This window comes from Schistocerca gregaria, unplaced genomic scaffold (assembly GCF_023897955.1).
Source record: "Schistocerca gregaria isolate iqSchGreg1 unplaced genomic scaffold, iqSchGreg1.2 ptg000178l, whole genome shotgun sequence".
Lineage (NCBI taxonomy): Eukaryota > Metazoa > Arthropoda > Insecta > Orthoptera > Acrididae > Schistocerca > Schistocerca gregaria.
Genome location: NW_026061728.1, coordinates 14,551,561 through 14,623,649, shown reverse-complemented (window position 1 = coordinate 14,623,649; position 72,089 = coordinate 14,551,561).

The window sequence follows — 72,089 nt, the reverse complement described above, 5'->3', positions numbered from 1 at the left end:
CGGCCTTCAACCGAGTTTTCAGCCAATTTAAATTAAACTTTGGAAATCTTTGTCTCGGCCTTAAGCCGCGAGACTATTCTTGATTAACGTGAGGCCTTCAGCCGCGTTATATGGGATAACATTAAAGCTAAGGCTTTCAGCCTATTTATATTGAAGATAAAAAATTCTGAAGAAGTGAAACCGCCAGAAGAACTCCTGTACCTTGCTTAGGCCTTGTGCCTTGGATTTTCGATGTGGCCTTCAGCCGATCTAAATTAAATCAAAGGAGGTCTTTCGTTAAAACCTTGAGAGTTTTGATTCTTGCTTGTCTGATTGTGTGTTTTAAGAAATAAATTTTGTATGATGGTGTGCAACTGACAGTAACATATTTTGACCTCTTTCCACAAATATAACCGCATCCGCTCCGTCCTTCTAGCCCAGGGATTTCACTGGTAGCAGAGCGTGGTTACGTTTGTGTTCTTGCCATTTCAGTTACTGTTAGTTTCAATTTTATTTCTGTTCTGTGACACCACATTGTTTTGGGTGTTGATTGTTTCAGGTGTATTGTAATGGCGGTCAGTCAGAGTCCGGGGATCGGCCTGCTCAGGAACATCTTGTTTACGAGTTGGAAATAAGGCGCCAAGCTACTGAGAGCAGTGATCCGGATTTAGTGGCCCGTTTAGGTGCTGCCGTTTTTCAGCCGGTTGACGTCACGCCGGCGGTGTTGGGTGAGACAGGAGCGGCCACTGAATTTTTGTTGAAGGCTGTTAGGGGCCTTGAGGACACTATTTGCGTTTTGGAAGGCACTCAACCTAGTGCCAGTCTATTGGATAGGGTGTAGGCCCAGTTAATGTATTTAACAAATCGGAAAGCGGATTTGGGCATGTTAGCTTTGGAAGATCACCATAAAAAATTAGCCGCCGAATTGGGCTCTTTGGTTAGGGCATTGCAGTTTAATGTTACGTGTTTAGATTTGGTGAGAAGAGGATTGAGGAGCGGAACTTGCTGTGTTCGGGAGAGGGCGAGAGCCTGCCCGGGATGGTACTGTTACGTCCTCGGTGAAGTTAGACGCAATGTTTGCCAAGTTGCCTAATCCTCTCGTGATATTACTGAATTAGTCGTGGAGTGGCTTGAACAGGTCAAAAAATTATTACGGTTGTCGGTTCGTCTTGAACTTTATGCTTCTCCCTTTCGTGGTTCCACACCAAGTAATTTTGTCACTGCCGTACCTGTTAGCTAGAAGTGAGTTGCAGAACCTCCTCTTCCGAGCCATGACTGAAGTGTTCTCCTTACAGCAATTGAGGGAGCTCGTCATTAGGCAGAGATTGACCACCGGAGTTCGAAAACAGCTTGAATGTCGTTACATTTGGGAGATGCAGCGGGATAAAGAGCAGTTACATCAGTATGTGGACAGAGTTCAGACGGCGTCCTTGGCTTTGTTAATCGATTTGCCTGAACAACAGCCGGTGTCTATTGTTCTTAGGGGAATGCGCGTTGCGGATAAGTAGCACTATGTTTTCCGTAATCAGCCTTCAGCTTGGGAAGAACTCCGTGCCGCGGTTGTAGCGATATGGGCGTTGCCGCTTGGATACGATGTATGTCACGAAGTTAAGGGGCAGGCCACCGGCGCTGGCAAGGGAAATTCCGAAGTGTCTGCATCCGCTGAAGCCGTAAAACTGGAACCCCGGGGTTGTTTCAGGTGCGGCAGCACGGCTCACTTGGAGCGCTCTTGGATTCAGCCTCGCGCTCTCAGAGCCAATAAATGACGCCGGACTGGGCAGCTATCTCGTGATCGAGCCTTTAGACGCTGGCGTACCCGTGTTGTCGCTCCCTCTTCACCGCCATCGCCTTACGTTGGTTCTCGAGTAGGTGGCGAACCGATCTGTGCTCTTTCCGATTCTGGTAGCTCATTTTCATTATTGTGCTTCGAGTGGTTTTTGGAAGTTGGTCATTTTACGAAACTTCGGTCGGTGCTTTCTCCGGTGCAGAGATGTCGGGTGGCCAATGACCAGGTGTTGCCTCTGCATGATTGGGTCCGAGGGAGTATATCGATGGGGGATTTTTCCTGGCCCTTGTCATTAGCCTCGGTCAAGGAGCTGCCGGTCGATCTAATTTTGGGATGTGATTTCAGTAAATACTGGGTTATTCTTGGATTATTCTGGGCACACCTTTTTCTTTAAGTTAGCTCCTGTGGAGAAGTTTCTACATCTACATCCATACTCCGCAAGCCACCTTATGTTTCGTTTTATAAGTGCGCTAAACGTATTGTGCATCGAAATGCAGATGCATTGGCCGTTCAGGATGTGGCTAATGAGTTTGACCTTACCCATCTCTCGCCGCATCACGCTTCTCAATTACGGGATTTGTTACAGAGTTTTCCTGAGCTTCTTAGTGATAACTTGAGTGTCACTAATGTTCTTAATTACCATATCCTTCTATCCGACGATAGTCCTGTCAGGCAGCCCCCACGTCGCCTCTCACCTCCTAAGGTGAAGATACTGAAGGCGAGAATATCACAAATGCTCCAACAAGGAGTTATTACGCCTTCTACATCTACTTATGCTTCCCCCATATGCCATGTTCCCAAGGATCAGGAGCACTATTTCAGACCTGTGGTTAACTACCGGGTGCTTGAACACTAAGGTTGTCTTCGAATGTGCCTCTGCCTCTGATCTGCATAACTTTTACCTGGTTTGCCGGTACTCATTGGTTTACTGTTCTTGGTTTGAACCAAGCCTGTTGTCAGATTCCATTAGCTGAAGAATGTAAACATGTTACCGCATTTTGTACTGATTGGAATCTGTTTGACAGAGTTCCTTTTGGTTTGGCAACTCGTTTGCTGGATAATATCCTTAGGGACTTGAAATTAGTGTTTGCCTATAATTATTTGGACGATTTAGTCATCTATAGCTGTTCGTTTCAGTCCATTTGGATCATATCCAGAAAGTTCTTTCGAGGTTTCAGGGAGACGGGCTGACTGTTAAACCCAGTAAGATGACATTAGAAAGGCAGCAGGTGTTCTTCTTAGGTCACCTAGTGTCAGGTCAGAGTATTCGCATCGAACAAGAGCGAACTAAGACCATACGGGCGTTGCCTCCGCCTACTGATAAACGCGGAATTGCTAGGTTCATAGGCATGTTGAACTATTTTAGGCGTTTTGTCCCTAATTTGGCTTAGTTGGCCGCGACCTCAAACGAACAGTGCCGGAAGAGAGTGCGTTTTGAATAAGGACCTGTCCAGGAGCCCGCGTTTGAGTATATTAAGGCAGCTGTAGCCAATCGTCCATTTCTAGGAGTACCATACTTTAATAAAAGGTTTATTGTCCAAAATGACACACCTAATGCTGGTATTTTAGCCGTAAAACTGGCCGTAGTGCCAGATGAGAGGTACGCATTTAATTTGAAGTTAAACACATGAGAGACACTGAAAATATCCTTGCGGATGTCCTCAGCCGGTAGTTCGCCGAATCTACACCTAGTGAGGGAACCCGGGAGACAGATGGAGGCAGGATTGGGAGAAATTCCTCTTTAGTTTGATGTCGCTCAGCGTCGGGATCAGGACCCTATTTGGCTGGGGAACTGTCGCATGAGTATATTATTAACAGTTGCATTCTGCGTAAAAGCGTCGGGCATGCGAAGCAGTTAAAGAAGTTTGCCAGTAGCTCTGGTGCGCCCGGTTTTTCGGTACTTTCATGATTCGTTGGTGGGTAGCCACTTATAAGTTCCTAAGACTCTGAAAAAAGTCAAGGAGCAATTGACTTGGCCCACCATGGAGCGAAATGTCAGAGAGATGGTATAGCAATATCGGCTGTATAATGTAGTCAAACCCAAGAATGCTCTTCAACAGGGTTTGCTGAGCTCTGAGCGCGAGTCCTGTCCTACGCACAAGCTCTATATCGATTATCTAGGACCCTTTCTTCGTACTAAGAAAGGTCATCGATACGTGTTAGTTACTATTGATGCGTTCTCCGGATTCACTTGGCTCCTTCCGAGCCGTAACGTCACTGCTACCACCACTATTTCTCATTTAACTAAAGTTTTCATTGTTTTTGGCCCCCCTAAGAAAATTGTTAGCGATAATGCGCCGGCCTTCCTTTCGGCTCCTTTCAAGGCGTCCTATTTTCAGAACGGTGTCAAGCATATCACGACTGCGTCGTATTATCCGCAGGCATGATTTACGGAGAGGGTTAACCGAAATCGTAAATCCGCTTTGATTTCAGAAAACGCCTAGTAAGTGGGACTCTAGTCTTCCTTGGCTTAGTTTTGCTTTTAATACCACCAATCATGAAGCCTTGGGAGCTACTCCCGCCTCTTTGATCCTTTCCTATCCTGTTAATTCCCCTTTTTAGAACTTGTGGGGAATTCAAGATCTAGTTCCTCAAGTCATCAATGAAAACTGGAACCGTGCCAGACGTAATATACTCAGGGTCCATAATAATCAAGGTGAGCGTTACAATCGTAATCGGCGAACCTTTAGAGGGAGGCTAGGAGATCAGGTCTATGTCCGTAGTTTCCCCAGTAGGCAGCTGCGTGTCGGAAATATGAGTAAATTTACTCCTCATTTTCTGGGGCCTAGCACCAATTTGTTCATTTTAGGCCCGGTGAATCTGCTGGTTAAGGATAACCATTCCGGTAACCAGTACTGGGTTCACCTTAGCCAGGTTAAATCCAGTTAGTTAGTCTGATGGTTAAGTAGCCCCCCCCCCCCCCCCCCCCTTCCAGCATCGTGTTTGTTTGAGGGCGGGAGGTTGAGCCGTGGCTGGCTCGTGTTATGCTTCCCATTAAATCTTGGTTTTGGTTGATATTCTGTGATTAGTCTCTCGCGGTTATGCTGTTATCCTCTCTCTCCGTGAGTCGCAGCAGCAGCGCGTATCGATATTAGTACCCTTGTACTATCTATGGCATCGCGCTTATAGTTTTCCGACTGCAGCGCGTGCGGGTAATGCTCCGGTCCTTTTGCCTCAGAAAGTCTACAAGGAAGAGCTATGTGGTCTACTTAGTTCTGGTGCATACCGGAAGATTAACTAAGATCCTACTATCAAGGTGACAGTATGGACTGCTGCCTTGCTGAACGCTTCATCACTACCAAAGGAAGTCAAAAGAAGTACCACCGAGATATTATGGTCTTCCTAAAGTTCACAAAATGTCTAAGTATGAGAGTGTAGAGGTCTATGAGACCTATAACGAGCGCTATTGGTTCACCGACGTATTTTTCTGCCAAACACTTGACTTCCTAATTAAAACAATTGGTAGGAAAATGGAGTCACCACATTCGTAATTCTATGGATTTTATTCAGAGACTTAACACGTCAAAACTAACTAGCACATCATTATTATTTAGCCTGACGTTGCTGTCATTATGCACCGGTACCTTTAAAGGACTCTTTCTCTTATCAGCCAACATCTTAATACGAACATTACGGCCTTATTTGAACATGTGCTTTTATCATCTTATTTCCAGTTTAATGGTGAATTTTATGAGAAGATTGATAGTTAATAAAAATTTGCGGGTTTCCAGCCGCGTCGGGTGGTTAAAATCCCACGGGCTTTCGACCGAGCTCTCCCCGGTCATTCTCAAGTGGTAAGACTGACTGCTGTGTCGTCGTGGCCGCGTCGTTATACAGCCGCACTGCTGGCTGTGACGTCACTGGTGCTCTCTTCCACGCCATATATGATCATGTTTTCATACCGCGTTCATCGCGCCCGTTTTAACATCGCGATAGCCGGGTCCCAGGCTGTGCTGAGTTGCAAACATCCGCCCTTGTTGATGGTGTTTTCAGCGGTTTTTATTTCAATAGCTTCTTTTATGACGCTATCGCAAAATCCCTCCGCTTTCATAACGACAGATGTTTCGTCGAATAGAATTCGGTGTCCATTTTCTAAGGCGTGTTCTTCCACGGCTGATTTTTCTGGATAGCGTAGGTGTAAGCACCTCTCGTGTTCCTTTCCGACGTTGCTCTACCATGCGTACTGTTTGGCCGGCGTAGTAACAGCCACACTGACATGGTATCTTGTACACTCCAGGCGTTCTTAGCCCTAGGTAGTCCTTCACAGGCCTTATGAGCTGACGAATTTTTGCTGGGGGCCTGAACACCGATGAAATGTTATATCTCTTCAGGAGTCGGCTAATCTTTCCCGACGCTGTACCACAGAAAGGCTAAAACACAAGTTTCTTGCTTTCTTCTTCGGTGGTGTTCTCTTCTCTGTTGGTGTGTTTCTTGCGTGTCACGCCAGATATAGCCTGGACACCTGTCCGTGGCTGTACCCGTTTTCCCGGAAGACGTTTCGGATGTGGCTCAGTTCTAGTGGCAGATTTGCTGCGCCTGGGACGACTTTAGCACGATGGACGAGGGTATTCAGAACGCCACGTTTTTGTGCCGGATGGTGGTGGCTGAGAGCGTGCAGATACTGATCTGTGTGTGTGTGTGTGTGTGTGTGTGTGTGTGTGTGTGTGTGTGTGTGTGTGTCAGTTTTCTGTAGACACTGTGGCTGAGGGGCCCCTTGGTTTTCCGTCGAATGAGGACGTGAAGCAAGGGCAATGTACCCTCTGTTTCGACTTCCATCTTACACTTGATGTGGCCGTGAATGCTGTTCAGGTGTTCCAAAAATTCACGACCATGGAGCTACATGATGAAAGTGTCATCGACGTAACGCTAAAAGCAACTTGGTTTAGCTGGAACCGTGTCCAAGGCGAAGTCTTCAAATTTTGCCATAAAAAGTTTGGCTATGGATGGAGCCAGAGGGCTTCCCATAGCCACGCCGTCCAACTGGTCGAAATACTGGCCGCCATGTAGGAAGTACGACTATGTCACTGTGTGCTTAAACAGTCCCACAATTGTGCTATCAGATAATTGGGAGAGGAGATCTATACAGTCTTTGACCGGAACACGTGTAAACAGGGAGACCACACCAAAACTAACCATCAAATCTCCTTGACTAAGACGGAGTTGTTTAATTCTGTTGAGAAAGTCGACGGTGTTCTTGATGTGATGCACACAACGAAACACATGCGGTGCAAGGAGGCTGGTCAGGTGTTCTGACAGTCTATAAGTGGGTGACCCAATGCTGTTCACAATGGGACGAAGAGGAGAATCCGGTTGTGGATTTCTGGTAGTCCAGAAAGCGTAGGTGGTCTCGGCGCCTGAGGGAGGAGAGTCTTAATAACGCCCTCTTCCAGCATTGACTGTTTTAGAAGCTCTGATGTCTTCCTCATTATTCTTGACGTCGGGTCCCGTGGCAGTTAACGCTATATATCCTCTTCAAGCATTAACTGAATTTTGGCATCGTAGTCAGCTTTATTTACAATGACGGATGCATTGCCCTTGTCGACTGGCAGAACCACTATGAGTGCGTCGTTGCCGAGTGCGTGAAGACCATTGCGTTTAGCCCTAGTCAAGTTAGACCTCGGTGGTTTAGATTTTGAAATGATGCGACACGTTTCGCGATGAATTTCGTCAGCATTCTCACTAGGCATCTTACGGATTGCTTGTTCAACCCCACTTATATCATCACAGACAGGGATGCTCTGAAGCGCTGGTGCGAAGTTAATACCTTTCTTAAGCGCCGAAATGGCACCCGCATCGACCTCTTTCTCCGTCATATTGATGACAGTTCCTTCTGTTGATTTCCGTTCTGCACCGTGTTGTTGTTAAGAAATCCGCGCGAACTACCCTTTCTGTTTCTCTGTGGCCTTCTTTTGCTGTAGTGGCCGCGTCGACCCACTCAAAATCTAATTGTGAGAGTACCTCTGTCAACTGCAGATGTATAGCCAGCAGTTCGCGACCTTTTAAATCCAGCTGCCGCCTGGTGAAGTGTATCGTTTCCCGCAACAGGGCAGAGCTGGCTGAACGGTAGATTCACCTGGCTGCCGAGGTAAATCGTGGAATCGCGTTCTCATCTCGACAGCGTAGCAGGAAGGCTAGAGAGCTTAACAGGTTAGCCTTCTTCCCAAGCAGGTTCCCTAGGCGCCACGTTTCCCCCCCCGTAGAGGTACGCCATGTATGAATGCGTGGTTTCGTGGCGATATGAATTAATAAGATTTTCTCGGGCTTCCAGCCGCGTCAGGTGGTTATAATCCAACGAACTTTCGACCGAGCTCTCCTCGGCCACATCAAGTTTACGATGGAAGTCGAGACAGATGATGCACTGCCCTTGCTTGACGTACTCGTTCGACGGAAAACCAACGGGCACCTCAGCCACAGTGCCCGCAGGAAACCTACACACACAGATCGGTAACTCAGCCACCACCATCCGGCACAAAAAGTGGCCTTCTGAATACCCTCGTTCATTGTGCTAAAGTCGTCCCAGACGCAGCAAGTCTGCCACTAGAACTGAGCCACCTCCGAAACGTCTTCCGGGAAAACGGTTACAGCCACGGACAGGTATCACAGGCTATATCTGGCGCGACACGCAAAAAAACAAACTAAGAGAGGTGAGAACACCACCGAAGAAGCAAACAAGAAACTTGTGTTTTAGCCTTTCTGTGGTACAGTGTCGGGAAAGATTAGCCGGCTCCTGAAGAGATATAACATTTCATCGGTGTTCAGGTCCCCAGCAAAAGTTCGTCAGCTCATGAGGCCTGTGAAGGACGATCTAGATCTTAGAACGCTTCGAGTGTACAAGATACCATGTCAGTGTGGCTGTTACTACGTCAGCCAAACAGTACGCATGGTAGAGCAACGTCGGGAAGGAACACGAGAGGTGCTTACACCTACGCTATCCAGAAAATTCAGCCGTGGAAGAACACGCCTTAGAAAGTGGACATCGAATTCTATTGGACGAAACATGTCGATATGAAGGAGGGATTTTGCGATAGCGTCATAAAAGAAGCTATTGAAATAAAAACCGCTGAAAACACCATCAACAAGGACGGAACCCGACTATCGCGATGTTAAAACGGGCGCGACGGACGCGGAATGAAAACATGACTATATACAGTGTGTTACAAAAAGGGACGGCCAAATTTCAGGAAATATTCCTCACACACAAATAAAGAAAAGATGTTATGTGGAGATGTGTCCGGAAACGCTCAATTTCCATGTTAGAGGTCATTTTAGTTACGTCAGTATGTACCCTACTTCCTCTATTCACCTCCAGTTGGCAAAATAGAAGGAAGGTAATGTTGACTTCGATGTTTGTGTTGACATGCGACTCATTGCTCTACAGTACTAGCATCAAGCACATTAGTACGTAGCATCAACAGGTTAGTGTTCATCACGAACGTGGTTTTGCAGTCAGTGCAATGTTTACAAATGCGGAGTTGGCAGATGCCCATTTGATGTATGGATTAGCACGGCGTAATAACCGTGGCGAGGTATATTTGTATCGAGACAGATTTCCAGAACGAAGGTGTCCCGACAGGATGACGTTCGAAGCAATTGATCGGCGTCTTAGGGAGCACGGAACATTCCAGCCTATGACTCGCGACTGGTGAAGACCGAGAACGACGAGGACACCTGCAATGGACGAGACAATTCTTCGTGCAGTTGACGATAACCCTAATGTCAGCGTCAGAGAAGTTGCTGCTGTACAAGGTAACGTTGACCACGTCACTGTATGGAGGGTGCTGCGGGAGAACCAGTTGATTCCGTACCATATACAGCGTGTGCAGGCACTATCAGCAGCTGATTGGCCTCTACGGGTACACTTCTGCGAATGGTTCATCCAACAATGTGTCAATCCTCATTTTAGTGCAGATGTTCTCTTTACGGATGAGGCTTCATTCCAACGTGATCAAATTGTAAATTTTCAGAATCAACATGTGTGGGCTGACGAGAATCCGCACGCATTTGTGCAATCACGTCATCAGCACAGATTTTCTGTGAACGTTTGGGCAGGCATTATTTGTCGGTGATGTCTTGATTGGACCCCATGTTCTTCCACAAACGCTCAATGGAGCACGTAAATATGATTTCATACGGGATACCCTACCTGTGCTGCTAGAACATGTGCCTTTACAAGTACGACACAACATGTGGTTCATGCACGATGTAGCTCCTATACATTTCAGTCGAAGGGTTCGTATGCTTCTCAACAACAGATTCGGTGACCGATGGACTGGTAGAGGCGGACCAATTCCATGACCTCCACTCTCTACTGACCTCAACCCTCTTGACTTTCATTTATGGGGGCATTTGGAAGCTCTTGTCTACGCAACCCCGGTACCAAACGTAGAGACTCTTCGTGCTCGTATTGTGGACGGCTGTGATACAATACACCATCCTCCAGGGCTGCATCAGCGCATCAGGGATTCCATGCGACGGAGGGTGGATGCATGTATCCTCGCTAACGGAGGACATTTTGAATATTTCCTGTAACAAAGTGTTTGAAGTCACGCTGGTACGTTCTGTTGATGTGTGTTTCCATTCCATGATTAATGTGATTTGAAGAGAAGTAATAAAATGAGCTCTAACATGGAGTTAAGCGTTTCCGGACACATGTCCACATAACATCTTTTCTTTATTTGTGTGAGGAATGTTTCCTGAAAGTTTGCCGTACCTTTCTGCAACACCCTGTTTGTCGAGGAAGAGAGCACCAGTGACGTCACAGCTAGCAGTGCGGCTGTATAACGACGCGGCCACGTCGACACAGCAGTCAGTCTTACCACTTGACAATGACCGGGGAGAGCTCGGTCGGAAGCTCGTGCGATTTTAACCGCTGGAAGCCTGAGAATATTTTATTAATTCATATCGCCGAGAAACCATGCATTCATACAAGATCGATGGTGTTGTCATGGGACGCCCCCTCTACCCTCTGGTAGCTAATTTATTCATGGAAGACTTCGAGGACAAGGCACTGCACTCAGCAAGTTTTAAACCAACGGTCTTCTGGAGGTACGTGGACGACACATTTGTGGTATGGCCGCACGGGATGAATGAATTACATCGATTTCTTGAGCATTAGAATTCCATCCATTCTAGTATCAAATTTACTATGGAAATATAAAAAAACGTCTACCTCCCATTTTTGGATGTTGTCGCTCGCCGTAAAGTTGATGGCACATTAGGACACGCCGTATACCGGAAACAAACGTATACAAATCTATATGTTCATGCCAGTAGCTGCCATCACCCTTCACAGACCGTATGTGTTCTTAAGACCTTAGCGCATAGGGCACACTGTATTTCCGATAAAGACAATTTGCAACAAGAGCTCACATACCTTAAGAGCATTTTTAAATCGAATGGATTTTCTCCGCAACAAATTTGTAGAGCATTCAATGTAAAACCTAGGAAGAAGATAGTAATTCTTTCAAATCTAGTACTTTTTTGCCGATGTGGGTGTATTCTTGAGAAATTCTGTGTTGTGGTGGTCTTTCACCCCCCCCCCCCCCCCATCCCCCCCAACGAAGACTGCTGCAGCTTTACTCTGTGAAGGACGATTTACAGCTTCGAAAAGCGGGTGTGTATCAGATTTATAGCGGAAATTGTGAGAAATCGTACAGAGATCAAACAACACGCACCGTTCATGAGAGATGTGTAGAGCATCGAAGATACAAACGCTTATTACAGCCAGACAAGTCAGCTGTGGCCGAACATTGTCTTGGTACAGGTCATTCCATGAATTACAGTGATGTGAATATTTTAACATCCACGTCTTCCTTTTGGGAATCTGCCGTCAAGGTATCGAGATGAGAGCAGCTAATAATTTAATAAACAGAGATAATTGTTTTAATTTGGACAAAGCATGGAATCCGGCTCTTGGGGTAATTGAACTGCAGAGAAGTCGTCACGGTGTCACCGCCGCCGATCATACATCGATAAGCGAATCGAATGTCTGTACGCCTTCGCCACAGGCGGTGCATGTATAAGCGTATTTCTTTGCCGCCGACCAACATCTCTCAATCGCATGCGCAGTACCGCCGCGGTGGAGCATCTAAGGCCGCGCTTGGCATCTTGTCGTCAGTCTTATGACTCACTCTGAGGATGGCCGGACGATACGCGGCCGAAATATCAGCGTAGGATATTTTATTTGCGCGGCTGCGTGCCCAAAATTTAATGGACTGTTCATTACACCGCGAGAAATTGAAAATGGACAGTGGTTATGAAGTTTTTTAAGTGAGAAACTGAGGAAAAATAGGGAGGAAACGTTTATGAAGAAGCACATCGCCGATTCAAAAATGAGCTTGTAATGTCTTCACTTACGTTGTACTATATCCCACAGTATGTCTCGTTTCACCAGCTATCGATGCCCCTTAATAATTACATTGTTTCATAGTATAATGCGGTCAATAATTAAGTTTTGCATGTTAACCATACGGCAAAGCACTCTTCTCTTTGCGTGCTGTCATTTGCGAAAATCTTGTTTCCATATCTCAAACCGTTTGAGATGTGAGGAATGTTGAGAATATCTCATTCTGGCTTTTTCGCTGGCTCGGACGGTTGCAGATGAGTGCGCTACATCAGATTAATTTTTCCGTCATTGGTGACTGAGACTTCCACCAAAGTCTAAAGAAAAATTCATTATCTCAGCTGAATTTTATACGCGGCAACATATTATGTAATGTGTACCAAACGCAAAATCTTAGCAACCCCTATTTTCTATTTTAAACTTTTTCATATTTCATGTAGTGTCTTACTTAAATGAAAGTACCATAAAAACTGTCACCATTAACGAAATGATGGGCACGTGACACGAAGCTGGCATATAAAGCTATAAGTAGGGAAAAATGATTTTTTTTTTTTTTTACGGAATAGTGTCTGTAAAATCGTTTGAGGAAGAACGCAGGGCGTGTGGCTCGCTTCTGCCATCGCAGTGTGTCGCCAGCCGGCTGGAAGTGGCCAGACAAGGCAGACAAGGTCGGCCCCGCCTAAAGAAACAAATGAAATCGCTCAGTAACTGTTCCCTGCGCATCGGCCACTGTATCCAGCACGGATTCCACCATCTGCCACAGCATATTACACGGCTTGCAAGGTATAGGGTAGATGTGGACCAGTGATTTTCCACAGCTGCCACTATGCTCTGTATGTAAGTAAAGATTTTACAGCGGGTTTGTCGTTCAGAAATCGCATTTGAGTGTTGTTTGTTTGTGGGAAGACTGTGTGACACCTTGTGTACGAAGGGGAAACGTCTACCAGCACTTACCAAAGTCCGAGGCTGCAGTTTGTCGTTACGCTGCTCGCGCTGTCACGTGAATACGGTGCCCATCGGTTCGCGAGGGTCACGTAGGCTGTTAATGGCCCTACGTGACTAGCGCCTGAGAGGCTCGACGTGCTGTTTGGTTGGCTGTGCAGGACCACACAGACACACCAGGTTCCCTGTGTCATGGAACGCAGCGAGCTCACTGGTGGCCAGAAGAGCGCCCTCACGGACAGTGCGGCGACGTCCAGCGACAACTGCTGTCGAAGCCCACATCGACGCGGCAGGAGACCGAGGCGGCCGACAGTGGAACTCCCAACAAGGAGACTGGACATACCAAAGTGGCACTATGTCGTCATTGCAGACGAGTCCCAGTCCTGTGTACAACATCACATTGGACGTATCCATGCATGCAAGCTCTGAGGAGGACGAACGTTGCCAGACTGCTTTCGTCATCTTCTCATGGGCTCATCATCTGACTTGTTGGTATGGGGTACCACTGGGTAAATAAGATGATCGCGTCTTGTCCACACAGATGGTAATTTGGACTGTACCTATCACATTTCTGGCGCCTTAAGGACGGTGGCTATGACCCTTCTCCGAGATCTTCGTGACATTATCTTTCAACACATTACACCAACATCGCATGTTTCCCATGCTGTGCTGACCTGTGCCGCACACCGGAGTATATTTACCGAAATTATGGCCAAATGGCAAAAATGGACGTTTGGTCAACTATTGTAGCAAGTACATGAAAGGTTCTCGGTTCACTTGCCTCGTCAAATTTTCAGAAAATTCCACGCTTTCGATGATACCCTCCACCATCGTCGTCAGGGACTAAAACTGACTGTCGTGAACTGGCAAGGTTCCCTCTTTCATACTCATAGGAAGGCATCTGATTTGCTGGATTACGTCACGGTGGAGCATACAGATGTGTTGCCCCCCTACGTAGATAGATTTTGCTTGCAATCTAGCGCTGCATGCAGCACCATCTATCGCATCAGGCTGTGAACTGCGAGAAGTAAGAAAATAAACCAACGTGCAATTGAAAAGAACTTTGCGAGAGGCCTGGGACAATCACCTGCTGTGATCGGTAACATTAGACAAGTGAACGTAGCAGAACCAACCTAGATTACACACACTAACATACACTTCTCAATACGCACATATATAACACAGTACATAGCTATAATTAGTTTGAAGGCGCATTTAAAAATTGCGAGAAAAGTATGGCAAACTAACTACATATGGAACAATCACACACGTGACGAGCAATTCGGTGCCCTAGTAGAAGCAGTCCTGTCATCACGTCACCAGTAAAATCGGTACAGCAAATTAAGGGTATCACACGAATCTACTTTGAAATTTTCAAGTACAAAAGGTTAAGAACTAGTGGAAAGTGGCATGGTACAAACTGAAAGACAGGCAGACAAACTAACAAATGCATGCCGAGTCATCCCAGGCCCATCTCTATGGACGGCAGTGGAGTAGTTTAGGGGTATTCACAACTACAGTTAACCTAGTAGTGAAAGGGAGTGCTTTAAAGGTTTGAAACTATCAAAAATAATTTTGGCCAGGATTTCGGTACATGTAATCCACTGTTGGTTGGTTGAATTGTTGGAGGGCACCAAACAGCAAGGCCATCGGTCCCTCACATTATGGAAGGATGGGGAAGGAAGGTGGCTATGCCCTTTCAGAGGAACCATCCCGGCATTTGCCTGAAGCGATTTGGGGAAATCACCGAAAACCTAAATCAGGATGGCGGAATGGGTTTGAACCGTCGTTCTCCCTAACTAGAGTCCAGTGTGGTAACCACTGCGCCACCATGCTCAGTATATAATCCTCTTTGCGTCGATACAGAGCGTTCCAGACTGTTGCTTTAAACAGACACCAGAAACACTGGCTACGAACTGTGCAGAGACAGCCACAACAGGGGGTGAAACCCGTGTAGGGGCTACACGTAACACGACTTCGGTTCGCTGTCAGGCCACTTGCAGTACTGCAAGTTTATTAATGCATCATGTCGCTTTCTTATTGGATGATCTTTAGGTTCTGTGTTTGTTTTCGTTCCGTAGTGAACGGAACTTAACAGAAGCTCGTTTCAAATCATTGTGCTTCTCATTCCTTATTGTGTGCTTTGCACTCTTTGAGTTACGTTGTAAGTATGTTTCTCATATTCTGATTGAGCTCTGTTGACATCAGTAATACTGGGTCGGGTAAATGAGTCCATATTTTGTTGTTCATATAAAACAGAAGTTGGTTTCTTCACATGATGTTCTGAGATTTATGATTTTTGTTACCACTTACGAATCTGTGTGTTAACTACGCGATTTAGACAATTGTTAAGAACGCCGCTTTTATTATACTTTATGTGGTGTCACCGCCAGACACCACACTTGCTAGGTGGTAGCCTTTAAATCGGCCGCGGTCCGGTAGTATACGTCGGACCCGCGTGTCGCCACTATCAGTGATTGCTTACCGAGCGCCGCCACACGGCAGGTATAGTCTAGAGACTCCCTAGCACTCGCCCCAGTTGTACAGCCGACTTTGCTAGCGATGGTTCACTGTCTACATACGCTCTCATTTGCAGAGGCGACAGTTTAGCATAGCCTTCAGCTACGTCATTTGCTACGACCTAGCAAGGCGCCATATTCAGTTAATATGAATGTATTCTGAACAGATAATATTGTGAATCATGTACCGTCAAGAGCGACGTTCATCATTAATGGATTAAAGTTAAGTATCAAAATAATTACGTCCGCTTTCTGAATTCTAATTCCTTGTCATGTTCCAGATCTGACGTCAGTATAGTTCTTTCCTCCTCACGCCAGCCTGCGTGAGCTAAAACGCGTGCATTTCGGCCTCCTCTTGTAACACGGTGTTGGCTCTTCTGCCAACACAACACTTTATATCTGTTTACATACGTGCCCTGTACTTTCACGCTTTTAATGAAGAACTCCATCTTAGCGGGTGTCGACAGTATTGCTATTCCACATTATTACATCTGTTGCGGAACTTGTATCTAATTCTGCATTGAGTGCTGTTGCTTCTCGTCACTGGATGCCATGCGTTTCACAATGGCTCGAAGAGTGTCGATGTAGGTGTAGATGGCTGTTTCGTAGTCTCAGTAACTAGCAAATGTTTTCACACGTTATTAACAGGCAGTGCAGATAGTGCATTTTAGCAGAAGTCAATGAAAATTTTGGTGGAGTACGAAAAACGAATGGGAACAAAAATAACAAAGGATACGAAGAGTACACTAACAATGGATTTCAATCGAGGTTCTTAAGCTGTAACAAAAATACGTGAGTCTGCAGAACACCGCGAGACAAAACCAGCGTCCTTTAGCATGCAACAAAAACAAATACAGAAGCATTTAGTTCACCCTATAATACGGATGTCAGCAAAAATTAAACAGAGTACGAGCAACGTATTTGCAATGCAATTCAAAGACTGCAATACACATAGAGAGGTCCTCAAGTGGTTTGAATGGCTGTGAGCACTATGGGACTTAACATCTGAGGTGACCAGTCTCCTAAAACTACTTAAACCTAACCAGCCTAAGGCCATCACACACATCCATGCCCGAGGCAGGATTCGAACCTGCCACCGTAGCGGTCGCGCGGTAGAGATGTCTTAATCGGGAACATAATTTCAACTCGATTACAGCCAAGCGGTAGAAATTGCATTATTGGGTTTTAAAATAAATGCACTTTGGCACCAGACCCACTCATGTAAATGAAAAATATTATCATATAGTACTCGCATTTTGCAGAGCAAGAATACAGATTATCACGTCATATTTCCCCGAATTCAAAGTTCACCGCCAGGCCATTTGGAGCGCTAGTGTCGGTTTCTGCGACCGTACCTTAACATAGTCGCTACTCTTGTGATATTTTGGTATTCTGTGTGCCGGATCACCACCCTCCATTCAGTACGATACAGAGTCGTATCAGCGTGGAATGCCTCGCGGCACCCCTGTCTGTCACACGAGCTTAGTTCGACTCGATGTGCTGCCGCTTGTCACTGCCTGATGTAGCTTCACTGTCTATTAATTTTCGAAGCCTGAATGAACAAAAAATTAAGTACTCTAACTAGAAGAGAAACCAGGCATTGAGCAAGTATTTATTTCTTCTAGTCTTCCGTTATTCCATCTCTTCCTCCCGCTTCACTCTGTCCACCTTCTTCCCCCCTTTCTCTAGCCATCCTCTCTCTCTCTTTATCCACTCTTCTCTCCCGTCCCTCCTTTATCCACGGCCTCCACACCTCCCCTGTCTCTTGCCATCTCGTCCCCTCCCCTCTCTCTGTCCATTTCCTCTCTTCTGCTGTCCATGTCCTCCTCCTCCTCCCCTCGTCTCTCTCCACGCTATCACGCTCACCCCAGCAGGAAGCTGGTGGTTTTTAGCTCTTCATTCTAGACAGCGACTAATATGTGTGCCAAATATGACTGAAGTCGTTCGAAGGATTAGGATGAGCATTTTACCGCTAGTTTGCTCGTATACGTACACGTCACCTAATTTCAGACAAATTTCGATCATATTTGTATACATATTTCACCTGTATGCCTAGCGAATTTTCACCCTGCTGTTGTGTTTTCATATAGCTAAATGTTTATGACGTCGTATATCCTGAAATATGTGTTGTACAAAAAGATAATTTTCCAGGTACATCCAGCAGTATACGTGGCCACTATCTGCGTAATGCGTTGTGAACACAGTTGGCAGTAAAGAAGTAATAAATTAAAACGTCACACATCATCTGACAGTTTCTCGCGCATCTCACTGTTTATGACGTAATATCTCTTGAACTATTTGTTATATAATTATATATTTTTGTAGTTACGTTGAGCGGCATATATGGATGATGTTTGCGACTAGAGTTGGTTTCAAATAAGTGATAAATTAAAACGTCATGCATAATCTGAAGGTTTTTCACTCATGGTTCAGGAGACATGTCAAATACTGAGATGAGTTGTAGAATTATATATTGTAGGTACATTCAGAGACAAATGTGGATATTGTCTGTAAAAAATGTTGCGAATAGAATAAGTAGCAACTAAGTAATAGATTTAAACGTCTTGCATGATATGGTAGTTTTCCACGCAGTCAGTGTTTATGAAGTCTTGTCGCCTAAACCACACTCCTGGAATTGAAAAAAAGAACACATTGACACCGGTGTGTCACACCCACCATACTTGCTCCGGACACTGTGAGAGGGCTGTACAAGCAATGATCACACGCACGGCACAGCGGACACACCAGGAACCGCGGTGTTGGCCGTCGAATGGCGCTAGCTGCGCCGCATTTGTGCACCGCCGCCGTCAGTGTCAGCCATTTTGCCGTGGCATACGGAGCTCCATCGCAGCCTTTAACACTGGTAGCATGCCGCGACAGCGTGGACGTGAACCGTATGTGCAGTTGACGGACTTTGAGCGAGGGCGTATAGTGGGCATGCGGGAGGCCGGGTGGACGTACCGCCGAATTGCTCAACACGTGGGGCGTGAGGTCTCCACGGTACATCGATGTTGTTGCCAGTGGTCGGCGGAAGGTGCACGTGCCCGTCGACATGGGACCGGACCGCAGCGACGCACGGATGCACGCCAAGACCGTAGGATCCTACGCAGTGCCGTAGGGGACCGCACCGCCACTTCCAAGCAAATTAGGGACACTGTTGCTCCTGGGGTATCGGCGAGGACCAATCGCAACCGTCTCCACGAAGCTGGGCTACGGTCCCGCACACTGTTAGGCCGTCATCCGCTCACGCCCCAACATCGTGCAGCCCGCCTCCAGTGGTGTCACGACAGGCGTGAATGGAGGGACGAATGGAGACGTGTCGTCTTCTGCGATGAGAGTCGCTTCTGCCTTGGTGCCAATGATGGTCGTATGCGTGTTTGGCGCCGTACAGGTGAGCGCCACAATCAGGACTGCATACGACCGAGGCACACAGGGCCAACACCCGGCATCACGGTGTGGGGAGCGATCTCCTACACTGGCCGTACACCTCTGGTGATAGTCGAGGGGACACTGAATATTGCACAGTACATCCAAACCGTCATCGAACCCATCGTTCTGCCATTCCTAGCCCGGCAAGGGAACTTGCTGTTCCAACAGGACAATGCACGTCCGCATGTATCCCGATCCACCCAACGTACTCTAGAAGGTGTAAGTGAACTACCCTGGCCAGCAAGATCTCCGGATCTGTTCCCCATTGAGCATGTTTGGGACTGGATGAAGCGTCGTCTCACGCGGTCTGCACGTCCAGCACGAACGCTGGTCCAATTGAGGCGCCAGGTGGAAATGGCATGTGCAAGCCGTTCCACAGGACTACATCCAGCATCTCTACGATCGTCTCCATGGGAGAATAGCAGCCTGCATTGCTGCGAAAGGTGGATATACACTGTACTAGTGCCGACATTGTGCAAGCTCTGTTGCCTGTGTCGATGTGCCTGTGGTTCTGTCAGTGTGATCATGTGATGTATCTGACCCCAGGAATGTGTCAATAAAGTTTCCCCTTCCTGGGACAATGAATTCATGGTGTTCTTATTTCAATTTCCAGGAGTGTAAATGTCGTTCCACGATGTAATTTTCTGCTACATTCAGAGCTATAGGCGAATACTGTCTGCATAAAAAATTTTCCACGACAACGTTAGCAACAAATACCCAATTAATTAAAACGTCACTTGCCAAGTGAACAGCAACACTGTAGTAAGCGACATTTTTTTTGTTTTCATCATTTTTTGGTGTTATGAGAAAGAAAAGTTTCCTAAAGATTTGAAATTATGTGTCAAGTTTATTGCAAGTCTGTAAGTGATCTGAGCTACAAATGCTGGATGACTGAAGAGTGGGTGTTCTCGCTCGTGGGCTGCGCTGGTTTTGCACTCCCACCCCCCACCCCCAACCCTTGTGGTCCTTACCACCACAGTGCTCCTTTCCACTCAGTAAATGATACGTGCACCAAGTTTGGTTGAAATTCGTCCTGTGGTTTAGGCAGAGGTGTGGAACGAACATACATACATACACACACATATACATACAAACATGTATATAATTTGTGTGAAGTACACAGTGAGAAGATTTAGTTATTTACTCTCCTTCCAGTGCAGTTTTAACACTCACAATACCAAGCCATTTTCAGTAACGTGTATTACCAAAGAGAGGGCGGCGGGGGGCTACTTTGTACCCACCGTAAAGAATTTATAAAATAAAAACGTTTCATTACTTGTTTTTACATTACGTTATGAACATAATCAGGATCCAGTACCTCAATATGTCTTATAAAATGCATTTTTGAAAACAGTTTTAACCTTTCACTTACTTCACTTCTAAGTTAAGTAGGTCTAATTATCTTGAGAAAAATTAGTAATAAAAGTCGTTATAATACTATTGAAGTGCACTTTACTATTATTAAAATAGTTACAAATACCTGACGTAATATAGAAATATATGTTATGTACATAACATAGTGTCGTGAGAGTAATTATTCACGACTTTCTTGGGCTTGGAACATACAACAGTTTTTTGCTGTTTTGCACATATGTACCTCTTACAATTGTGGCAGACTATTATTGTTTTGTTCACTTTGTTGTACTTTTCTGCTTTTGAAAGGCTTTCACTAACACACAAAATACATCTACCTTTACCTCCATGAGCTTCCTTTGCACCGTAGTCCTGCTGGATTTTCCTCTGAGAATACCCTCCATTCTTGAAACTACAGGCTTTGGCAGTCCAGAAATATTTTTAGCCCTTTCTTCAGTGTATGGTTTCGCGAGCTGTAGTCCAAGTTCTTGAAGAATAAGTCGTCACTTACTAGGTTCTTCTTATCCCAGTCCGGCAAGTTCAACAAAAATAGTGTAGACCTATTCACCACTGCTATGTACACAAGAGTACAGAAAAGAGATAGCGCCCACCTTCTTGTAGCCCTCTTAGTTGAATATTTCCTCACCATTGGATCTATCGTGTCAACGCCACCTTTAGTCTCATTATAGTATAAATTTATGATCAGATGATAGAAATAGCAGATTTCTTTTGGGTTTTTTACGGGGGATACAATTGTGATTGGAATATTTCCAACACTAATATGTAATTCTCGTCTTGAGATGTCTCTCAGTTCTTGAGGTATGTGTTTCCAATTAGCTTGTAATGTTCCCACGAGAGTCAGCTTGTGATTCCTCTATAGATCTTCGGCCAAATCAATTGAAGTGTAATATCTATATGTGGTGACCTTTCTCACTGAATTATGTATAGGAACTTTCAGGCGTTTGACCACAGCTGCAGCGGAATTTGAGTGCTGTGTACCATTATTTCTTTTCCCAGCATAAGGCTCCGTGCAGATAACATATCTGGTTTTAGCGTCTGTGAGCATGCGTGTAAGTACACCGTATTTACCATGCTTTTCCTTCACGAAGACCTTGACGGGACACCTGCCACGGAACAATGGAAACTTTTTATCAATAACAGTGTGCATCCCAACAGAATAATATTTTGGACAAAATTCATTCTTTTTATCAAAAACTTCTTGTATTGCAGCAAACTTATCACGTTTATTGCGATCGCTTCGTGACTCTCTGTGATCAAATCTTATTACTTTAGTAAGCTGCTCCAATCTGGTACGACTTGTAGCAGTATAAACAAACGTTCCTTAAGTAAAGAACCATAAATCTGTAAATGATGACTTACTGTCGTTTTCCTTCCCCATTATAATAAATAGTCCTATATACGCCATGAACGCAGGTCTGTCTGTCTGTCTGTCGGTCTGTCTTGGGTATTTTCTGCCTCAATGCATCTTGATTGGTATGCTTTATTATGATGTTGACAATTTCTGGAGACAAAAACTCTTCAAATATGTCTGTTATTGTTCCTAGTTTACCTTCGTCTCTTATGCCTTCTCTTTCTTTCACTGTGTTTTCTGCTAATCGTCTTCTAATTTGAGGTGGTTTGGAGGTATAAATTTTTCCAGTGCTTGTAATATCCTTGTCACTAACCTCGCAAACTGCGACGTCATCAGTTTCAGGTACCCAGAGTTCATCATCAGCTTCTGTAAGTGCTCTATCACTGTCCACATCCTAGCGCACAACACAATCCTCTTCAGGTCCACTCACTACAGCTTCAGTTTGATCAGATTCCATTTGAGAAGCCGTAGCTTCTTCCAAAATCTGTGATATTTCTCCATCAGTAAGTGAATGTCGACAAGTTTTGAAGCACAGTTGTATTAAGACTGAACTAAGTGCCACTGAACAGGAAACAATAAAGAAACAAAGGGAAATGAATCATTGTTGGGACTATTGTTGCTATCAGTCCAGAGAAATATAATTTCCATGTGTTCTAAGGTCATATAATGCTGTTATTTGTGGAGTAAGACAAACATTGTGGGAAGTCTCATCTACTACCAAGGGGGTAAGACATTATGACCACCTCCCTTCAACTTAAAATTTCGGATTAATCTTAAACGAAAAATGTAAAACAATCATAAAATCTGTAAGAAGATTTCATCAAAGACAACAAACAGTTTTTACAAAACTTAAGAAAATAAAGTACCCGAGTAGATTTCAATATTTTCAAAAGGTGGGTACAAAGTACCCCCCGCCCCCCCCCCCCCCCCCCTGGTAATGCGAGTATTGCGAGGGTTACTGGTCAAGACTGTAAGTGATTAGGATTTCCATTACTATATTTGACCGATATACTACTAACTCGCAAAAAAGAAACGATATTGCTCGCATTACTGACAATTTTTTTTAACGAACATTTTCTGAGTGTGTCGTTTTTGACCTGCGATAGCGCCACTACGCCATCACAAAAATTGCATCAAAACTGATAAAGTGGACCAACAATTTCTTGCAAACGTGTTCTTACGGTCTATAGAGAAATTTCAAGTAGCGCTTCTGACACGAAAGAAACGACAATGATGTCCCGATACCGGATACGCTCCGTTGCTGTTACCTGCTCTGGGCAGACGAGAGGACCTTGCTGAATTGACCTCTGCCACTTCCTTCATACCTACCGCTGTTCAAGGTCAGTGTCGCACGTGTACTTCCTTGCGTACGTATAGTACGACACAGTTCTCAAAAAAGGTTGAAATATCGCCTTTGCTTAATATACTCGGAAGTTCTGTAACCTTCACAGAACTCTTATAGTTATCTTCTTAATATATTCCTCCGCAAGTGAGTGTGCAGCGAAATGATTGGCCCGTGTCACGCACACGGCGCCTTCAACCATACCGCTAGAAAATAGACTGAAGCACCAAAGAAACTGGTATAGGCATGCGTATTCAAACAGAGAGGTATGTAAACAGGGAGAATACGGCGCTGCGGTCGGCAACGCCTACGTAAGACAAGTGTTTCGCGCAGTCGTTAGACCTGTCAAGGCTGCTACAATAGGTCATGATTGTGAGTTTGAACGGGATGTTACTGTCCACGCACGAGCGATGGGACACAGCATCTCCGAGGTAGCGAAGAATTGGGGATTTTCCCGTACGAGGATTTCACGAGGGTACCGTGAATATCAGAAATCCGGCAAAACATATAATTCCCGACATCGCTGTGGCCGGAAAAATATTCGGCAAGAACGGGACCAACGACGACCGAAGAGAATCGTTCAATGTGACAGAAGTGCAGTCCTTTCGAAAATTGCTGCAAATTTCAATGCAGTTGGAGTGATATGGGACCCCTGATACGTCTAGATACTACTCTGACACGTTCCTAAGCATCCTGTCTGATCACCTGCATCCGTTCACTTTCATTGTGCTTTCCGACGGACGTGGGCAATTTCAGCAGGACAGTGCGACACCCTACACGTCCAGAATTGCCTCAGAGTGGCTCCAGGAACACTTTTCTGAATTTAAACACTTACGTTGGCCACCAAGGTGCGCAGCCACGAAAATTATTGAGCATATCTGGGATGCCTTGCTACGTGCTGTTCAGAAGAGATCTCCACCCCCTCGTATTCTTATGGATTTATGGACAGCCCTGCAGGATTCACAGCGTCAGTTCTCTACGGCATTACTTCAGACGTTACTCGAGTCCATGCCACGTCGTGTTGCGGCACATGTGTGTTCGTGGGGGACCTACACGATATTAGGCAGGTGTACCAGTTTCTTTGGCTCTTCAGTGTATATTACCATCGGATTGGCAGTTCTAACATAACATTTGCGTGTGGTACGTGACTCACATTGTCCCTTACATACTCACTTCAACGAGAGACACAACGGGCGTTAGTGACTACTTAAATATGCAACAGTAGTTGTAATAACCAACTTACAACAGAAATAGAAATAATTTTCCTGCAATTTTCTAGAAATTTCTCCCAGTAAAATAGATTAATGCCCGCTGTACATGTATTTTGATTGTTTTTTTAAGAAGAGTTGTTATTGCTTGTTTTTCCTGTGAAGAGGAGCCTTTTTCTTGTTGTCTTCCAGAGTAATTTGTTATAACTTCCTTTCTTCGCGTGACGATGTTTAACAATTTCGCGATGAGGAGTGTTACTTCACAGTTTATTCCATTCTTTTGTATGAAGAAGTTGTTTCTCTGCTTTTCACGAAGCAGCTCACCTTGTACAAAGACCAGGTTATAGTTTTGAGAGGGTTACTTAAGCATTCTGGAAGAGGAATCAGGTCGAATCCTGTGAGGAAAATACCGTTACGAGCTACAAGCCTCCATCAACTTAGGAATTCTTTTATGGTGAGCGTAAGACGGAGCTAAATGGGAAAAGTAAAAAGGAGCGTAGCTGTGATTCGAATCTTGCTAGTAGCAATGTCTATTTTTAGTATTTATGTTTCACATTTATTAACAAATGAAAATGTTATTAACTGACATTATCTCATAGTCTTTAATGATAATAAAATCTCTCCATTTCGAATTACTGACCGCGTAAAAATTTGATATAGAGAGGCGAAATGCGTTTATTAAATAAGAAAGTTGTACATCAACAACGTAGTTCAATCTCTAGAAATGAAAATAGGGTTTATTTTGTATCTGATGTTTCGCATTTTTGTACCCAATAAATTTTAAAAAGGACGTTATTTTTATTAAAAAATGTGATTCGATACTTGATAAGAAACGTTTCCATATCATCACAAATTCGGTATTTAAATAAAAGTAAAAGTGGATGCTAATAGCGAAATTGGAACTAACGATTTTACGCTTACAGGCCTCTACGAAATGGCTCTGAGCACTGTGGGACTTAACATCTGAGGTCATCAGTCCCTTAGAACTTGGGTTAGTTGGGTTTAAGTAGTTCTATGGACATTACACACATACATGGACAAGGCCTTTACACTATGCATTTCAATGCCAGTGAATACGTTAATGTTAATAAATTTTTTGTACGGTACTTAATAATGAAGAGAATTCTTATGATATTCAAGAGCGATATATTCGAGGTGTTTCTTATTTAATTGTGTCGTATTTCGTTAGAAAGTTGCTATCCCAACACAAACTTTAATATCCCGTTACGCCAGTGCTATGCAGCCTTCCTTACTTCTTTGCCTCTGGAGGTTTACAGGAGGTACGAAGAGTCTGAGAACCATGGCGCCCTGATTGCTTCCCACTCTTCAGCTCTAAGGCGTGCACGGCTGCAGTGCTGCCTGTGACTTCCAATGTGCACTCAGATTAATGTGAACATCTGTCGGATGACTTTGCGGCTAAGAGTGCTGGGAGACGCGTGGGAAGAGAGTCGCTGAGTTTCTGGAAGGTACCGGCAGGGATGTGGAGCCGTGCCAAGTCTACAGCCGTGGCCAGCCTGGCTACTTGTCTCAGCTGAGCAAGCATGGAACGAGCAGCCCCATCCAGCCACTCTTTGAAACCACTCGTACACTGTGAGCTGTGTGACTCGTTGCATTGTCCTGCTGGTAGATGCCATCGCGCTTAGGAAAAACAAACTGCATGTAGAGGTTGACATCGACGCATATTTGTGTTGATCCACTGTGGTTTCCAGAATGACAAGATCATTCAAGGAATTTTGTGTCGTCTTGTTGTCACTGTAGACTTGTATTGTGGGAAGCAAGGAGAGCATGTTGTTTGGTGGCCAGTATCCTCTTCTATAACAAAAAGTGCATGGGTGTATTAACAGGGTTCTTTACTTATAAGAACAAGAAGTTACTTAAGATGGCCGACTTTTACTTCACACAAGACCTGGACTATGCACACTATTCTGATGGCTAGGTACTGACTGTGAGCTAGAGGCTGAGCTAACTGCGATTTCGACTCCCATTAGGCTGTGACTGATGACTCAGTTCGTTGACTCACTGGACGCCTGCTGACTACCCCCCTCTCCACCCCAAATCTGCGGTGGCGATCTAAATACTGGAGGTCGAGAGGGCGCTGGCGGCGCATTGTTTGCGAGTGTGTCTTTGGCCTCTCTCCCGATAGGCTCGCTTGCTCCGGTGACTACAATCAATCTTCTCACAACCTCTGTGTCACCTGCTGTGCTGGCGAGATCTTATGCCAGCACATTACCTCCCCCCCCTCCCCCCGAAATGGCACACCGTTGCCGTGTAGTGAGGCAGTTAATGACAATGGGGAGGGAGGCACGATGCTGGACGTAGAGATGAGCGAGGAGCCGTAGCTGTGGAGAATGGCGTGCTTCTGGCTGTACCCTGCCTTGTGGCTTGTGAGGCAACAGCAACGCACTCCAGAAAACTGCTGCCAGGCCGCACATCCAGGCCTAAGGGCGTGTCCTGGGGCGACGAGGGCGACGGCGATGCTGATGCCATGTCCACCTCCATTGGGTCGGCGAGCGGGTACGGTCAGGGCGAGGGCGTATCGTCCATCTGTTCCTTGGTGGCACCAGCGGGCATCTGCGAAGGCCGTGCGCCCCTGTGAGGCAGTGAACATGGGGGAAGGAAAGCAGCAGAATGGTGGAGAGATGACACGCACGAATTTGGTTCTGATGGCGGCGGTGCAAACCATTCGGAGCTGCAATCAAATATGTAAAGAGCCAATGCGTTCCTGAACCACGCCTCTTGCACCAGCGCTCACTGTTGCCATAAACAGTACAAAAAAAAACAAGATTACGCGGCACGAAGCGGTACCTAAGGCCCATTCGCGGCACCGGGTGCTGTGGTGGGTGTAGCAAGTGAAGCACTGACCTATGGCTGCGGCCGTGCAGAAGTTCCGGCTGTGATGGTCCGTCTCGTGGGTGTGAGCGATAGGAGGCGGAAAAGAGTTGCAGCGCCTGTTCCGAATTTGAATCTTAATAATTTTACAATAAAACACCATTCCGAGGTTTTTAATTTAAACTATTAATCAGATTTTATTCTGTATTATAGTAAATGTGTAGGTGGTGAGAAGCTTGGCCACTGTTGTTTGCAAGTCCGTATGAAGCGATCTGCTTGTCCGCTGGTCTGCGGGTGAAACGGAGCACTTGTTAGATGACGAATGCCGTTTCGTTCACAAAACTGTTCAGGGTTTGCCATGAAAACGTTCCCAATACCACAACGCTCCCGCCTCTGGCCTGGACTCTTCTGACGACTGTTGCCGGGTGTTTTCTTTTAGATGTTTCTAGCCATACGCGCCAGCAGCCGTCAGTCTAGTGGACCATAAAAACGGGAACCACGTGATGAGGCCATCTGTTGCCACTGGGTGGACGTCCAATTACGGTACTGGGCTGCGAATTCCAGCCTCTGTCGACGACGAACAGCGGTCAGCATGCTGACCTGAAGCGGGCGCCTGCTGTAGAGGTTCAGACACAGCAACGTGTGGTGAACGGCCGCTGAGGAGACGCAGTCGGCAGCCCCTCGGCTAAGATGGGCGGCCAGCTGCTCAACAGCTGCTCGTCTCTTCGGCCGTACACGTCTCCACAGCCATCATTCACTCCTGTCATCTGTGGGGCGCGCTGCACTAAACTTCCACTGGTGCCAGGTTTGGTTAGCGCCGTCTTACCGTTGACTTCATGCTTCAGCCACGGTGACAGCGAACAATTTTTAAACTTAGCCCTTTCTATCCCTGGCTCGAAAAACAATTGTCGTGCCCTTTTGGTCGCCAATTCAGTTTCTCCTTTTCCTATCAACGACTGCACCGTTTTCCGCGTCCCCTGACACGCTATGCGTACACCCTCCACTGCTAGAGCTGCACTTGCTGTCTGTGAGTGGTTACTGCATGTGTGACGCTATTTCAGTGATTACATAATCATGTCAAGTTACAAAGAACTTGACAGTATGAGCCCATTTATCAGTTTGACGTTGCGCTCCTTCTCTCCTAGCTGCCATGCACTGATTCGGTTGAGGAAGATGCCATAAGGTCAGTTTACCCCGGAGCCACTGCGCTGAAACAGTTTATTTGGCGTCTTCAGTCCCCAATACTCGGTCTATGTGCAATCTTGAGATGCAGATCTCCAATCTAAATGTACATGTGCACCACTGCAAACATTCTATTTTCAGTTGGTCATCCTGCTAAGATGCAGATGTGCTAATGCCGTCTACATTATTTAATGGGACCCACATAGCAAGTCTTTCTGTTCAGTACGGGACGTTGGCCAGCAGAGATGTCTATTGAGGCAATGGAGGACTGCAGGATAGGTGTGCTGAATCTGCAAATATCTTACATTAGGTGTCAGGTTACCAACTTGGGAATGCTTGGTAAACACCCCCCCCCCCCTCCCTATTCCCCGAGAACCAGTGAGAATTGATTAAAGTCCCCAGAGTAGTCTTCGAGGCAACTTTGTCATGTGACAAAGGTGACGACAACCGGCTCACTTACTCTCCCCTCTAAGCAATGAGGATCAAGCATTACCTCCTCCCCTCTTTTATAACTGGGAAACTTGAGTGCGAGGGGTTACTCCAGAGCTGTAAAGCACTGGGGGGGGGGGGGGGGGGGGGAATCAGCCAATGGCTATTTGTTTGTAACGAATTACGTTAAGTCATGTCACTTGAGTTATATTTGTTAATACCAGTATTATATAATTAGAGGCACCAGCGGATGTCGCATCCAGGAAGTACTCTCATTATTCCATATTTTTTGTAGTTTTCACCCATTTTCATATTTTTTTGTGTATTCCTCAGTTTTACGTATTTTTCTTTCTTTTTCTTATTGCTACCAGATTTTCCACAATTTTACGTATTTTCCACCACACTTTTCCCGGCGTCACGTCGCCATTGTGACTCTATCTGCCAATCACAGTCCAGCGTGGTTCTGATTTACGGATCACTGCTAAGCCACCACTCCATTACTAGTGTGTGTGTTACGTCATAGTGTTAGAAATGAAGAAATTGGTAGAAATAGTGACGTCTCGTCTAATACATAATAAAGAATTTCTAACCAAAGATATTCTATGTATAACAAATACCACACTGTGATACATAAATACCAAATACATCGTCAGATTGTGTGATGTCATAGCGATATTTTGATGCTTCCAATCAAAGCTACTGTGTTTGTACAACAGCACTACAAAATATGCCTCTGGAGAGGTGAGCAGTATCTGCAACAAACCTACCTAATGAACAGCACATCACCTGCAGGATGGTCCTCCACTCAGAGACCCAAGGAAACTGAGTTTTGTCATTTAATACTAACATGGCATTCTGAGTCATATGTTTCTTCATTTCAAGTATTTCCAGGTGGATCATCCTTTTGATATTCTTTACAGAATGTAAAATCTTACAATCAACATAATTTGAGCGATTAGTTTTCTGTTATCAGATAATTAGCAAAGGTTTAACCTTTCTTTCTTAATCTGTAGTTTCTCTCATGTTCAGATAACCTAAGTTATTGGTCTGCCGCTGTGGTTGCCCCGGTTGCCGCCCGCAGTGGGGCTGAGCCCTCGCCTGTGGTTGATTGGGAGGTCGTTCCAAGGCCTGGCAGGCAGCGAAAGGCGTCCCCGGAGGCTGATCAGAAAGCCTCCCCGGTGTGTCTGACAAACCGGTTTCAGGTACTGTCTCTGGCTGAGCCAGATGCAGCTGCCTGTCCTATTTCAGAGGATCATTGTCAGCCTTCAAGGTCCGGGCAATCGCAGAGGGTGGGCTTACTGGTAGTTGGGAGCTCCAATGTTAGGCGCGTAATGGGGCCCCTTAGGGATACGGCGGCTAAGGAGGGGAAGAAATCCAGTGTGCACTCCGTGTGCATTCCGGGAGGAGTCATTCCTGATGTGGAAAGGGTCCTTCCGGATGCCATGAAGAGCACAGGGTGCAGCCAGCTGCAGGTGGTGGCACATGTCGGCACTAATGACGTGTGTCGCTTTGGATCTGAGGAAATTCTCTCTGGATTCCAGCGGCTATCTGATTTGGTGAAGGCTGCCGGTCTTGCTTACGAGATGAAGGCAGAGCTCACCATCAGCAGCATCGTTGACAGAAACGACTGCGGACCTTTGATGCAGAGCCGGGTGGAGGGTCTGAATCAGAGGCTCAGACGGTTTGGCGACCGTATTGGCTGCAGATTCCTTGACTTGCGCCATAGGTTGGTGGGGTTTCGGGTTCCGCTGAATAGGTCAGGAGTTCACCACACTCATCTGGCGGCTACATGGGTAGCAGAGGCTGTGTGGCGTGGACTGGGCGGTTTTTTAGGTTAGATGGCCTCGGGAAAGTGCGGGATGGGCTGCAATGTCAAAGGGTGCTTGGCAAATACAGGACGTGCTTGGATCAAGGAACAGTCGGAATTACAGTTGTAAATTGTTGTAGTTGCGCTGGAAAAGTCCCTGAGCTTCAAGCGCTAATAGAAAGCAGAGAAGCTGATATCGTTATAGGTACAGAAAGCTGGCTAAAGCCTGAAATAAGTTCCGCAGAAATTTTTACGAAGTCTCAGACGGTGTTCAGGAAAGATAGATCAGGCAGAATTGGTGGTGGAGTGTTTGTGTCTGTCAGTAGTGGTTTATCTTGTAGTGAAGTCGAAGTAGATACTCCGTGCGAATTGGTGTCTGTGGAGGTTATACATAACAGCCGAATTAAGTTAATAACTGGCTCCTTCTACCGACCCCCAGACTCCGATGATGCAGTTGCGGAACAGTTCAGAGAAAGTTTGAGTCTCGTAACAAATAAATACCCCACTCATACGGTTATAGTTGGTATGTTGGCAAAAATACTTGTTCAAAACCGGTGGTAGGCAGAAAACGTCTGCCGAGATTGTCCTAAATGCTTTCTCCGAAAATTATTTCGAGCAGTTAGTCCACGAACCCACGTGAATTGTAAATGGTTGCGAAAACACACTTGACCTCTTAGCCACAAACAATACAGAGCTGATAGAGAACATCATGACTGATACAGGGATTAGTGATCACAAGGTCATTGTAGCTAGGCTCAATACCATTTCTTCCAAATCCATCAGAAACAAACGTAAAATAATTTTATTTAAAAAAGCGGATAAAGTGCCACTAGAAGCCTTCCTAACAGACTATTTCCATTCCTTCCGAACTGACTATGCGAATGTAGACGAGATGTGGCTCACATTCAAAGATATAGTAGCAACAGCAATTGAGATATTTATACCTCATAAATTGGTAAGAGATGGAACGGATCCCCCGTGGTACACAAAAAAGGTCCGAACGCTGTTGCAGAGGCAACGGAAAAAGCATGCGAAGTTCAGAAGAACGCGAAATCCCGAAGATGGGCTAATATTTACAGACGCGCGAAATTTGGCACGTACTTCGATGCGAGATGCCTTTAATAGGTTCCACAACGAAACTTTGTCTCGAAATTTGGTAGAAAATCCGAAGAAATTCTGGTCGTATGTAAAGTACACAAGCCGCAAGACGCAGTCAATACCTTCGCTGCGCAGTGCCGATGGTACTGTTATCGACGACTGTGCCGCTGAAGCGGAGTTATTGAACGCAGTTTTCCGATCTTCCTTCACCAAGGAAGACGAATGGGGTATTCCAGAATTTGAAACACGAACATCTGCTAGCATGAGTCTCTTAGAAGTAGATACCTTAGGGGTTGCAAAGCAACTCAAATCGCTTGATACGGGCAAGTCTTCAGGTCCAGATTGTATACCGATTAGGTTCCTTTCAGATTACGCTGATACTATAGCTCCCTACTTAGCACTCATATACAACCGCTCGCTCACCGATAGATCTGTACCTACAGATTGGAAAATTGCGCAGGTCGCACCAGTGTTCAAGAAGGGTAGTAGGAGTAATCCATTTAACTACAGACCTATATCATTGACGTCGGTTTGCAGTAGGGTTTTGGAGCATATACTGTATTCAAACATTATGAATCACCTCGAAGGGAACGATCTATTGACACGTAATCAGCATGGCTTCAGAAAACATCGCTCTTGTGCAACGCAGCTAGCTCTTTATTCGCACGAAGTAATGGCCGCTATCGACAGGGGATCTCAAGTTGATTCCGTATTTCTAGATTTCCGGAAAGCTTTTGACACCGTTCCTCACAAGCGACTTCTAATCAAGCTGCGGAGCTATGGGGTATCGTCTCAGTTGTGCGACTGGATTCGTGATTTCCTGTCAGGAAGGTCGCAGTTCTTAGTAATAGACGGCAAATCATTGAGTAAAATTGAAGTGATATCAGGTGTTCCCCAGGGAAGCGTACTGGGACCTCTACTGTTCCTGATCTATATAAATGACCTGGGTGACAATCTGAGCAGTCCTCTTAGACTGTTCGCAGATGATGCTGTAATTTACCATGTAGTAAGGTCATCCGAAGACCAGTATCAGTTGCAAAGCGATTTAGAAAAGATTGCTGTATGGTGTGTCAGGTGGCAGTTGACGCTAAATAACGAAAAGTGTGAGATGATCCACATGAGTTCCAAAAGAAATCCGTTGGAATTCGATTACTCGATTAATAGTACAATTCTCAAGGCTGTCAATTCAACTAAGTACCTGGGTGTTAAAATTACGAACAACTTCAGTTGGAAGGACCACATAGATAATATTGTCGGGAAGGCGAGCCAAAGGTTGCGTTTCATTGGCAGGACACTTAGAAGATGCAACAAGTCCACTAAAGAGACAGCTTACACTACACTCGTTCGTCCTCTGTTAGAATATTGCTGCGCGGTGTGGGATCCTTACCAGGTGGGATTGACGGAGGACATCGAAAGGGTGCAAAAAAGGGCAGCTCGTTTTGTATTATCACGTTATAGGGGAGAGAGTGTGGCAGATATGATACACGTGTTGGGATGGAAGTCATTACAGCACAGACGTTTTTCGTCGCGGCGAGACCTTTTTAAGAAATTTCAGTCAACAACTTTCTCTTCCGAATGCGAAAATATTTTGTTGAGCCCAACCTACATAGGTAGGAATGATCATCAAAATAAAATAAGAGAAATCAGAGCTCGAACAGAAAGATTTAGGTGTTCGTTTTTCCCGCTCGCTGTTCGCGAGTGGAATAGTAGAGAGATAGTATGATTGTGGTTCGATGAACCCTCTGCCAAGCACTTAAATGTGAATTGCAGAGTAGTCATGTAGATGTAGATGTAGATGTACCACAGATCTACCTGACTCACAAGCAGTACTGTGGAGAAGTATAAGTTAGTCACTCTATACACAACACTCATTGCCAGTATTTCTCGGTGACATAAGCAAAGTGATACTTTCCTATGTAAACAATCTACATCTCATCAACTTTGGATCTTATGCATTTATAACATCCTCGAACTCAGTTTGAATTACCTTTGGCAATAAGACCGGAGCTCATTAAGGGGATTAAAGGGCAATCACCACGCAGCATTGCAAGAGAAGATCTCAATGAATTCTCGGTTCCACAAAACCAATTACAGCAAAATAAGCATCTCCGGTTTAAAGACTATGAGACTAGCCGACAGAGATTTTCCAAGCCCTTTATAGCTCCTAGGTCTCCGTGAGACACCCTATTGTAGTGCAGAAATGAAGCAGTTGCTGAAGTGAAGCACATCCTGTTCATCAAAGAGAACTACTGACGGATGTGTTATGGAAAAATGTTCTTATCCCCGTGTCCAGTGAAACTCTGTTGCAATCATGAGTAGTTGCCATCTACGATCACTGTTTGTAGGTAATGTCTAGTAAAGTCATTAGAAGATCGAAATCGGTTGCAAAACGATTTAGTAAAGATATCTGTATGGTTCGAAAGTTGGCAGTTGGCAATTAGCGCAAAGTTATGAAAAGTGTGGGGTTATCCGCAAGAGTGCTACTAGGAATCCGTTAAACATCGGCTACACGATAAATCAAATCTAAAAGCCGTAATTTTAAATTAATACCTAAAAATTACAGTTACGAACTACTTAAGTGGAAAGAAGAGAGAGAAAATGATGCGGGGAAGACAAACCAAAGACTGCGTTTTTTTGGCGGAACAGTTAGAATATGTAACAGATCTACTGATGAGTCTAGCTACACTGTGCTTGTCCGTCTCCTTTCGAAGTACTGCTGCGCGGTGTGGGATTGTTACCAGATGGAATTAACGGAGTACATCGAGAAACTTCAAAGTAGCGCTGCTCGTTTTGTATTAATATGGAATAGGGGAGAGAGTGTCACTGCATGATACACAGTTAGGGGAGGACGTCATCAAAACGAAGGCGTTTTTCGTTGCGGCGGAATCTTCTCACGGAATTTCAGTCATTAACTTTCTTCTCCGAACGTGAAAATATTTTGTTAACGCTGACCTACATAGGGAGAAACGATCATCATAATAAAATAAGGGAAATAAGAGCACGCACTGACAGATATACGTGTTAGTTATTCCACCACGCTGTTCGAGATTGGAATAATAGAGAATTATTGTGAAGGTGGTTCGATAAACCCTCTGCCATGCACTTAAGTGTGATTTGCAGTCTACCCATGGAGATATAGATGTAGACAGTGGACGCTCATATCAATAAAAGTACCCCGTAACTCCACAGGAGAAAACGCAAAAATCACTGCATGAAGGATTATAATTAGTGTGTTTATGATATGTTGAAATGTCTGTGTAGAGTCGCTTCATAAGACTGTTGCCCTGTTTGATTCTGTTTGTCTGCAGTTGGTTCTACTAACCCTCCCAGAAGGACTGAGAAGTTTCAGTGATAATCTGACGTTAAGTGCAAGCAACTCGTTCTGCGCATCAGTATGTCAGTACTTTAAGTGATCCATTAATATTCCATGTGTAATCTAGCCCCATATTTATAAAGTTCGTCCATTAGCCTACCTTGTGTGACCAGGTCTTTTTATGTGTCTTTTCAGGTTTGTCTTGGGTTTGGTACTTGAGCTGCTTTTCGTCTGCTAGAAGCACAGGATAACCAATTTTGTACCTCTTACGTGGGCAAAGAGGTCTATCGGTGCTGTTCGACAGCTTCGTGGTTGTCAAGTTGGTATTGTCCGTTTCCCGTGTGGGCTTTCCATGCGCTCCGAGCCGAGCGGTGGCTGTCGGTGGATGTATGGCTCTGAGCGCTATGGGACGTAACATCTGAGGTCATCAGTCCCCAAGAACTTAGAACTACTTAAACCTAACTAACCTAAGGACATCACACACATCCATGTCCGAGGCAGGATTCGAACCTGCAACCGTAGCAGTCGCGCGGTTCCGGACTGAACTCGGTGGATGTAGCTGTGCTCTTAAGTGAGCCCTCTCCTGCCAGTGATGAGATAGGTCGTAGCTTCAAACGCGGTCTTCATGCGTGGAGCCGTTCGGAAAACCTCTTGGCCTGAATGAAGTGTTTCGATTACTTCTTGCTTTATATTGCTCTTGATAGGCAATGCTTGAGTCTATGATTTTGTCAGTGTCCGGAGTTTGCTTTGTTCCTTTCTACTATTGTGGTGTCAATGCGCTCTACGGGATATGGTTAGCCTGAGTTAATGTGCTTTAAAGCTTTGTGAATATGACAGAACTTGTGTTTTCGTGTATGTGCGATATTTCTTTTTATGTATTGTAGTTTATCGCATGTTCTATTTTCTGCTGTGATCTCGAGTTGTCTTTATTCTGTGAGCGTTGCGCTCTATTACTGAATCTCAATAGTTGGTCCGTGTTATTTTAACTGATAAGTGATGGGTGAATATTTGCGTTACTGCATTTCCGTGTTTTGTGGGAACGTGTAGCAGCTGCCTTTGTTTAATGGGGGCCATATGTTTCTCGAATCATTGGGGCCTTCCGCCTTGATGGTTTTATTATGAATTCGGCGTGATTCATGATCTATTCGTTCTTACAGTGGTGTACTCTCATTGATTTATACATTTAGCGATTTTCACTCACATCTGTTTGAAACAGTTGGATGTGCAACTCAGGTGACTTCTTTTCATGATGCTTGCGTGAATTCTCAGGTGGTGTATTTGCTGTAACAAGATGTTTCAATCGGTGTAAACCCCTTTGATGTTAGTGCATGCAGGCAATGCAGGTAATGTTCCTCTGAATTTCGTCGTTTTCGTGTGAAGCTTGATTGGATAACTGAAGTCATATGTTCCTGTTCCCTTTCCTCTCTTTTCCCTCACGTATGCATAGTTAAATTGCGCTATGTAATTTCTTCTTGCCAGATCAGATTAGTTTATTTCGTGTTCAGGCACAACTTAAGTATATCTACAGAATGTCCACCCATAATTCTTTGTGGCTATTTTTGAATAAATGTGTTTCATGAAAACTCAAATCGTGTGTCCTCTAACTACTTCAGAACGCACCAAATAGCTGCCAGACTTGCAACTCGATGCTCTTAACGGCTTCTTTCTTTGAAATATTAGCCTGATTTTTATATGCTGCACAAAAAGACAGTGATAACGAAGTACCCAGAGAGAGGAATGAGTAGAACTAATGTGCCAAATTCACAATCCATTGATTAATTATACAGGTTCATTTAACGATGTTATGTACTATGGTTAGATTTAGTATTGCATTAACTGCATGCAAATTTTTTTTCCACTATGCTCAAACAACCTCTGTGCCGGTTGGTGAACTCACGAAGGGACTGAAGAGAAATTTAATGAGCCGAGGAAAGTGAATGAAAAGCTATTTGATGACTTAGAAGCTGCGAATCTTAAGATCGAACGGAACGTGGAAAGTAAAGCGAATGACTTTAGAAGATGCTACAGGATGAAATAGCGATCGAGTTAGCGAAAACGTCGAGGGTCGTCGAGAAGCGTCAGTGAAGCTGAAAGCGAGCAGTTGCCGCTAAACAGAGTGCTCGAAGAACAGGAGAGCAGGGTTATGGCGACGTTCGTGGCTGTCCCAAAGTGAACGCGTAGAGCTACTGTCCCGAGCTGAGAGAGCGGCTGCCGGGCGTTTGGAAGCCACGAAGGGTCAGGCAGAGCAGAGAATCAGCGCGATACGTACTCCGTCTTTTGCTGCGCCCGAGTTCCTGTTCCAAAGAGCTGCCGAGAGCCGGGAGTTAACGTCGCAGAGACAGCGAGCACCAGTTCGGCCGCAGGCGGTGGCGATAAAGCAACAGACTGCCGGCTACTGTGAGCAACACCCAGGTTTGGTCCGGAGGGGACGATACGTAGCTCGTGACTTGAAGAAACGTGTGGCTCACCTCAAAGCAGGTTGTCCCGAAATTGAAGTAGACAGTTCCTGCGAATTAGTATGCACAGAGCACATTCTTGGCAACCGGAATCAAATAATAACTGGATCCTTTTACAGACCTCCCAATTCAGATGATACAGTAGCTGAAAGGTTCAAAGACGAGTTGAGTTTAATTTCAAACGCGTACCCGACTCATACAAATATAGTTCGTGGTGCCTTTAATCTATCCTCGATATGTTAGTGAAAATACATGTTTAATTCCGGAGGTACGCATAAAACATCATCCGAAATTTTGCTAAACGCTTTCTCCGACAACTATTTCGAGCAGTTACTTCATGAATAGTAAAAGGTTGTGAAAACCGCGCTTTACCTGTTAACAAGGAATAATCCTGAACTAGTAAAGAGGATTAAAACGTATACTGGTATTATTGAACGTACCCAGATCAACAAGGAATAATCCTGAACTAGTAACGAGGATTAAAACGTATACTGGTATTATTGAACGTACCCAGATCCCCAAGTCCTCCACAAATAAACGAAATATATACCTGTTCAAAAAAGCACATAAAAATTCACATAACATCTTCCTCCACTCCTTCCACATTAATAATGTCACTGCAGGCCAGATGTGACTTGAATGCAAAGAAATAGTATCGGCGGCAATTCAGAGATTTACACCAAATAAATTAACAAACGACGCAGTTCATCCTCATTGGTACGCCAAACGCGTCAAAACACTGTTGCAGAAACAACGAAACAAACATGCCAAATTTAAACGGAAACAAAATCTCCAACATTGGCGATCTTTTAAAGAGACTCGAAATTTAGCGCTGATTTCAATGCGACATGCTTATAATAGTTTTCACAACGAAACTTTATCTCCAAACCTGGAAGAAAATTCAGACAGATTCTGTTCGTATGTGAAGTATGCTAGCAGCAAGACACAATCAATGCCTTCTCTGCGCAATAGCAATGGAGATACTATCGAAGACAGTGCTGCCAAAACAGAGCTACTAAACACAGTCATCCGAAATGCCTTCACAAAGGAACACGAAGTAAATATTCAAGAATTCGAAACAAGATCAGGTGCCAACATGAGTAACGTCGAAGTAGATATCCTTGGAGTAGTGAAGCAACATGAATTACTTAATAAAGGCAAGTCTTCTGGCCCAGAGTGTATACCAATTAGGTTCCTATCAGAGTTTGGTGGTGCAAGTCATCGAGTAAAACAGAAGTTATTCCTGGCGTTCTCCAGGGTCCTTTGCTGTTCCTCATCTCTATAAACGAGTTTGATTGTTTGCAGATGACCCTGTCGTTTATCGGCTAATAAAGTCATCAGAAGTTCAAAACAAATTGCAAAGCCATTTAGAAAAGGTATCTGGATGGTGCGAAAATTGGCAATCGACCCTAAATAACGGAAAGTGTGAGGTAATCCACATGAGTGCTAAACGTAATCCGTTAAACTTCGGTTACACGATAAATCAGAAAAATCTAAAGGCCGTAAATACCTAGGAATTATTATTACGAACAACTTAAATTGTAAGTAACACACAGAGTATGTTCTGGGGAAGGCTAACCCAAGACTGCATTTTACTGGCAGGAGACTTAGGAAGTGTAATACATTTGCTAAGGAGACTGCCTACACTATGCTTGTCCGTTATCTTTTAGAATACTGCTGTGCGGTGTGGGATCCTTACCACATAGGACTGACGGGGTGCATCGAAAAAGTGTATTATCACGATATAGGGGAGAGAGTGTCACTGAAATGTTGGAGGCTTTGGGATGGAGATCATTAAAACAAAGGCGTTTTTCGTTGCAGAGGAAGCTTCCTACGAAATTTCAATCACCAACGTTCTCCTCCGAATGCTAAAACATTCTGCTGACGGAGACCAACATAGGAAGAAACGACCAGCATAATAAAATAAGGGAAACCAGACCTAGCATTGAAAGATATATATGTTCGTTTCTTCTGCGCTCTATACGAGATTGGAATAATAGGGAATTGTGAAGGTTGTTCGACGAAATGGCTCAAATGGCTCTGAGCACTATGGGACTCAACATCTGAGGTCATCAGTCCCCTAGAACTTAGAACTACTTAAACCTAACTAACCTAAGGACATCGCACACATCCATGCCCGAGGCAGGATTCGAACCTGCAACCGTAACGGTCGCGCGATGTTCGATGAACCCTCTGCCAGCCACTTAAATATAATTTGCAGAGTATCCATGCAAATGTAGATGTATAGGGGCTGATGGAGTTGGAGCCTCAGGGAATAAAGTGCAAAGAGGGACTCGGAACGCGAGGATAAGTGCGATTACAGGGAAAGCAATGTTGCGGGAGGTTCTCGCGGCGGAGGACAGACCTTCGCGAGAGAAAAGCAAAGCTTCTGTTTTAAGCATTTCCTTTCACTACGTTAGTTTGAGTTGTTCCTGAACTCGGTTAACTGAATTCACCCTATGCCTGGTCGGAACTGTTCGAATTTGTGCTTTCCCCAGTGTGGCCCTGCACACACAACTGAATTCGTGCGTTGTTTCTTAGCAGGGGAACCTGCCACGCCAATGAGGACCAGATAGCGGCGTTGTGAGACAGTAAGGGAATTTCGGCAGGCTTTCCTTTCAGCGCCGGGCGGAGTAGCCACGAGGTTTGAGGCGCCATGTCACGGATTGAGAGCCCTTCCTGCCGGAGGTTCGAGTCCTGTCTCTTGCATGGGTTGTGTGTTGTTCTTAGGTGGGGTTAGTGTAAGTGATGATCTCAGCAGTTTGGTACTTTAGGAATTCACTCACACACATTCCTTTCAGCCTACTAGTCGGAGGCTGCACGAGCCCACACAACACTATAGTAATACTCTTCCTTAAATATTCTGGATTTACGAGCGCCGCCCGTTTGCTCGAACACATGGTACAGGCTAATCAATTTTTATTTTATACGTTCGGAGCAGCAGAGCTGATCAGTATTTGCCTGACTATAATGCCAACCCACATGTGTCACATCATCCCAGCTGCCAAATGCAGCCGGCCGGTTCTAGGCGCTTCAGTGTGATGTCATTTGGTTAGTTAGGTTTAAGTAGTTCTAAGTTATAGGGGACTGATACCTCATCGTTTTGCAAAATGAAAGGATGATGTGGAAGCATTTAAAGCGGCGCAATAAGAGTTCGAGTACGATTTGGGGGACTATGTGTCTAAGTATACGATCTAGTCACGCGGTGCGCAAACGCACGATTCCAGTTGCGGGCGCTGTCGAAAACCTAGACCAGAGTGACTGACCGTACGCGGCCACCCTAGTTCCTTTGGGAACAACTGGGGAATAGAAAAACGTAGGGTAAATCAGTACACGAATGAAGGGGCACACGTACGCGGTCACGAGAACCCTGGAAGCAGTGGGATCAAAAACCATTTTTATGCATTTCTGTCTGTAAAATATCTGGGAGTGTGCGTGCGGAACGATTTGAAGTGGAATGATCATATAAAATTAATTTTTGGTAAGGCGGTCACCAGGTTGAGATTCATTGGGAGAGTCCTTAGAAAATGTAGTCCATCAACAAAGGAGGTGGCTTACAAAACACTCGTTCGACCTATATTTGAATATTTCTCATCAGTGTGGGATCCGTACCAGATTGGGTTGACGGAGGAGATAGAGAAGATCCGAAGAAGAGCGGCGCGTTTCGTCACAGGGTTATTAAGCGTGATAGCGTTACGGAGATGTTTAGCAAACTCAAGTGGCAGACTCTACAAGAGAGGCGCTGTGCATCACTGTGTAGCTTGCTGTCCAGGTTTTGAGAGGGTGCGTTTCTGGATGAGGTATCGAATATATTGCTTCCCCCCGCTTATACCTCCCGAGGAGATCACGAATGTAAAATTAGAGAGATTCGATCGCGCACGGAGGCTTTCCGGCAATCGTTCTTCCTGCGAACCATACGCGACAGGAACAGAAAAGGGAGGTAATGAGAGTGGCACGTAAAGTGCCCTCCGCCTCACACCGTTGGGTGGCTTGCGCAATATAAATGTACATGTAGTAGCGACAACAACGGGCGGTCGTAGTGAGTTCGATTACGGGGCTTGAATCAGCTGAGTGGTGATAGCAATAACGGGTGGCGGTAATTTGGGAACAACTGGGGAATAGAAAAAGATAGGGCAAATCAGTACAGGAATGAAGAGACACGCGAACGCAATCACAAAACCCTGGAAGCAGTGGGATCAGAAACCACTTTAATGCCTTTCTGTCTATTTAATTATTCGGGAGCTGACCGTTTGGTTTTAAACTTTGTTTTCTGCGTTTAATTTGATTGGGAAACCGTTGAGATTAAACTTAACATATACATGGATGGACATGAGAAATGAAAGGTGTAAGTAGGCTGTTTAGGTTTTTATGTTGGTAACGCCACATAGCGCTCTGTATGAAAATCACTGATTGTGCTGTGTGCAGTCTGTGGCTGGTTGGCATTGTTGAAATATTCGCTATTGTAGTGTTGGGCAGTTGGATGTGAACAGCGCTTAGCGTAGCGCAGTTGGAGGTGAGCCGCCAGCAGTGTTGGATGTGGGGAGAGAGATGACAAGAGTTTTGAGAGCGGATGATCTGGACGTGTGTCCATCAGAGTAAATTTGTAGGACTGGATTTCTAGTTAGTGCCTTCAATAGTTAGAATCTTTTATGTAGCTGGCAGTACTGGCGCTCTCTATATTGCAGTAGTTCGAGTAAGGAAGATTTTTATGAGGTTAGTGATTCGTGAAAGGTATAGGTTATTGTTAGTCGGGGCCATTCTTTTGTGGGGATTATATAAGTCAGATTGCGTTGCGCTAAAATATTGTGAGTCCGTTTAGTGATGATCAGAGTAAGTAAAGAGAAATGTCTGAGTACGTTGAGTTTTGCTCAGCTGTTTGAAAATCAAATAACGTAAAGGAGATTATCAGCACAATCATTCATAAATTTTTCTAAAGGGAGGTTTCAAAGGTTGCAATAAATTTTTCATCTATGATTATTACTTTACATATGAAATATTCTATTGCAGATTAATAAAAACGAATTTCTTTGAATGTTCCCAAAATAATGTTCAAGTTTTATTTTTATTCAAGGACTACAGCTGTTTGTACAAGAATGAAAATATAATTTTCCATCGAACTTAGCAAAGATTTTCACGTTGCACTGGATTTTTGTTTACTGGATATAGCCCGACTAGCTTTGAAGCATAAGACTATCTTTACTTTATGAATTCTTTTTTATATTTCTAAGCTCTCCTGAAGAATTATCCACTTTTAAATACACTTCACGTTATGTTCAGAATTTATCACTTTTTGAATGAAAATTTAAAAGAGCTGCAGCTTGTATCCACCTGTGAATGCACAAGATAAAATCTACTATCTCTTTGTATTCTGCCTATGGAATGCTGTGAAAAGAAACACGTTTTTATTTTCGTTCACCTCTACCTGTACCCTTTTTAGGATGTGGTCGTTATTGCGATGGTATATTTTAATCTGCCGCTGTTCCAGAATGCTCGCTCACGGTGCAGCTCCGTACTGCCAGCGATATCCAATAAAATGCTGGAAATTCTAAAATAAAATGGGTAATGTCCGGTGCGAACTTTGCAGTAATTGTGACAAACAGATTTTACTAGATAAATATATTTTAACAGAAACAATTAAAATCTTTACACACCGTTTACAATCCCAGCTACAAATGGCGTCGATCATCGACTTATGACAAATGAAGACTACGTAAGAGCCTAATGCAACGTTACGGGTTCCTCTCCCATTCAGTCTGTGCAGAAGGCAAGCGATTCTACTACAATATATTGCCAATTTATATCTTACCTAATTTTTGTACAGTCTTTGTCGTTTTTGATAACATATCCTTTCTTCTGTAGCGGTTTTCACATCCTCCGCCACAGATAGTATTTAACAGTCTTTGAATAATCATTTATAATAGCAAAATTCATAATTATCTTTTAAATGTCCTTTTGAAATACAATTAACAGAAATACATATAAATTATTTGTTGCAATGAACATTATACATCGAAATGTTCTTTTAACTTTCACTTTGGATGCATGCTGCCAGAGAACGTTACACCACGAAAGCAGAGACTGCTCATGAGGGGACCGTGAGCAGAATAGGAATGCCTTGGCGGGACCACCACAGTTGGAGAAAATCGAACCCGCTGATCCACAACATAATCCACTTAACGACAATGAGTGGCGGAAACTCTCGCGACAGAATGGTGCGGAACAGGACGGATCTCTGAGCAAGGTAAGTGCGAATGTTCTACACGTGGAAAAATCCAGCACACGGGACGATTTGTTACAGGAGGCTGCAGGCAGTAAGGTTTCAGCTTTTATGCCAGATATCACCACCTCTATTAGAGTATCAGTACCCAGAACGCACTTGAGCTGCATCTGCCTGTGTTCTATTACAGGTGAGGCAGTGTTTCGTAACTATGTGTGGCTACAGAGGCAGCGTGCAATATTTCTGCAAGGGACTTCTATCGACTTTTTGAGTACACGCCACACGGAGATGATGCTCTGTACTGGGTGAAACGAGGTCCGACACGATGCTACGACGTGCTCCGTGACTTTTGCTACTTCTGTGTATAAATGTACCGGATGTCTCTCTTAAAAGTCTTCAGGCACATTTCTTCTGGTTTTTCAGTAGATATTTTAAATGTGTAGATGCAGTCAGTCCAAACGTGTACTGGTCATCACGTCGACGGAAAGCTTCGGTTTGTTTCCGTTACACGCGAAATGCTGTTTGAAGCGGAATTTTACATTCTCATTCGTTAGAGCGGCCCGAGATTAGTCCAGATTGGTATTCGTTTTAGCGATACGTATTAGCAGGAAAACTGGAGAACGGAGAGTGGCGGTAGCTATCAGTTTGGGCCAGGGCCTTGTTGTCGCTGTTAGAGTATCGGTTATTCTTAGAGTTTTCCCGCTCCTGTTAATACAAATGGATGAAGCGAAAAACGTTGTAGACTAGTTTGTGGCCCGTCCATCCGAATGGGTACGTGAAATTCCGCTTTGAAAATAAATTATTTTTTTTTAACGGGGAACAAACCGACGCTTTGCGGCGACAGTGGCACATCATGACAGGCGTAATGAACAGTATTAATTTCGACTCACTCCACCTACACATTCCAAAAACGAAATCGAAAATATCTGTCGGAACACCAGAGCAAATGCGCCTGAAGACTCTTGGGTGGAATACCTACACAGGATATTGGAGAAATAGTGGCAAATATTTTGATAGGTGATACCAACAACAAGAACAAGAAAAAAAATACCTTGAACGTGGGTCTGGAAATGCATACTTTGTGAGATCTCTACACTTGTCCATAGTGGCTGAAGACGTTCGGGTGTGAATATGTCCGCCTGACACACAAGGTAGATATTAAATAAACAAGTGATGTATGGCCACAGGTGCTGCCCCCATGATCCGTGAACCGAGCGAGGTGACGCAGTGGCTTGCACACTGGACTCGCATTCGGGAGGACGACGGTTCAATCCCGCGTCCGTCCATCCTGATTTAGGTTTTCCGTGGTTTCCCTAAATCACTCCAGGCAAATGCCGGGATGGTTCCTTTGAAAGGGCACGGCCGACTATCTTCCCCGTTCTTCCCTAATCCGATGAGACCGATGCCCTCACTGTCAGCTCTCCTTCCCCAAACAACCGAACCCCAACCCATGATCCGTCAATAGCGTTCACTACTGTACGTGTCTTTCCGTACTGACGTACTCCAGTGTACACAAGTCTGAGCACTGGGTAATCTACAGGCAGTTGTGTTGCATGTACTATAGTTTTAGCGTTGTTAGTGTGTGTTATTTTGTAGTAAATTGCCTGCAACTATGGGTATGTATCGCATTTATTTATTCGGAGTATGGCATTTAAGTACATTTCAGAATTGCATCACGTTATTCTATATTACATGTGTTCACAGACAAACATCTAGTCCCTGTAAGTCATATCGCAATGTTTACTGTCACTGTGATATTTGTAATGAACTGTGCACGAATGGGTTGGTAAATTTTCCATTTCTCTTCTGCTTGTTAACAATGGAAGCGTACTACTCCTAAAGTGACATGACGGATATAATTATCTGCTATGGGTTAGCAATTGGAAATAGCCCGTAAGCACGTTCCCACTACGCAGAAAAATACCCACGTTGCAGAGTACCATGCGATAAGTTGTTGACCCAAAGTTTTCTGCTTCTTAAGGACACGGATTTTCTAGCTTCCAAAAGACGAGTAGTGGACGGCATGAGTCAGTTCACACACCTAAGATGCAGGAGGACATACCAGATTTGCTGGACGAAAGACGTGCAACAGCAGTGTGGAGATTTGGCGATTGACACCAACAGAAGGCATAAGTCATCCTGTTGTCCGGCTGGTACTGCTTGAGCTATTGCTGTATCCGTAACACCTTCAACACATCCAGGCACTAATTCCAGAGGACCACGATAGCCTATCATAGTTGTGTCATTGGCCCATACAGAAGCGTGCTGCAGGTCCACTGTTTTCGACGAAGAATTTATTTCTCAGATCCTGTGCGGTTCACAAAGGGTCGTGCTGTGAACTTCCATACTCAGCACGTGTGGGCTTATGAAAACCCCTATGCTGCTGTACAAAGAGTACATCAACCTCATTTCTCCGTCAACTAATGGATAGACATTCTTGGTGATAAGTTACTAGGGCCATATATCCTACTCCAAACATTTAATGGAGGTCATTATCGTCAACTTCTTGTTAACATTTTGCTTACCTTGTCTGAGGAGGTACCACATCAGTAAAGACTACCGATGTGGTTTATGCATTATGTCACATTTCATCTGCAATGTGTGTGAATATCGGATGCTGACGCCTCATGTCTTTTGGAATGGTTGGGGCGGAGGGGGCACACCTTGGTCCCCTGTTCCCTCGACTTCAGTCCTCTGTAGTTTTGGTTATGGGAACAGTTCAATGCGTTAGTCTTGCAGTACCACATGTATGTGAAATTAGAAATCGTTACCAGAGTTGGAGACTATTTAGACTCTGACAAATCCCTTTAGATACAGTTTTGATATACATAATACAATGGAAATATGCTACTTGAAATTTGGCCCTTACATGAGGTCCTAGGGTGAACAATTTGTATAAAATTGCTTAATAACTGTATTTTAAAAACAATTAATAATGCAAATCGAATGAAAGGAACACTACATTCTTTAAATGAAATTCAAGTAAAAAATGAACTGGTGATTTATTGCAAAAAGTCTTCTTCGTACACAAGAAAACCAATAGACTAACTGTCTATCATGTTAGACTAATACTGACAATCAGCAAAAGCATAATGTCCAGGGAAGGATAATGTGTTCATGCTGCACATTCCCTCCACGATGTTGAGGCGAAATAAATAATAAAATTAAATTTCTTGGTTTTTTGTAAAGAGGAAAAATTGTGGACATGGAATTATAACTTCAGAATTTTTGAAAGGCCTTTCTTTTTTTACGGGATGTATTGACCAGCTTGAATGCGGACAAATTCAGTGCTGCGTGAAATATGCCTGTAATATAATTTACCATTCCGATTAATTACATTTTTGAATTCTACGTCACTGTTGATTTAATCAGAGTTCTCACCTTAGACGTAGAATTAGTCCTTCTGCCACAATATTAATTCTTTAGTCGCCCTCGATGTTCTTCTCTTTGTTGACCGTGTGTACCTTCCTAAGTCGGCATCGGTTCACTTCACGTAGACGGTGGAAACCAAGGAAATACAATGCTACGTCACTTTAAAAAATAGTGAGAAGTATCGAAGTGTTACGAAAATTATTTATTCACAAGACAATAAGACTTGCTCTGCTCGTCGCACAAATCATGATTACTAACAACATGGCTGCCTTTCCGCACAGTCCGAAATTACGTCCGTCCTCCACAAGGCAACAATCGAAAGTGTCTCTTAGCTCCTTCTTGGAGTATGAAACAAAAGCGAATCCAATATGAACATTACAGAGATTATATTCTACATCCCTCTCAATTTGATCTTTGGCGCAGCCTTTGAGGTGTTGTATGTCTCTGCGTCGGAATGTGTCATTACAATGTGAATAAACCCTACGAATCTGAATTTTACTATGTAGTGGTTCCTTGTCGGGACTAAAATGAAAAGAACCTCTCTTCGTATCCGTAATCTTACGGTACTGCGGTGGTGTACAACTATAAAATGGTAATCTCCCAGACAAATTGGTGCCGCTACAATGTGCTCACCAATCACTAGCCATCTCGATCTACATCCACATCTACATCGATACTCTGCTAATTACGTTGAAGTGCCTTGCAGAGGGTTCTTCGAACCACCTTCAAAATTCTCTATTCTCCAAATGTCGTATAGCGCGCGGAAATAACAAACACCTACATCTTTTTCGTACGAGCTCTTCAAATGGTTCAAATGGCTCTAAGCTCTATGGTACTTAACATCTGAGGTCATCAGTCCCCTGGACTTAGAATTACTTAAACATTAACGAACCTAACCACACACACATCCATGCCCGCGGCAGGATTCGAACCTGCGACCGTAGCAGAAGCGCCGTTCCAGACCGAAGCGCCTAGAACCGGTTGGCCACAACGACCGGCTGTACGAGCTCTGACTTCCCTTATTTTATCCTAGTGATCGTTTCTTCCTATTTAGATCGGCGTCAACAAAATATTTTCGCATTCAGAGGAGAAAGCTGGTGACTGGAATTTCGTGAGAAGATTGCTCCGCAACGAAAAATGCCTTTGTTTTAATAATCTCCATCACAAATCCTCCATCATTTCAGTGACACTCTCCCCCCTATTTCGCGTTGATGCAAAACATGCTACCATCTTTGCACTCTTTCGATGTACCTGCTAAAAACGCAGTGTTGGGTTAGCCTTCCCCACATGATTTTCTGTGTGTTCCTTACAATTTAAGTTGTTCATAAATGTAATTACTAGGTATTTAGTTGAATGTATGGCCTTTAGATTTGACTGATTTATCGTGTGACGGGAGTTGAACGGATTACTTTTAGCACTCATGTGGATGACCTCACACTTTTCGTTATTTATGGTCGTTGCAATTTGTCTGCCGGCCGGTGTGGCCGTGCAGTTCTAGGCGCTACAGTCTGGAACCACGTGACCGCTACGATCGCAGGTTCGAATCCTGCCTCGGGCATGGATATGTGTGATGTCCCTAAGATAGTTAGGTTTAAATAGTTCTAAGTTCTAGGGGACTGATGACCACAGATGTTAAGTCCCATAGTGCTCATAGCCATTTATCTATTTCTTTGCAATGTGTTTTGATCTTCTGATGACTTTATTAGTCGATAACCGACAGCGTCATCAGCAAACAACCTAAGCGACTGCTCAGATTGTCTCGCAAATCGTTTATACGGATAAGGAACAGCAAAGGGCCTGCAACACTAAGATGTGTGCGTCAACACGAGATCTGCGCCCCCATGGAACTTGTGGACCGAGCTAAGTTGTCGGGACGACTTCCTAGTGCAGAACACCAGAATGTTCGCCTCCCCTCAGCGATCGAGCACGAGAAGTCTCCTCTACGACGATCGACCCAAGAGTGTTCGATCATCCACATTCAACTCCTCAGTTTGGGCCGTCATGGCAACAAGCATGTCAGGTAAAACGTTATGTCCAATGACAGCAGACGGAACAGAGCCTTGTATAAACAACTCAGAATTTCCAACAAGCCAAGCAAACGCCACTGGAACCCCACCAGGTCAGGTTCACACAGCAGCAGGCCGCTCCTCGTCAAGAACTGGTCAGTTCTCTCCAGATGTTACCGGGTAAGACACTCAGCGTCAAATTCTGAGCTTCCTGGGGTCGTGACTCGGGACGTCACTATGTGTGCCACTGGATGTCAGATTCGGAAAAACTTTCTTCTTCAAGGCGTGAAAATGACTGTAATGCGTGAGTTATTGCCGGATTTGTTATGCGCTCTGTATGTGCTTTCACCCTGCTCAGACAGCAGCTGGTATAGATTTTACGCTTGTGAGCGTATATATACGTTGTTATGTGGCTAGCGGAGCTTGTGGACTGGCCCTGTTCGATTTCCTTTACGTACATTTATGTAATTCGAAAATCTGTGCCCAGACATCAGTTTACTAAAACAACGTGACAATTTTGTAAAACTCAAAAGTGTTAATTCTAAAAAAGGGAGATATTTTTCCGGCTCACTTAAATACAAATCTGTTCGTAACTATTTGAGTTTCATATTGAAACAGTCTCGAGGTTAGAACCTCATTTTCAGCAGTTTCTTTAATTGTATTAATATTGTATTTTTTTGTCAACTGGAAATACTGAATTATAATATTCTAATGAAAATACGATTTTATTTGAGTCAAATCAAATAAATTAAAATTTGATTCAGACATGTGAAATGACTTGTCTATACTAATAAAACTCCCAGAAAGAATATCACTCTGCAGCAGAGAGTGCGCTGCGATGAAACGTCCTCTCAGAACTAGAATAATCTGCCAGAAGGTTCCATCAGTAATACTGGTGCGCTTTATATGTTCGTTTCTCCATGTAATGGAGCAAAAAAGAATTACTCGACATTCACAGTGACTAGAGTATGTACAAAAAGGGCAATCAATACACATTTGCAGTTGACCAGCAGATCGTTCTGCAGATACAGTCTATCCTTTTGAATTTTTAAGTACTATAATCTATTTCTGTGAAGGATGCTTATCACGATATTTATTTGCTCTTTCACTTTATTCACATGAACTCTGAGAGTTTTATGTGACTATATTATTTTGTTTCTGCAAACATAATTCGTTCCACCAAAATAGCTGGAAATCCCACAGCAGATCAGTTCCAGTCATTCCACGAGTAAGGAGGTACACGGCTCGTCTTATCTGTAATTCAACCATGCCTAGACGGTCAATACCGTATTCTATCGCGTCCGCATTGTTACTTTGTGCCAAGAAGGTCTCTCAAGAAGGGAGGGGTCAGGCGTCTCGGAGTGAACCAAAGCTATGTTGTTCGGGTATGGAGGAGATACACACAGAGAGAGGAAATGTCGATGACATGCCTCGTTCAGACCGTCCAAGGACTACTACTGCAGTGGATGACCGTATCCTACGGATTATGGCTCGGAGGAACTCTGACAGCAACGCCACCGTGTTGAATAATGCTTTTCGTGCAGCCACAGGACGTCTTGTTACGACTCAAACTTTGCGCTACAGGCTGCATGATGCGCAACTTCACTTCCGACATCCATGGCGAAGCCGATCTTTGCAACCACGACATTTTGCAGCTCGGTACAGGTGGGCCCAACAACACGCAGAATGGACCGCTGAGGATTGGCATCACGTTCTATCCACCGATGAGTGTCGCATATGCCTTCAACCAGACAATCGTCGGAGACGTGTTTGGAAGCAACCCGGTCAGGATGAACGCCTCAAGATACACTGTCCAGCGAGTGCAGCAAGGTGGAGGTTCCCTTCTCTTTTGGGATGGCATTATGGAGGGCGGACGTACGCCGCTGGTGGTCATGGAAGGCGCCGTAACTGCTGTACGATACGTGAATACCACCTTCCGACCGATAGTACAACCATGTCGGCAGCATATTGGCGAGGCATTCGTCTTCATGGACGACAGTTCGCGCCCCCATCGTGCACATCCTGTGAATGACTTCCTTCAGGATAACGACATCGCTCGACTAGGGTGGCCAGCATCTTCTCCAGACATGAACGCTATAGAACATGTCTGGGATAGATTGAAAAGGGCTGTTTATGGAAGACGTGACGCACCAACCCTCTCAGGGATCTACGCCCAATCGTCGTTGATAAGTGGGACAATCTTGACCAACAGTGCCTTGATGAACTTATGGCTAAAATGCCACTACGAATACAGGCACGAATCAATGCAATAGGACGTGCTACTGGCTATTAGAGGGAGAGGTGTGTACAGCAATGTTGACCACCACCTCCGAAGGTGTCCCTGTATGGTGGTACAAGATGCAATGCCTGACTTTCATTAGCAATAAAAAGGGTGCAAAGGATATTCATGTTGATCTCAATTCCAATTTTGTGTACAGGTTCCGGAGCTCTTGGAGCCGAGGTGATGCGAAACTTTTTTGATGTATGTACATTTTTACTTTGTCTGTACAGAACTGTATACACTGTTAGCGTAAATAGCGCTAGGGAGGTGCATTATAGATTCAGTAAGCGTACAATACTTCAAAACTCGTTTACTACCTCACTTTCCGCAATTTGATCTTACGTTCTTGCCTCAGTGTCAGAGGTACAACAACAGAGTTTGCGCTTGGCCGTCATCCATTCGTATGTTCCGCTACATTTTTGGAGAGAAACCCGGTTGCCGCACAGTCGCGGCGTTGGCCTCCCTCTCTCTCTCTCTCCCTCTCTGGTGCCGACTCGCTGAGTGTGACACCTAGCGGCAGCTCTGGGTACCTTTGGCGCGACGTCGCGAGTCACAATCCCAGAAAGCTAAGGAATTAACGCCGGGTCTTGAGACTCAAACCTGCTAGCCGCCAGTAGCGCACGCAACACCAAAGATCCCACCCTCCTCCAAACGGCGCGTGACCCCTGCGGGCCCCAATGTAGCTGCCCTGCCGGACTTCTAACCGGGGACTCAATGCTCTGAGCGGTGAGCAGGCTGTCCCTCCCTTATTCCCATTGTTGTGTGCCTCGTACGTTCTACAACTCTTGGGGAAACGAACTCCGAGGTTCCCACGAATTCTCTCAGCTGAAGTGATGTAAGTTAAGACACACAACCTCTGGAATTTTTATCAGGCACAATAGTGAAAATCAAGTATATTAATGAGAGTTTAATAAAGTGATGAGAATCGTGTTCCAGCATTTCTCCGTCATAAGGAGTGGGTGGTGTTATTTTATCAATGGATGGAGCAACCCAGATTGCTTGTAACATTTCAGCCGACGCCACGCCGGTCAATGATACCCAGACACTACAGGATCGCGTCTTCGACGCAACAACGAGCAAGCGTATTTCGGAGAGTGCGTGATCTCTTAAGCTGAGGATCAGAGCGATACATTGCCATTGGAGGAACGTCACGTTGAGCACCTCATATGAGAAATGTCATTAACGGATATCAGGATGGACGGCTCGTATGGACAAGTGTACAGATCACAGAAAGTATGCATTTCCCGATCCACGTTATAACATCCCAGCTTCCTCAACCAAATTATAACGTCCCAGGACTTTCTGCACCAAATTATAACATTTCAGCTCCTCAACACCAAGTTAAAACGTTGCATTAGGAGGTGTCTGCTTCGTGCAAAAGGTCTTGAGTTCATATTGACGACAACAAGTAATTCTTCATTACAGACGTTTATTTACAAACAGAACTGACAGACTTCACAAACTCAATAACTGACTCTCCGAGCTAACCGCACTGCATATCCGAACTGGCAACTGACAACTCCTAGGTGTATTAATATCTTTCCAAACAATGAGAGTCTTTGACAATGTTTTGTTTACAATACGATAGCAATTCACGACTTAAAACTAAATTAGACATTACAGAATTTTAGTACAGATTAAGTAAAAGGATCAGTACATATAAATTCTTACAAACATAATTTCCAAATAGATTTTATAACATTTTTCTACCAGCTTCTGGATAACCTTCACCAGATTTGTACCGGTGTTTCCAGAAATATCTTGACATTTGATTCTGGATATTTCTTGAGTGATTTAGAACAACTATTTATATGTATAATGATTTAAATCGTGTTTCAAAACGTAAATAAATCTTTTTAGCACTATTTCTTGATACAAATCGTTTTTCGAAATCAGGTTATGAAACAGTTTTCACAAGTTTTCGTATTTTTGCGATCATAATATAGAATTTCTCCATAGAAAGTTAGAGAAGTGTGCATTAAACGTTCATTTCCAGACTTTCTCTTTAGCTGGTGAGTTTTTAAATGTATCTTGTCCATATTATACGAAATAATTTAGCTCAAAACTGATAATTTATACAATTAATCAGAGCTACAGCAAACAGTGAGTCTTTCTATTACAAAATGAAATATAATTACAAAATTGAATGAAAATAGGTTACTAACACTAATATATATTTACATTAATTCTATTTTTGTTCTTTCTGTGCAAAATGTCCTAATATTGACACAGCACAATATTTAAACATCACCAAAGTTTCCCTTTACATTTTGCATATATGTATCGACATCCCCTAAAAGTCTACAGTATCGAATACTTCAATATGTCCCAATATGTCCTGTAATGTTACACAACCCCGCCATCAGCACTTCCATGTGAAACACGGAAGGGTTGATGTCCTTACATTACAAAACAGAAAAGTTTTACACATATCTTTGGTGTCTTCTTTCTTGAAGACCGGTGATCTTCTTTCTTGAAGGTCGGTGATCTTCTTCCTTAAAGGTCGGTATACCTCAATGCCGCACACTGTATTTCAGTCTCATCTTCACAGTCCGTATGGTTTCCATATACACTGCATGCTATCACAGGCTGCAATAGCACAGTCCGCTATGAATATACAGCACACAGTGGTCAAACCCAGTTAAACATTAGCAAAAGCATTTAATAGTCGGTGCACCGGTTTTTAAGGACACAGAAATTTGAATTCTCTAAAGTCTAATTACTCAAGAAAATTAACTCTAAATAATTTCTTAAAGCTAAGAGAGGATAGACTGACAGGTGGAGAAAATTGATTATACAGGATCACAGAATAAGTGTAAGATGCAATGCCAGAATACGAACATGAAATATGACGATTGCATAGCTAGGGGACCTAGTGCTCGCCAAACACTTAGCACACAAAGAATGTATGCTCCCCTGAGGAATCAGATAAATACAACATAACAAAGTATACAAAAATATCCTGGTAAGATTACATATAAAAGTCTATAAACATCTATTATCTAAAATACTTTTTTACATTTTTTTGTACAATTTCAGTTCGGTCACGTTTCGTAGGTCAAACAGTCTGCCAGAATTTGGGTAGACTAGACGGTAAGCATTCGGATGAGGATTGTCCTGAATCTTGAAAGGTCCAATATATATGTCAAAAAACTTTTTTAATTCACCACTGATGGCTTTAGACTTCTCTTGTGTTTCAACAAGGACCAAGTCTTCAATTTTAAATTGAGTAGGCTTCAATCTTTTGTCATGTCTACATTTCCTCTTATCACCTTGAGATTTCATGGTCTTTCTCACTATTTCCTCTCTCTCTTGAGTACTTAATGGTTTGCAGACTGGAAAATCAATGAAATCACTAATTGGATGTGGTGGTTTGCTATTATACTGTATTTCATACGGCGAAAACACTAATGCTGTAGGCTGTTCACAACATCTTCGAATTTCTCAACATAGTCAATCCAACTAGCATGATCAGTATTGCAGTAGGTTCTAAAGAATCGCCCAATTTCCCTCATGTATCTCTCTGAAGGGTTTCCTGACAGATGATAAGCTGAAATAAGAATGTGACTTATATTTTCATCTTCAACAAAAGCTTTCCATACTCCAGAAGTAAATTGAGTCCCATTGTCTGATAAGATTTTCTGAGGTTTTCCAACCCTGCCAAAATAGTCTCCTCTGATTTTTGAAATAATGCTCTTACTGTTTGCCTTGCGAAGAGGGTATGACTTAATGAATTTTGAAAAAAACATCAACCATAACAAAAATGTAGCAATAGCCTCCTCTGGTCTTTGGTAATGGTCCATATAAGTCGACAGCGACAAACTCGTGTTGTTCTTTCGGTAAGATGTTTTGCATCAATCCTCGACAAGTTTGGTTGGATACTTTTACTCTTTGGCACCTGTCACAACCCGTTAAAATTTTTCTAACCCTCCTGGCTATGTTGTTAAAGTACACATTTTCTTGGATTTTCTGGATACACTTTTGAATCCCACAATGACCAAAACTTTCATGAATGTACTTGATGAGTACATTGATGTACTATTCAGGCCAACATAATTTCCATACATCGCTATCTACACTGTTTCTCTTGAATAGAATCCCTTTGTAGATTTTGTAATAATCTCCCACTTTTTCATGTCCCTTTTACCCTAAATAACTTTTGACCAGTTTACAGTTCTCATCGTGTTTCTGATTCTGTCGGATGTCATTACAAATGTCTCTGATTTCTTGTTCATTGTTCACCCCTCTTAAATACATAATTTTGAATTCTTTTTCACATTCCCCACTGTCATCTTCAAAGTCAGCCCCCACAGGTAGGCTAGATAAAGCATCAGCAACTACATTATCGGGTCCTCTAAGATATTTTATTGAGTAATTAAATTGTTGTAACAAGAGTGCCCACCTGGTAATCCTTCCATGATGCAACCTACATTCTTCAATATAAATTAATGCCTTATGGTCTGTGTAGACAACTACCTGGTTTCCCAATAAACAATTTCTGAATTTAGAAAATGCCCAGTAAATGGCCAAAAGCTCTTTCTCGGTAACAGTGTATTGCCTCTCATGTTTTTTCAAGGTTCGACTAGCAAAAGCAGTAGACCTGTGTTCTATTTTCCCATTTATATTTACTTCTTGGAAAAGGTGAGCACCTAGGCCATAATCACAACTATCTGCCATAATGCAAAAAGGTAAACTTAAATCAGGACGGTACAAAATTTTACTGTTACATAACTGTGTTTTTATTTCTTCAAAAGCAGCTTCACATTCCTGATCCCAAACCCACATTGCGTTTTTCTTCAGCAATCTGTTAAGACTTGGAGCATTTAGAGCTTGGGTACTAATGAACTTTCTGTAGTAACCGCACATCCCGAAAATTGACTTGAGTTGTTTCTTGGTTTTTGGAATTGGGAATTTTGCAATTGCCTTGAGTTTTTCAGGATCTGGCAAAATACCTTCCTCAGAAATACTGTGCCCCAGAAACTTCAATTTTTTCATACCAAACTTACATTTAGATAATTTAAGTGACATTCCCCCTTTCCTTAATCTATTGCAAACCTCCCTCAAAGTATTAACATGTTCTTCCCAAGTTTCTCCAGTGATCAAAATGTCATCTACATACACAGTTAATTTTGATAAAAGATCTTTTCCCAAAACAAAGTCAATTGCTCTAATGAATTCGGCTACTGAGACATTCAGCCAAAATGGTACCACACAATACTGGTAACATCTTCCCCCATACAAAAAGGCAGTATACTTTTTGGAATCATTTTCTAATTCTACTTGGTGAAATCCTGGTGTGAGATCTAAACTGGTCATGTATTTCATTCTTTCAAATTTATGAAGTAGTTCGTCTATATTCTCGAGATGATCGGTCTCTCTTTCCACATACTTATTTAGGTGTCTTGAATCTAGTACAAGCCTGACACTGCCATCACGTTTTGCAACCACTACCAAAGGATTATTGTATTGGCTCTTACTTCTCTCAATGATGCCCCACTCTTCCATCTTTTGAAGTTCCTTTTCTACATCTTTTCTCTTTGCAATGGGTACACTATAAGGTTTTATAAAGAATGGCTCATGTGGTTTTAACCTGAGTTTACATTGGTAATTCTTTACTCTGCCAGGTCTATCATCAAAAACATCACAGTAATTCCACAATAATCTTTCTAACTCTACCTTCTGTTCTTGGTTCAAATTATCTGATTCCCATAATTTTTCTTGAACTATATCCCCATATTCTCCATCATCATAATCCTCAGTAATTTCCTCTACACAATAACCACTGTCTTTAGAAAATGTAACGTCCCTAATTTCAATTCCCTTATCAGCACAGTTTTGAACCGACATGTCAGTACTGGAACATACTCTCGTCTTAGGATCAATAAAGGTAAACAAACTCTTTTCCCAATCAAATGCTGCATTAGCTTTTAATATCCAGTCCATACCCAACAGTACATTCTCATTTAGGTCACTTATTACAGGACATCCTCGAGTAAACTGTACATCATTTATACTGAAGGACAACAACATCTGTCTATTAACAATTTTGCTCAGTTTGCCAGTAATGCCTCTAATTTTTATTCCAACAACTGGTAATTCAACAAAGTCAGGATCGTGGTTAATTATATCTCTTAATTTGCTTGAAATGGCACTAATTGGACTCCATGTGTCAATCAAACAATACCCTTCCCAACCTGCAGCTTTAATTTTTATGTATGGACAACCCATAGTGGTGTTTTCCCTTTCTTCCTGTTCTTCATACAAAAGATCTTCTGCTATCTCATCATACCTCTGTTCCATATTAAGGTTTTCTTTATTAGGCAATACTTTCTTCAAACTTCTAGGTCTACTGTAATTTACTGGAATGTCTGGATTACTATTTACCTCACTCACATCCTGACTAGTACCCCGTTTGATGATTTCATTAGGCTTAAAAGCAGAAACTGGTTCACAAATTTCCCTTAATTTGATCTTAACATCATTGTCATCACTGTAATCTTTAAATTGGTCCCAAATAGATTTCAAAATAATCACAGATGCATCAGCACAATCAACCCCCCTGTCTCCTGATGTATTACTAAGCTGAACTGGCACAATCTGATTCTCATGTGGAATGTAGTTAGAGTTCCTGGCACAACTATTCTCAACACTATTGCTTATAACATCCTCTTTACCCTCAACATAAACTATTCCATCCAATTCACCATCAAAATCTTCTAGTACATAATCACCATTAGCCTTATCATCAACATTATCATCATCATTGCCTGAGCTTACACTACAAACACTACTAGTATCACCAACATTACTCACAACACCATCTTCACCAACCACATCCACATGAATATCACACTCTCCAGAAACTTCAGTACGAACATCATTATGACAACTTACTTCTAAAACATCACCACACATAAGTTTGTACAATCCAAAATTATCAAAGTTATTCTTACCTTTCATTTCAGCATTAGGTGCTTCTTCTTGATTATATAAATTTGCAATTATGTCATCTTCTAGGCCTACTTCATCAACGGTAGCCTGGTTCCTATTACAGTTGTTTCTAGTATTTTCTCTGATGACATTCCAAAATTTCCTGTCAAATTTAATTTTTTCATTACCTCTATCTACAGATCGATCATAGCATACTGTCTATACTGGTTAGGTCTCTGATTATAGTGCTGTCTGTTCCGGGTGAAATTAGCCTGATTTTGAAAATTCCTTGCCTCAAACTGACAGACTCCCAGTGGAGCATTTAGTCGTTTAAAGGCCTATGTCTGTCGTTTCCCTGCCTCGGGTTACCTTCTCTCATGTCATTACCCCAGGACCTGTTTCGATTTTCCCATTCTCTGTTTGAATTAAAGTGCTGATCATTCCTACCAAAATTTCTTCTGTCATTGCTATTATAATTATCCCTGTTGTTGTTAAAGTTTCTTCGTTCACTATTACTGTTATTATTAGCACGGTTCGGTTCCCACCCTCTGTGTGCTGAACCTACAAAGTCGTTGAATGTGTTGTTTTGTTCAAAGGCTCTATCAAGTTTGTCCACATATTTCAAGAATTGTTCTATGGACTCATCTGGACCATAAACTAAACCCCATTGTACTCTTTTCGGAAGTCTCCGGTTTAGTGCATCAATTTGAGTTAGCTCATCAAATGGCTTATCCAGATGCACTAATTTTTGCAACTGTTTCTCACAATAGGCTTTCATTGACCCATCAGATTCTCTGTAACTAGGACCATTCAAGAATTCACTTTTGATTCGAGCTTGCTCAGTTTCAGACCAAAATTTGGTTAGAAAACATTTTTTCGAAATCTTCAAAGGACATTTCCGCATAACAATTCTGATTGGCCCACGAAAGCGCCTCACCATCAAGTAATTTCTTTACAAATTTTATCTTAACACTATCTGTCATTATGGACGTGAACTGCTCCTTGCAGAATAGCATGAAGTCTTTTGGGTGTATATTCTTGTCACCGGGATAAGTTTTAATTGGAAAATTTCCCCATATCCCATTACAACTATTACTAAAACCTTTTTGAAACATAGTTTCTTGTATTTCTACAAATTTTCTGTCTACAGTGTTTTCGACATTACCTACTCTACTACAAATTTCTGTGACCTTTTTGTCCGTATGAGATTCCGTATCAGATTTGAAAGATTCAATTTCGTTTTCAAAAAATCGTTTTGTCTGGTCAAATTCATTTCTCAATTGAGAATTTTCCTCATTTACAAAATCAACAACTTTTTTAAGTTTTGACTGGTTATTTGAAATTTCGTTACTTAAATCAGTTTGAAGGACAGAAATTTTGAACTCAACCGTGTCCACACGACAACTAAGTTCTTTTTGGTTTGACTCAAAAGTAATTCGCCATTCTTCGAGAACCTGATTAGTGTGAGCAATCTGTTCTGTATTTGAGTTTATTTCTGATTTTAAATCACACACAGCCTTCGAAATCGACCTGTCCATCTGTTGTTGTGTCTGTTCAATTTGTTGACGTAATTCGGCACGAGAATCGTCCATCTTCGAGTTTAACTCTGAAAACATTTGTTTTAACATTTCCAACATTATTACACTGTCAGAAGCACTTTCCCTAATAGGTGTACTCGCTACACCGCTGTCAGTACTGAAATCTGCGTCTTTTTCCATTATTTTAGGAAGCAGTTACTTATCTTAGTGTCCGTCGGCGGTCGTTGGTGTCCGTGTTTTGCGAAATTTCTTCAATTCCAGGATGGTTTCACTCGGTTGATTCACTCCTCTTCTTGTGACCCCAGAATCGACGTATTTACTTCTTGTGATCCCAGAAGAGACGTATTTTATTTAGAAGAATCACTGGGTGGTCGTCAAATCGTCTGCTTCCTCCACCAAATTAAAATATCCCAGCTCCAGCGCCTCCACCAAATTATGACATCCCAGCTTCCTCAACCAAATTATAACGTCCCAGGACTTTCTGCACCAAATTATAACATTTCAGCTCCTCAACACCAAGTTAAAACGTTGCATTAGGAGGTGTCTGCTTTGTGCAAAAGGTCTTGAGTTCATATTGACGACAACAAGTAATTCTTCGTTACAGACGTTTATATACAAACAGAACTGACAGACTTCACAGACTCAACAACTGACTCTCCGAGCTAACCGCACTGCATATCCGAACTGGCAACTGATAACTCCTAGGTGTATTAATATCTTTCCAAACAATGAGAGTCTTTGCAATGTTTTGTTTAGAACACGATAGCAATTCACGACTTAAAACTAAATTAGACATTACAGAATTTTAGTACAGATTAAAGTAAGGAAGAGGATCAGTACATATAAATTCTTACAAGCATTATTTACAAATAGATTTCATAACATTTTTCTACCAGCTTCTGGATAACCTTCACCAGATTTGTACCGGTGTTTCTAGAAATATTTTGACATTTGATTCTGGATATTTCTTGAGTGATTTAGAACAACTATTTATTTGTAAAATGATTTAAATCGTGTTTCAAAACGTAAATAAATCTTTTTAGCAATATTTCTTGATACAAATCGTCTTTCGAAATTAGGTTATGAAACAGTTTTCACAAGTTTTCGTATTTTTGCGATCATAATATAGAATTTCTCCATTGAAAGTTCCAGAAGTGTGCATTAAACGTTCATTTACAGACTTTCTCGTTAGCTGGAGAGTTTTTAAAAGTATCTTGTCCATATTATACGAAAGAATTTAGCTCAAAACTGATAATTTATACAATTAATCAGAGCTACAGCAAACAGTGAGTCTTTCTTTTACAAAATGAAATATAATTACAAAATTGAATGAAAATAGATTACTAACACTAATATATATTTACATTAATTCTATTTTTGTTCTTTCTGTGCAAAAGTCCTAATATTGACACAGCACAATATTTAAACATCACCAAAGTTTCCCTTTACATTTTGCATATCTGTATCGACATCCCCTAAAAGTCTACAGTATCGAATACTTCAATATGTCCCAATATGTCCTGTAATGTTACAACGTGTAATGGATTTTTTTTTCTTGTTTTGGTGGACAGTCCCACCTCTCGAAATATTCGACACTTTGCACTACAGGTTGAAAGAAGAGTGACGAACATAAGATGCCGTCAATATTTATTAACGTTGTGGGTGGTTCTCTTGATTTATGCTAACTTTTTTCCACCCTATGTCTAGATCTGGTTTTGTTCCCTGCATATAAAATTATATGAAAGCGTTTCTATCGCACCAGAAAGGATGGAGGAGGTTTGATGTAAGATCTATTCGTGGTTTCTCCCTTATCGAAATGGTTTCCCATAAGAATCCAAGCTACATCGTTAGCCTCGTGGTTATTGAGGTTGATCCTCAAAAAAACGTAGTACTAATAGTTCAATCCAGAACGGTTTAGGTAGCCTTTACGGTAGTTGGGTATAGCTGTGTGGTTGGTATCCGAACAGACATCCGAAGTAGTGTGGCGGTAATGCTTCAATCTGTCCGAAGAACAGTTCCAGCTTTATAAATGTAGCCAGAAGTGTATCGTGGCTAATGGAGTTGATCATGAAGACCGATTAAAGTATTTTCCTAATATATTTTGTTGCCCTTATTTTATAAAATCATTCGGTGGCTGTCTAAGAGGTACTTTGTGTTAGGAGTACGAAACGTAAATAAAATTACATTTTCACACGTTTTACTTGAGGCAGAATTAGGTAATAAAGGCAGTCGATACCTTTCGTATAGTGGAACGACGTAGTTGCTTACTGGCTGAGTATTTTTCAAGAGATCCTCTCACACAGACTGGTAATTTACACTGTTTTTAAGAGACACTCCTAGTGCGCCGTATCAGTCACTCTTTAACCTGTTACGTAAGGCGATTCGTTCCTGCTGTTATCTTTTGCGTTAATTCAGTCCCGCAACCAATAACCGTGCATTCGGGCGGTAATCAGTTATCGGTGCGTTATTGTAGTCTAAAAACTGAATCCGTTATAGTAACTCTTTTGTTTACTCACTCGGGTCCCACCGTTTTGTACACAACTGAGGTGAGAAGTAGTTGTGACGTTCTCTACGGCGACATCAAAAACTCATTCTGAGGTGGTGTCGTCGAAAGCGTAAACCGAAGCAATCGGTCTGGATTCGAATACATCTTTCGAAGCGAGTACAAAAGAATATTATCACAGGACTTTACAAACAGGTTTTTCAGAAATTCCTACCAGTTCACTTACTTAAATTATTTAATATTGCAACGCGTTTCGAGCTATCACCTCTTTATCAGGCAAAATATGACAAAACAAGAAACATTCAAACCGAATGGACATATACCTTAATGCAAGTATTCTTTCAGTCTTGTCGTTTGTTGTGGCTTTCCTGCAGAGAAAGTCAAATAGAAGCCGTATGAGAGCGCGTTTACTTCGTTTTCTTGTCTGTAGATGAATACTGGAGCACTCCGTTCATCAGAAAAGGCTGCCGTCTTGTGGCCACTGTGGCTTTAAATTGTAAGCACACCACGTAGCTCACTCGGAAAACATGAATAACTGATCTGGCTACTTCAGTATTATGGGCTTAATTTGTATTATTAGTTCACTTTTCTCGGACATGAGCAGACATCCACAAGTAGCAAATAATGTGACCGTGGCTTCCAAGTTAAGGTTCTTCGGTTAATCACAAGGCGTCTACTTCGGTAATAATCTTGCTGGCATTTCGATGATCTTTCTTGGGATTTGTTCATGATTCATTACATTCTTGCACGTGCTACCTTTTTATAGTTTTATGCACAGTGAGATATAATATTTAGCGATTTTAAAAAGCGAGTGAATCAAGCTGCGTCGGATAGAGGTGGAGGGGATAGCTTCAGTTACGTTTGACGCGAAATAGCATTTAGTCATAATGGAGCGTACACTGTCAAAGCATTTTTATCAAAACGGTAGTTCGTACCAGCTAGCACGTCGTGCAATCCGCAACCACTTCAGCGTTAATCGAAATCGGCCGGTGCACCTGCCTGGGCGATTAGAAAGTGGCTGGGGAACATTGAGGAGACGGCGCCAACTGGGAGACCAAAAACTGTGCGCTCGCCTGAAAAACATCGAACGTGTACGCCAAATGAAACGCGTATAGCACGTGTGATTTGACACGACACTACAGCGCGACACGCACGTGCCGCACGAGTCGCGCGGCTGCAGTGCATATTGCGACACGTACACCGTACTTAGCACGCGCCGACTGGCGACGCTCTGCGCTGACAGAACCGAAGCGCGCGCACCTTTTTATCTTTCTCTAATAATTTACAGAAACTATTCACTGAAAATATTTCATTTTTTTCCGTACTTGTGGCTTTACGTGTGAACTTCTTGGCCAAGTGCCTATCATCTGGCTAATAGTCATGCTTACTGTGATCTACACATTTTAGTAAGTCACTACGCAAAACTCAAAAAGTTTGCAATGAAAAATAGAGGGCGCTATGATTTAGCGTTTGGTGCGTATTACACCATATGTTTATGAGTATGAAATTCAGCTAACATATTAAATTTTTGTTTAGACTTAGGAGGAGGTCTCCATCTGTCTTCGATTTCGAGAAAATGGATCCCATGTAGAGCATTCACTCAGAATCTTACGCCACGGGAATGAAATATTCCTACATCACTGGTATTTCCTAAACCGCTCGAGACATGGAAACAAGATTTTGGTTAATGATGAAACGAGGAAGAGAGTACTTTGCCACGCCGGCCGGTGTGGCCAAGTGGTTCTAGGCGCTTCAGTCTGGAACCGCGCGACCGCTACGATCGCAGGGTCGAATCCTGCCTCGGGCATGGATGTGTGTCATGCCCCTAGGTTAGTTAGGTTTAAGTAGTTCTAAGTTCTATGGGACTGATGACCTCAGATTGTAAGTCCCATAGTGTTCAGAGCCATTTGAACCATACTTTGCCACGTCGTAAACACACTGAGCTTTCTTATCTATCACGGTATATCAGTAGTTACCCTTCCCTATTTATTTATTTTTTTTCATTCCACTGTCTAATTTATTTAGAGTTATCGACAGCTAGTGAGACAAGAGTGTCCTAATATGAAAGTAAACATGAAATTTCTTCTCTTATGTTGCCACAAACCGTCACAATGAGTTTTTTGATAAGATATTCGGCTCTCTGGTCGCCAGTTACTTGTTTAATGAGACAGATTTCTAAAACAGTGTGTCACAATAACTGCTGCAAAAATGAGTTTATGCAAATCATATTGTGTTTTGGCAAAAGAAGTGCTCTCAAACCCTTCAACAAGAGAAGTGTGGCCGTTACTCGCAAATGGTATTGCATCTTCGAATGAGACGAGGTTAACAACTCACACGAAAATAAATCGCTAATTCTGTTGGAATTTTTGTTGAATCTCACAACCCATATTATTTTTAACACCGAGCGACTGAAATGGAAACTTACCAAAGAGTTTTATTCCTTTCCTTCATCTGAGCAATAGCAAAGTAATGAAGAGCGTGGTCTTCAGGCGGGATACCACGCACACTACTGATGCCATTTCCTCACCAACGCCTTGCCAAACTGACAGTCCGTGGTTCGCGAATAAAATAGTTGTTACTGAGAAAAGTAAACAACTGATACGTGGCACAACACAATGGCCAGTGTATCGTCAGCAGCTGGGAATAAATCGCGCGACAGGAATGCGGAAGCCAGCAAGTATGCTTTGTGAGAGGAAGAGTTCACATCGGTCCGAAAACATTGTCACCATTACATTTCTACATATCACCACACTCTTTCAGGATATTCCTACTTTTATAATAGTACCGACCACTAATTCCTTTGTGTAGCCTGTTGTGTAATTAGTTTATTAATGCTGATAGCGTGTATGCAACCACTGAAATACTTTTCCTCGTCACGACGAGCCGATTAAAACATCGTTATTTACGAGGGCTTCTCGACTATTTCGGGCTTGCAATGGAAATGTCACGTCCACATGTACGAAGTTTAACGTCTCTTATTAGACCCATATCCACATGATGATATGAAGTACGTAAGTTTTACTATCTCGGACGCTTTTTACCAGGAGCGCAAAGGGGTCATACCTGTGGAAATTATGCCTTTCCGACTTTTTGTAATGGATCGCAGAGATACTTCAGCATAAGAGGCAGCAAGTAGGTAACCTTGTTTTACTTTCCTGTCTTGCTTCTAGATGACACGATTTTATAATATTCCTTACTTCCTTATTCACTACCCTCACGGTAAATCGTCTGTCCCTTCTTACGTTCTGAAAAAATTGTGGAGGCAGACGATATACTTTCAGTGGCTAATGGCTCACCGGTTATTGAACTGTGCATTGGGTTTTTTGACAAAGAATAAACAAAACAAAAGAACTGTACATATGTATGTAAATGAAAACTATTACGTGCTAACGAAAATGGACGGAGCGCTTAAACAGCGAAAAAAAGAATAATGCTCAGTGATAGAAAACTTCAGTTTACATTACAGGCCGTACTCTTCGGATGGACAATACTTCCACTGTCCGTATGCGCCATGCCGAAGTGAGTATATGGCAGAACTGCCCTCCCGCTCCCCGCCTCACACATCCGTCAGTACCCGCGTGACGCGCGGCGCGAGAAACTGCGCCGCTACCACAAAGCCGCGCGACCTGGCGCAGGCGCGTGTCGCGTCCCAGTCGCGTCGCGTCGCAGTTTGCGCGGTCCCATTTGAACCTGTGAAGTTGCAAAAACGCGCGCTAAACTTGGGATTTCAAAGAGAACGGTAGGAAGGATTTAACCCCAGGATTTGCACTTTCACCCCTACAAAATCTAAACGGTACAGGTCCTTAAGGGAATAGATTATGTGATCCGCAGCCGCTTCTGATTAAGGGTTTTGGTCATGATTATTCGGGACCAGGACATTGTAAACCGTTTGTGGATGAGGGATGAAGCTCACTTCCGTCTCTCCAGTTATGTGAACAAGCAGAACTTTCGATTTTGCAGTGACGTTAATACTAGAGAACTGCATCAGCAACCACTGCACTGGGCAAAAGTTACTGTGTGGTTCGTAATGTCTTCAATTAGGGATCATAAGGCCAAACGATTTTTAAGTTGTAACACTGACTTCGCAGAGATACGCTAGTAATCATGAATATAGTCAGTCGTTTGTTTCCAAAGATATGGCCTCCCGAAATGGGTACATTGCATGGCCCTCTCGTTCACTGGACGACACATGTTTGTGACATTTTCTTTGGGGTTGTCTGAAGCGGAAAGTTTAGCAAGATAACCCACCTCGAACAACTGAAGCCCTGAAAGAGTGGATGCGACAGGAAGTGTGATGAGCCAGTACAAGGTCTGGCTGGAGGAATGCGTGCTTCTAAGCGGACGCCATAATAAGACAGTTATCTTGAAAAAGTAACTGAGGAGGAGGAGGACATTAGTGTTTAACGTCCCGTCGACAACGAGGTCATTAGAGACGGAGCGCCAGCTCGGGTGAGGGAAGTATGGAGAAGGAAATCGGCCGTGCCCTTCAAAGGAACCATCCCGACATTTGCCTGAAGCGATTTAGGGAAATCACGGAAAACCTAAAGCTGGACGGCCGGAGACGGGATTGAACCGTCGTCCTCCCGAATGCGAGTCCAGTGTGCTAACCACTGCGCCACCTCGCTCGGTGAAAAAGTAACTGACGTTTTACTGTTACAGAAAACACTTTTTCGTATATTTTAAGATTATGAAATAGAAAAAGTGTCTTTATTTAACAGCTTTTCAAAAATCGCTCTTTATTATGCCTCACCCTGTAGTGCAAACTCTCTTCTTCATTTAGCTCAGGAGGCCCTCAGCTTTAAAAGAATTTATTGTGTCGTAAACACAGTACTATTTCAATATGCTATACGAGCTTATTTTAGGAAAGACACACGGGAAATATGTAGTGGTAAATGCGAAAAACAAATACAGAACTAGTTCTCTCATAACTGTTATGACTACTCTTATTTTTTATTTGGGGGACTTACGAAATCTGAATATTTTCGTAGTCTCCATGAAATAGCTGTGTTAATCTTAGATAACGGTGGGTGAGATTAACATCTCTGACTGGTGGTGTGGAACTGTCTCAAGTGAAGGACAGAAGGAATTGGGTTATTCAGATACACACAGTAGACGATTGTAACTGCACTGTTTACGTGGAAAGAACCCACACATATTACAAAAAATTGATGTATGTACGTATGTGGCACATCTCCCCCTAGACCACTGGACTGATATGGACCAAAGTTTGTGCACATACCCCTTACTGACAGGTAACAATCATAATTCAGGAGGTGCGGCATCATAAACAATGAGATGCATGAAAATCAGCCGCACCATGCCTGATGTTGAAATTTGCTTCTGCACTACTAACTCTATTCGTAACAAATTTCACAGACATTCGCAGCGAAAGGCACATACAAAATTATATCATGATGCCACACATAATTCGGGAGATCCGACGTCATGAACACCAAGATGTGTGAAGAACTGCTGGAGTGTGCCTAATGTTTATATTTATCCTTGCTGCTCACTTTGTTAGCAACATATTTTGCTGACGGTATCGACATACGCCGCTGAATGCGCCTACATGAATGCATCGTTGTAGGACTCTTTACTGCCGAGCCACTCGTGCAGTAGAGTGAAGTGACTCCAGGCAGAGCTTTTGGCAGCTTTCAACTATGAGGCGCAAACGGTTGTAGGCCTCGCCACAGAGGCGTGCAGATACTCCAAGTAGCTGTGCCAAGCGCATCATCCCACGCCGAGCCTACTGGCAGGTGTGCAAGCAAGGTTCCTCGTTGTGGAAAACTGGCAAAGTGAACACCCCGACCGGCAGTGCCGGCTGTCAGCTAGTGTACAATAAAAACATTATGACAGGTGACAGACTTCCGTCATTCAACAGTCTCCGGTCAATGAATTAGTTCTTTCTTAAGATCTTAATGAATTATTGTCAATGTAAACAACGAGACACCAACAGAGATAGTGATAAATGGTTCAAATAGCTCTGAGTACTATGGGACTTAACATCTGAAGTCATCAGTCCCATAGACCTAGGGTAGTTAGGTTTAAGTAGTTCTAAGGACAGCACACACATCCATGCCCGAGACAGGATTCGAACCTGCGACCGTAGCAGCAGCGCGGTTCCGGACTGAAGCGCCTAGAAACGATCGGCCACAACGGCCGGCGAAAGCGATAAATGAGGTAGTAGTGAAAGATACTGGCTTATTAACATGGCTTGCTTCAAATTTTCAAAAAATGTAACTGATTCGAATATTTGACTAACGTAAAGCCTACCAAAATCGGCTGTATAGTTACGTTCATAGTCTGCACATAACTTTGCGGTGCACGGCCGTTGCCCCTGATAACAAAGTGCGAGTGCACCGCCCTCGTGGATAACATTGCGCCCCCTAGAGTGTGCAGCTGGAACACTGATAGAGGCAGAACATTCCCATTCGTCTGGTGCGCTCTCAAGTGTCATTGATACCTTCTCTGATAATGATCTCTTACCTTCGCCATCAAAATGGCCTACCTCACTGGGAACGCATTTCCGGCCATATGTCCGCATGACCTTTTTTGCTCCTTTTGCTGCGGAAGCTGTGATCTCTGTATCTTGAAACAATACAAACCAAGGGAAAATCGAAATTACTATCTCTCGCCAATAAATAAACGATCTCTATAATCATACAAGACGAGCGAAATGTGTTAAGTAACTGATCGTTCATTTTGGCCGCTGTGCACAACGAAAATACCGTCTCCTTGCGATGAACAGCTTACGAATAGAAGAGGTTATAATTATTATTTGCGGGTCGTCTTGCCCCTCAAAAACTGGAGGGCAGTAAGTGATCTTGAAATTCGGCGACGTTCCTGGGTGCATTACGTGCTCCCACTTCTGGCCATATGAGGGTACGACGAGAATTCTCCATATAATCGTTCCGACGCTCACATGTTATGTTTTGGAGAGGCATACCGTTGGTTGGGCAAATTGATCATGGTACACTCGCAGGTCAGCGGCATTGTGACACTGCATTCGTTTCCAATGCGTATCTTTTCAGGCTGTATGCGACCCTCACTGTACTTTTAAGGACGACAATGCGTGATCGCATCGAAAGCACTGGTGTAGGAGGTCTTTGAATGAGTGGATGTTCGGCAAACTTAAACCCCGTGGGCCACGTCGTTATGCATTGGGGATGCATACCGCAGCTCGCCTACATGTTCCACCGACCATCCAGAGTTCTCAGTCAAACTTGTTGAGGAATGGAACGCTCTACCACATTTCCTTACCAACCTCGTGCCCAGCTTGGGAGCTGGTTACAGAGCACGCATAGCTGTGTTTGGTGATCACATGCTTTATGGAGAACACGTTCTGCCTTTTGCAATGTGACTACTGTCTTTGAACAAAAACGTCAGTTATGTTCGTATCATTGCATGTTTCTTTGTTACCATCTGTACCATGCAGCAGCAATTATTTCTATTTTGCTTGACAGTGACACAACATGTGAAAGTTACTTTGACCCGGAGTTTCGCAAAGCACTATAATCGAAAACGAAAAAGGTCTGACGGGGTCTATTGGGATGAAGTGAGACCACGGGAGCTGATTCCATACCACTGTGGCGGCTGCTTTATTGTATGAAGGACTGAATTTAGTTGAAAGTACTTGATCTTCATTTTTCGAGTATATGCTGAAGATTAAAGTTAATCGCATGTGAACCGCTACTTTCAGAGACTAAAATTAAGAGCTCCTGAAAACGCTATTTACTATTCCAAAGAAATGTGACTGGGATCCTAGAATACGAAACTGACTACAACTGTATGTAAGCAATATCGGTTTCTGCTGCTCCGTCTATGACAATATGAGAATAGGGGGGGGGGGGGGGGGCATAGGATAGTATACCTACAAACACATCTTCTTTCTTCGTCGGTGTTTCAGTTAGTCACCGATTTTAGAACTATATGAAGCAACGCGTACTAGAGGACGCGGTAAGTAGTTCCTGGCATTTTCGACTGCTGCTGTTGTGGGGCCTGAGGTTTTGTTTTCTGCAGGGTTTGCAAATATAACGAGTTCTACATATTTAGTGTTGTGTAATATATTAAAGATATTTGGAGGATACTGTCTGTTCTATGGTTAAAGAATTTTGTGGTGAATAAAATATTGTTAAATTTTGACTAGTTACATAACGTGTGGATGAATAAGTTATAGTTCGTGAGTCACAAACCATCTCGTACCTTCAAACGGAAGACCTTGGACCATGGAGTATATGAGATTTGCAAAAGAAGTAAGTTTATGTAATGTATTAACGAAGTTACCTGTCTCGAAAAGGGAAATTTGTGATAGCTGCAACAGCTTCTATTTCAGATCGTTGTTAACTTCTAACTGGTTTTTGATAAAACGATTGATTTCGCTTGCTGATTATTCTTGTGTAGTAGAGTAATAACGTAAGACATTTCTCATAGAGAAATAGACTACTGACAAAATTTTTTCTCGATTGCAACGATCTGAACTGATATTTGTACCTAGGTACATGACCATGTTGTATCTTGGAACAGTCTCTCATTTGTCAAAAATCTTACTTTTCCAGAGTAATTGTAATTTCAGAAAGAAAGTGCACCACTCCTAAAGTGAATGCTGTCATTTCAAAATAGAATAACAAAGTGGAGTAAAGGTCTATTAAAGTGTGAAAGTCTGAAGTGTGTTCCACGGTAAAACACTTTTCGCTAATAATTGTCAAAACTAAGAACAAACACAAAACGCTGTCCAAGCATATAAACGATCGATAGTCGAACTAAAAATCTGAATGCTGGGTGTTCGGACAAACTTCTAGGACTTTTAGAAGGGAGACAGGAAAGAATATTTTGAGTACAAACCCATGCCCAGGAATGTACCGTTTCAGTTCTACAATGGTTTCAACTTCGATTTTTAACTCATCCACTTCTGTTTGAGGGATTAAATTACGCATAAGGCAATACAAAACAATTCGAAATGAAACATAACGGAACACCTGTTTATCACTTAAGCACATTTCTTTGTGTTAAGACTCCTCGCCCTGTCCATCTGTCACCATATCGTTTGTTCAGATGTCTGCGAACTGCACGATACAAGGGAGTTGGTGCATCATCATGCTGAAACCACATTTCCTGATGGGCAATCAGTGGCACAGCTTTCAAGAACGGCCCCAATATCTTTTGTAGAAACATAAGAGATGCAAGACCAGTTAGAGTGGAAGGAGGTACGGCCCAGTTACACGACAGTCTGGAATGCCTGCCAACAAACAAATATCCAACAGGCACCGAAGCCTCGGAATGGGCTTCGCATGGGGCTTTTTGGCTGCCAGACATGGCTGTTTAGCGAATTCAGAACACAGTCCCTCCCCAGTGAACTCACATTTGTCTGTGAACAGGAGCAGTTGGGTAAGGAAAGGATCCGCACATTTTGTTAGCGCAGGTTGCCTACATCAGGAGCAAGCATACATTCAGTGGAAAACCTATTGTACTCTTTTGATTGACGAGTCCTTAACTTACTATTTTGCTAAGTGGATTATGACCATCTGAGGATAATCCGTCATTCCAAGAAACCCTCCACACTCCTCCCTTCCCTCTCCTACTCCCCACTTCTCCTCCTTCTCCACCACCACTCTGGAAATTGTCTCTCAATACAAGCACACTTATGATATGGACCTATTTGACTAATTAATTAAATCGACCAATTAATTAACCCCTCCCTATCTGGGACACCCCCGGCAGCTCCCCTCCCCTCCCCCTCCAGGAATTTGTCTGGAAAAAGACTCAATTGATTGGCTAGCAGGTGGAAAATTGATTGCAGTGTACGGAATATTGTTTAACCCTTTATTTGGCAGTGTTGCTTTCAAGCAACATCAAATTT